The sequence below is a fragment of the Peromyscus leucopus genome, chromosome 12 (genome assembly GCF_004664715.2).
Source record: "Peromyscus leucopus breed LL Stock chromosome 12, UCI_PerLeu_2.1, whole genome shotgun sequence".
NCBI classification, from domain to species: Eukaryota; Metazoa; Chordata; class Mammalia; order Rodentia; family Cricetidae; genus Peromyscus; species Peromyscus leucopus.
Window position 1 is genome coordinate 24,298,034 of NC_051073.1, and position 72,089 is coordinate 24,370,122.

The following is a 72,089-nucleotide window of genomic DNA, read 5'->3' on the forward strand; positions in this document are numbered from 1 at the left end:
TGTTGTGGAGCCTTTATTTGAGGTGAACATATGCTTCTTTATACACCCAAGAGTCGTTCCTATTACACTTGGAGCTCAACAGAATCACAGGTGAGTTTGAGAAGACTATGCTGTGCATTGTTTCTGCTGTGGGGTACAAGACATGCATCTGAAGTGAAGCTTCCTGAAGGTAGCGTATCCACAGGGGAACTACAGATGTGGTGGCTTAAATGAAAATGGCCCCAGTGGGCTCATAGTGAGTGGCACTCTTAAGAGGTCTGGCCTTCTTGGAGTAGGTGTGTTCTTGTAGGAGAATGTGTGGGGGTGGGCCTTGAGGTTTCAAATGCTCATGCCAGACCCAGTGTCTCTCTCTTCCTACTGCTTGCTAATCTAGATGTAGAACACTTAGCTCCCTCTCCAGCACTATAGCTGTCTTCTTGATGCTATGCTTCTGCCAGGAGCATAACATACTAAACCTGTGAACTGTGAGCCAGCCCCAGTTAAAATGTTTTCCTTCATAAGAATTGCCATGGTCATGGTGTCTCATCACACAATAGAAACCCTAACTAAGACAGCAGATATGGCTAGTGTTCCTTATGTGGGATGGAATGGCATATTTTCTTGCTGCATTGGCAGCTGCATTGCATTTGTTATGGGTGAAAGGACATGTGACTAAGTCAACTCTGAAGGTACTGTGGAGACAGTTTGAGAGATGCTGTCCTCCATTCTGTGGTATGAATTGGCACATCTCCTTGATGAATTGGGTCTGCCATTTGACTGAGGGGACATCCTTAAAATAGTGGAGAGAATAGAGAATATCATTACAGTCCTTGAAAATAGCACCACATGGTATAAGATTGATTAGAAGTAGGCTGTGGCATCAGTTACATGGCCCTTAACTTTCTGCAATAAGACATTCAACTGATGCTCAGCTGTCTGCCCAGAAAGAACTCGCCTGGAGGAATTATGAGAAAAAGACACTGTCCTACTCACTAGCCACTAAGCTGTCAGGCAAAGTGGGCAGAAAAAAAATGGAGAATATATGAGGTGGAAGTGGTAGCTTGTCATTTCTTGTGGTTGGAGAGAGTAAGAGGAAGAGTAGACAAATTGGATTTCTGCTAAAGAGCTCTTCCTGGGATGCCAAAATTTAGGACTGATGGAAAGAATCAGGCGGGGAGGAGGATTAGAGTGAGGTAGAAAGGATACAAAACACTCCTTATGTCTGACCTTTAGTATAAAGTGGGGGTGGGGAGGAACCCATGAGAAAGTATGCAGATGAGGCTTGATAGAATGGCACAGTATGGGAAACGATATTACAGAGGACTTAGAGCTACTAGAATTGGAAATGACTTTTAAATAAGAATGAAAGAACCCCTCATAGGGCAGTTTATGAGATTGTGAGACTTGAGGATGGATGGAATCAGGCTGAGTGCTATGGCAGCAAAAAACTGAATTGGATACACACTCTTTCTCCTAAGACAGAGACTGAATAATCTGAGGCAAAATAAGGGAACTCAAGCCTTGATGGATAGACTCATCTAGACCATTTGGGACACTTAATTTTCACTGGCTGAGATCCTCGTGACTGTCAGGGACATGAAGACAACAGAGGAGGGACAGGTATTTTGAAGGAACTGGACATATGAAGTGTGGTGTTTAATGACCAGCTCACTGGGCCAGATAGTACTGTCTCCAAAGGGGAGACTGAATGTAGGAGAGGCTCTGGTAGATATGACTTGTTTAAACTGCTAGGTAAAAGTTTCATAAAGTGCTAACCAAAAGCAGAAAAGAAAGGGGAAAAACAAAGGAACCTCTCTGAGTCCCATAAAAGTAAATACATATGATAACTGTCAAGCCGGAATTCCCAGTGGGGGTGGGTGGATTTATCAGAATGCTTACTTCTATGTTTGTGACTCTCTGAAAGGCTTTAAGATCTTAGCAGTAACTTATAGAAGGCGTCAATAGTAAAATAGTACAGGTAAAACAGACTAAGCTTCTCCCAGACTGGGTACTTTCCCTCCCACAGGAAGCTTTGTACATTTCCTTCTTTCAAGAAGGGATGCTGGGGTTGGAGACTGTTTGTTCTATTTGGTATCCTTCCAGCAGCTATACAGAGCCAATGGGGAAGCAGCAACCCATCCAGAGATTCAGGGCAGAGCTTGTTAGACCCTGGGAGCCAGTTAAAGCTACAGTCATGACAGGTAGACAGGGGTACATTTTAGTACAGAAATGTCCTAGTGGAAAAAGGGTTACTCCATTTCAGGGTTCTGGAGAAGTAGCTTTTACATGTGATGGCTTCCAGCCATTTATTGACATCTCTGCCCTTCTAGAAGTTGTGGAAATATCCAAAGGAGTCAAGGCAAAGCATGATGGGGAAAAAGAATGGCCAAGAAGGGAAACTAGCACCCAGCTATAAGAAATGTACCTAAAAAGGACTAAGGTTCCCTGTTAGAAAAGCAAAGGGAGGTTTTCTATCAAATGCTTGACTTTGTTTTCTGTACACCACTGATAAACAATAGTGACTTCCTTCTTTTAATGGCCCCTCCCTCCAGCTCTCCTGGCAGATACGTGACAAAGGGAGCTTACATTCACTTATTAATTATTATTTTCAAGGTGTTTGGGTAGCAATCATTCTAAATGGACTTTGAGTTCCTGCAACATTACTTCTTTACTTGAGTTGCTGTTGAGTTCCTCCAACATTACTTACCCAGGCTCCCTGAACCACACTTATTGGTACTACTGAGAAACGAGAGACTGAATGTGACGTTTACACTCAGCTCCTCAGCTCGGGTCTCTAAGCAGCAGATCACGTTAGCTAGCAAGCCACTCAATTAGCAGTCCTCTGGTGACTGGAATGACTTCCTTTGTGAGTTACTCATAACCATGGTCTCTACTAGAACTTTGAAAGAATAATGTCCACAGGCTCTAACTATGGGATTCCAGTTACTGAGGAGAGGTTATAAGAGCTAAATGATTTTTTTTTTCTCTTCTATCACTGTGTCCATGGCTGAGGTTCAATACTCACAGAATCAACTAATCTGGCCCCACAGAGACTGAATCGACAACCAGGGAGCCTGCATGAGACTGACTTAGGCCCTTTGTGTATATATTATAGTTGTGTAGCTTGGTCCTCTTGTGGGACTCCTAACAGTGGGACCATGGGAACAGGGACTGTGTCCCAGTCTTTTACTTGATTTGGGGGCCCTACTCCTCAGACTGGGTTGCCTTGCCCAGTCTTAATCCATGTGGAGGTGCTTAGTCTTACTACAAGTTGACATGTGCCATGCTTTGTTGATGCTCATAGGAGATCTACCCTTTCTGAAACAGAAATGAAGAAGTGGGAACAAAGATGATGTGTGAGGAGGAACAGGGAGGAGAGAAGGGAGGGGAAACTGTGGCCAGAATGTAAAATAAATAAATACATTGATTTAAAAAAAAAAGATTAACAACAACAAAAATCCCACATATCTATTTGATGTAACATTTTCATTACATCTGACATTCACAAATGAAGACCCAGGAAAAACAAAAGTTACAAAAATAAAGAAAAAATAATGCAGTGTGCTTGTGCTCATTACTTGGAAAAGGAATTTCAATTGGGGAATTGCATCCTTGATACCAGCCTCTGGCCATGTCTGTGGGGCATTTGAGTTTTTATTTCTAATTGATGTAGGAGGGCCCTGCCCACTCTGCACAGTGTCATCCCTGGATAGCTGAGCCTGAGCTGCATATACATATGTAGACGTATGTAACAATAATAATTAAAGAAGAAGAGGTCATGAATTTGATGAGGGAGGAGCACAGGGGGAATTTGCTGTGGGATGTTCTGTATGTCCTGTGGGAGCCCATTCTTGGGTTCCTCGTGGCTTTACCCAGCAGGTCCACATAGAGGATGATTAAGACCAAGGGCTTGAGTGCAGGTGTCTGAGATGATCTGCACTTGGCTGTGCTGGGGGATGGTCTGTATGTCAAGTTGCTCTGATTGGCAATTAATAAAACCTGATTGGCTGTGGCTAGGTAGGAAGTATAGACAGGACTAACAGAGAGGAGAAATAAAAGAACAGGAAGGCAGGAGACTGCCTGCAGCAGCTGCCAGGACAAGGAAGATGTAAAGTACCTGTAAGCCACGAGCCACGTGGCAAGGTATAGAATTGTGGAAATGGGTTACTTTAAGATATAAGAACAGTTAGCAAGAAGCCTGCCATGGCCATACAGTTTGTAAGCAATATAAGTCTCTGTGTTTACTTGGTTGGGTCTGAGCGGCTGTGGGACTGGCGGATGAGAGAGATTTGTTCTGACTGTGGGCAAGGCAGGAAAACTTTAGCTACAGGAATTGGAGGAGAAGGGAGGCAAGAGTTGAAATGATATAAACACAGTACAATGTATATAACTCTCAAAAACTAAAAATCAAACTTTAAATTAGAAAAAGAAAAAAAAAAAAACTGAGCAAAGCCAGAGGAAGCAAGCCAGTACGTACTTATTGCCCCTCCAGTTTCCTGCCTTGAGATCTCTCCCTGATTGCCCTCAGTGACAGATGGTGGCCTGGGAATTATAGAAGGAAATCAATCCTTTCCTCCTCATGTTTCCTTGGTCGTATTTTATAACAGCAACAGCAAAGCAAGGTAGGACAGTAATTTAATGCTTAGTTATGATGAAGCATGGAGAGTCTGGCTAAGAATGGTTGGTCAAAGAGTCCCTAATCTATAGACATGCACCTGATAGGAGCTTCACAAGGACTCCTTGTTCCAATTATGTCTGCATTTTCTGAGGTACTTTGGAATGGAGGTCTTATGATTTATTTTAGAGAAATAAATAAGAAAAAGGCAGAAGATAGCCATCAATATGCTTCTGTTTTCTCATATGCCAAGGTGCTATCTATTGATGAAATATGTCCTGAGTCCCAGTCACCACTTCTAACTGGTTCAATGCAAGACCCAGGACATGCATAAGAACAATTCAGGACCAGTTCATTTTACAGTGACTTGAACATTGGCAAGTAGTGTTGAAGACAAAGGAAGACACAAGGCTCATGCACAGGGGGGGATGGACTGATTCTTATTTATTATGTGCTCAGTGCTACTGAGGATCTGGCATGTGTAGAAGTCAGATAATTAGTATGGTAATAAAAAAATAGAAACAAACCATATCACTTGAATATTAATCACATTGTGATTCCCCAAAATAGAAGCAGCTCTAAATTTTCATATTTTATTTTTAGAATGATAGGCATGCATCAGAGTCGGAAAACAACTTCTGTGTATTTATTTAAAATTCACGCTATTGATGGTTTGTGTGTGCATCTAATATATGAATATAAAAATGTTAATTATTTGAATGCTTTCAACAAGAGGGCCCACGTGGAAAGATTTTAAATAGTGGGATTATTTGTTGGAGCCAGACTTTTTTAAGTTTAATGTCTTTTTAGCTCTAATAATGAGGGAGGAGGAAGGAAATCGAGAGGCCATTTAGTATATTCACTGGGGAGATTTGAAAGTTTAAATTTTTCTAGTTGAGCAGCTTTTGGTAGTGGATGACTGCTGAAGGAGAAAAAGTCACTTAGGGGCAGGTTGTGGCCACTAATAGGTTCCCCATGCCCCATTGAATGACCCCATGCCTATTCCTATATGGTCAGGACTAACTGGGCTTAGGGTCTACTGCCACTGCAATGATGATGATGATGATGATGATGATGATGATGATAATGAAATAATGGGAAGTTGGACGGAGGTAGTGAGAGCAGATAATTTCATAATACATTTTATATGTGCGTATAAATCTATTTCCATCATCTCTACCCTCCTCTACCCATTCTACCTCATCACATTCCCTCTCACTCCCTCCTCATTGATCTCTTTTTAATAGTTATTTTTATTTAATAAACACATATACATCATGAAACCTACTGAGCCCAATTATTGTTGTTTTTATGAAACCGTGTTTTAGGCTGACCACTTGGGATTAGATAACTTCTTCAGGGGCTCCTCCCAGAAAACTGATTATTCTTTCTCAGCCCCTATTCATTGCCTATAGCTCTTCATCTAGGTGAGGCCTTATGAAATTTCTCCTATCCATACTGGCATGTTGACTAGTGTTATTATGCAGATCTTATTTGGGCAACCATATTGTTGAGATTCCATGGGTACAGAATCTCTGTTATGTCTAGGCAGCACTATTTAGCAACAGGCTTCTTGATCCTCTGGCTCCTAAGATCTTTCTTCCTCTCTGTGATGTTCCTTTGAGTCTTAGGTGTAGTGGTCATGTTGTAGATGTACTGATTGGGCCTAGGAAATGCTGGTCACTTATCATCTGCAAATTGACAAATTGTCTCTCTCTGTAGTGACCACTATCCACTGCAAAAAGAAGCTTCTTTGATGAAGGGTCAGAAATACACTTACCTGTGCATGTAAGGATTATTATTTAGACTACTGTTAGAAATTAGATTGTCTTAGGAAAATGGCAGTAGTAATGTCTCTGCTGAGATCTATTACTTCTACAGCAAAAGGAAGTTGACTAGGTTTACAGTACCACCTATACATTCTCTCTTATTAAAGAGGCTTTATGTTTAATTAGATGGTGGTTGGTTATCCCTGTTCAGTCGTTGTTGTAGTTCATAAACTTCACATCTGGGTAGTGCCATTGATTGCTTTTTCTCCCTTGGCTGATTGAATAGAACCTGATAATATGTGAGAGTTATTCCTTAAGAAGGAGGCTTCCAATTCAAATCCAGACAATTTCTCAAAGTTCTGTGTCAAAGTGTGTGGTGTCTTCAGCAATTGGGTTTGAATCTAGATTTCTGGGAAGGAACCAAAGGCCATAGAAATAGTCTACATGATTCTGTGCATCTCTTGGATCCCACTGACCAGCAACTTGCAGTGATGATTCTCACATCTGTCACTGAGGTTCTTATTAGGTAGTCTACTGCTCTTGGGAGTTGGGGGAGCATTAGCACATCATATGTCATAGCTTCATTTAAAACACACACACACTTATCTTTGTCAGCTGAAATATTTTTCTCCTATGGTTTCTTCAGTTATCCTTGGCATTTGTCTTTTCTGCCTTCTTATCTCTCTGTAATACCCTCCTTCTCCCACCTGTTTTTCTCCTTTCTGCCTCTCTATTACCTGCGTCTACATCTTAAAGACAGATGTGGCCTCTTACACAAACTGAATCATTTTATGACTAATCAAAATGAGTTTACCTTTATATTCCTCAGGAATGTGGTTTTATAATATGTTCCTTTGTAATGAAGTGTAGCGAGTTTATATCTTGGTGAATACAAGGCCCAAGACATAGACATATGAATAAAAAACAAAAAACCTTACTAACTACAGTAAGAAAGGAGAACATGGGAGTTGTTTCTAAAACAGTGCCCTCCTCAAAAAGAAGAGGCCTAGGGATCTTATTCAGAGAATATATGCATAATCAGTCAGGAAAGCACTCCAGAGAACAGGCACAGTTCAACTATGCATACTCCTAAGCATGCTTAGTTTAAGTTCACCAGTCAAGACATAACAAAACAGACATCTTTGGGCTTTCTTTACTTGGACCATATAGATGGTGGACAAAAAGAAGCTGTTGGAATGCTCAGTTTTCTCTACAACATTTTAGCTAAAAACCAAACAAAGTAATAAATGACTCTTGCCTGTGAGTTAATTTAATAAAGTGCTTGCCCTTCAGGGGGCTGTTTTCCTTAGTTACTAACACCCTTTCTTTACAGACTCTTGGTATTTGTTCACCAAAGAGACTTTTCCATTCTACACTGTCATGTCTGTCTTCTTAATTTTCAAAATAAAAACCAAATCAAGGCAATAGCATTCATTCCTTTCCCATTTGCTATTCCTTGGAGAACAAAGCAGTGAGCCAGAATGACCTACACTTTGTTTGCTCTGGGAAATTGCTAGACTTTATAATCATTTCTCTGTTGGTTCAGACTTTGTTAATAAGCTTAAATTCCTCATTTAAGAGTGCCAGTCATTTGTTGATGTTTTTGGTAATTGAAATGACATATACATATATACATTTACATGCTTTTACATATGCAGCATTGTCTTCACTGTAGGAGATGATGAGGATTCAAATTTTACAGAAGATGGTGTATTCTGAATAAAACTGATCCTTTCCTTCTGGTATGTATATGTGTCTTAATTAGGGTTTCAATTGCTGTGAAGAGACCCCATGACCATGGCCACTCTTTTTTTTTTTTTTTTTTTTTGTTTTTCTAGACAGGGTTTCTCTGTGTAGCTTTGCGCCTTTCCTGGAACTCACTTGGTAGCCCAGGCTGGCCTTGAACTCACAGAGATCCGCCTGGCTCTACCTCCCAAATGCTGGGATTAAAGGCATGTGCCACCACCGCCTTGCAATGGCCACTCTTATAAAGGAAAAACGTTTAACTGGGGTTACTCATACTTTCAGAGGTTTAGTCCAGTATCATAATGGTGTGATATGGTGACATGCAGGCAAACATGGTACTGGAGAAGTGGCTGAGAGTTCTACACCTTGATGAGCAGGCAACAGGAGGGTGTAGCTTGAGCAAAGGAGGCCTCAAAGCCCACCCCCACAATGACACATTTCCTCTAACAAGGCCACATCTCCCATTAGTTTCACTCCCTTTCAGGGACATTTTCTTTCAAACTACAACATTCCATTCCCTGGCCCCAAAAGCTTGTAGCCATATCATAATGAAAAAATGTGTTCAGTCTAATTTCAAAAGTCTCCATAGTCTATAACAGTCTCAAGTTCTCTTAGTTAAAAGTCTGAAGTTCAAAGTCTCTTCTGATATTCATGCAATCTCTTAACTGTAATTCCCTGTAAAATTAAAATCAAAATTCATATCACATACTTCTAACATGTAATGGCACAGAATATACATTACCATTCCAAAATATAGGGAAGGAAGCATAGTGAGGAAATACTGGACCAAAGCAAGACTAAAAACCAGCTGGGCAAACTCCAAACTCTGCATCTCCATGTTTGATGTCAAAATGCTCTTCAGATTTACAACTCATTTCAGCTTTGTTGACTGCAACACACTTCTTTCTCTTGGACTGATTCCACTCCCTGTTAGCTTCCATTGGCAGGTATTCCATGACTCTGGCATTTCTAGCATATTGGGGTCTTCAAGGCAATCCAGACTGCAATTTCACAGCTTCATGAAATGGTCTCTCTAGGCCTACATTCAGGGACACCTCTGACATGTGCCTGACTTGAGCTGCTTTCCTTAGTCACAGAGGCAAATTCCATAGTCCCTTTCTTCTCTCCTTAACTTTAAAACCAGAATCACAAAGCTGAAGCTGCCAAGTTCTGCTGCTTGCTGGGGATGGAACAAGGACCCTTGTTCAAAGACATCTTCACTAGCTTTCTGTCTTCCATTGTTTCCTTCACTGCTTAAGCCTAGCTGTCCTTGAACTTGCTCTGTTGACCAGGCTGGCTTCAAACTCAGAGATCCATAAGCCTCTGCCTTGATTAAAGGCATGTACCACCGGCACCTAGCTCTAAGTTTTTCTTTAATTCCTTTTCTCAAGTTTAAAATTTAGGTGGGTGAGATCTTATCCTGAGGTCACCACTCCCTTTATTCCATTTCTTAATCTGTTACTCCTTGAACACAGGACTTAGCTCCATTCCATTTCCCGTTACTCCTTTTCTCCTCAGCTTGCTCCTTTTCATTATAAATCTTTGCAATGATAAACACTCGTAACCACACAACAGAGTCTATACTAAGTTGTTTTGAGATTTCCTCTGCCAAGGGGATTAATCCAAATCTCTTCACTTTAGCCTCAAGCAGACTCTTTGGACAAGGGCAAGAAAGAGTTACTTCTTCACCAAAGTATCACAAGAATGATCTCTAGGCCATATATTTAAAATTCTTTCCTCTGAATCCACTTGAGCCAATCCCCCACAGTTCAAACCATTCTCAGCACCACTGTCCTCCATGCTTCCACTAGGATGGCCTATTAAGCAGTGCTTAAAGCTGTCCACTGCTTTGCTAACCCAAAGCACCAAAGTCTAAATTCCTCCAAACAAAAGCAAAATCAGGCCTATCACAACTACACACCAGTCCTTGGTACCAACATTCTGTCTTAGTTAGGGGTTCTATTGCTATGAAGAGACACCATGACCATGGCAAGTCTTAAAATGAAAAACGTTTCATTGGGGTGGCTTACATTGACAGAAGTTTAGTCCATTATCACTATGGTGCAACACAGGGGCCCGTAGGCAAACACGGAGCTCGAGACGTAGTGAAGAGTCCTGCATCTTGATCAGCAGGCAAAAGGAAGTGGTCTGTTTCACTGTGTATAGCTTGAGCATAGGAAACCTCAAAGCCTACCCTCTCAGTGACACACTTCCCCCGAAAAGGCTACTACACCTCTCATTAATGCCTCCCCTTTTGGGGGCCATTTTTTTTTCAAACCATCATACTATGAATAGAAAATAAAACTGTATTCCCTTATCCCAGAGGAAGAGAGGACAAAAAAGTCTCTTCCTGATTGACAACACAGTAATTTTGCTAGGAAAAGATTTCTCCTAGCAAAAAAAAAAAAAAAAAAAAAAAAAAGGCTCATAATCTAGTGATGCTGATTTTGACTCTAATCATAGTTGTCTTCAATATGTTCTTGACTAACAAAGATCAAAGATCGAAGGCTCTCCAACTATATTCTAAGAAAATAAAGTAGACCAAAGGAAAAGCTGGACAATGGAGGATGAAATCAGAGAAAAAAGAGATAGGAACTGAAGAACAAACTTCTTTAAGGGACTCGGATAGACTCCAGAAATACATGAAAAATAATTAAACTAAAGAAAAGCTCCCAAGAGCACTGGAAATAGAGACTAAGAAAGGCTGGGCCACAGGGTAGCAGAAATTAAGTAGTGCTAATCAGTTTTTCCCTATCCTTTCCTGACATTGAGCCCATATGCTGAAGACTTTGAGCATAGTAAACAACTCAGTCCCTCAGGTTGAATCTGGACACTTCATTCAGAGGCTAATGGAGTCAGAAGAGATGATTTTGCAAAGAAATGCACTCAGGGTTTCTTCTGGCATTAATGACATATATAAGTAGCAAAATACCAGTGAAACCCTCAAGGAGCTACAGACCATTGCAGAGGGACACTTTCAGTAAGCCATGGTAACTGTAATTGCTTTGATTATGTCTTTAGTAAGTGCCACTGAGAGAGAAGAGGCATCTAAATTTGCCTGGAGGTGTCAATTTAAAGTCACAGAGTATAGTATTTGACTTGAGAGTTTTAAGGTTTTTGACTCAAGAGGAGAGAATCTTGGACAGTGTATTGAAGAAAGAGAGTAGAGGAACCAAGTATCCTCTGGCATCTACAGAGAGTTCAAATAATGTGGAATTAACTAGTGGGGAATGGAAGGCTGTGAGATGTTCAAAGGCAGCAAGGAGATGTTAAAAATCTATCTTACTTTATATCAAATTGTTTAGGTTTTCCCCTTGAAGGCCAGAAAAACACCAGTAATGATTTTCAGAAAGTGAAGAACATGTAAAATCCCACGTTTCTGGTGGCAGGTGCGTTGGAGAAACACTGAAACCTCTCTCAGTCTTCCACGGAGCACGAGTCTTGCATAGCTTTCCTCAGTATAACTACATGGGCAAATATGTTTAAGGAAAATATGCTCTACCAGCTTTAAATTTCAAGCTGCACAGTAATTATTCTAAACTTTTCTTATTAAAGGAAACTATATGACATATTAAGTGCTGGCCTTGAAAAGCTAATTTTATATTTTCTAGTTCAGTAATCTTTATCACAATAATAGGAAGCCAGTGTAGCTATTACAAACAGAAAAATGTTTATATAAAAATACAAATCAAATAATTGACTCTCTGAGTATTTTTAAGGAGAAAGAATATTTTCTTTCTGTCCTCAAAATTTAATAATTGAACCTATGAAATATAATAAAAATTGTAATGATTAATTGCATACATATACAATATACACAGACACCTACCAAGGCAGGGTCCCAGAAGGGAGGCCAGTTTCAGTTCTAGGAGACCCTGTGCATACCGCCTTACTCTTTGTGAGCGCACATGTCAATCCATCCTGTTGATATTGAGGGTCTTGTTTCCTTGGTGTTATCTATCCCCTTTGGCTTTTACACTCTGTCTCCTCTTCTACAGGGCTCCCTGAAATGTGAGGGGATTTCTTTCTCTCTTTCTCTCTCTCTCCACATATATAGAGAGACTCACCTCTGACTTTCTCCTGCTCTACAGCTTCTTTGCATATAAATTATGGCTTCCTGTTTTGTGTTTTTGTGGGATTTCTGAGTGTGAGAATGAGTGGGTCTCTGCATCTGTATTTGTTTCTTTTGCTTTTTCATGGGCTATGTTCTTCTTTTTTGTTTTGCCCTGTTTTGATGTTGCAGTTTTGTTTTTATCTTTCTATAGTTTATTTTATTTTTTTCTCTTAGAAACCTGATTGTTTTCTTATGAGACACAAAAAGGGGGTGGATCTGGATAAGAGAAGAGGTAGGGAAGAACTGGGAAGAGTAGAGGGAGGGCAACCTTAGGAGAGATTTTATTTAAAATCTGTATTTTTCAATAAAATGGGGGGGATAGAAGAGTCTGGAAGTCACCTTCTCCTTTCCCACTGACAAATGTAGGATGTCAGAAAGATAACCCACAAAGCATTTGGAACCTGAAATTGATGCACAAGAGCAGGAAGCCATTCAGCCATGCTTCTCAGAATGAGACATAAAATGTCTTTCGAATTCAGCACTTTATTCTCACATAAGCCCTCCAACTACAAACTTCCCCCCAAAATGAAAGCTAGGGAAATTCTAAAAGCCACAGGACACTGATGTGTCTTTGCAAAGACCGTGATAGCATCAGAAAATATAGTCAGATTATATTGAACCCAGAACATGATACCTGTTTCCCACTCAACAGTATCAATTTGCATATCTTTGCACCAAGGTACTCCACAAGCAAGGGCCAGATTTAGTGAGAATGCAAGACAGAGACAGAAAGACTACCTAGCCTCTAATATACAACCAAGTACTATCTTAGTTTGATTTCCAATTGCTTAGATAAAATATCCTGATATAAGCATTTTGTAGGGGAACAGTTTATTTTAGCTTACAATTCCAGGTTATAGTTCATGGCTGCTGGGAAGTCACTGCACCTGGAAATCGAGACAGATGGTCATATCGCATCCATAACTGAGAAGCAAAGTGGAAAGAACTAATAATATGTACATGCTAGTGTCCAGCTCCTTCTGCTTTTCATTCAGTCCATGACCCATCTCATTAAATATTGCTGCCCACACCCAGGGCAAGTACTTACATTTTATTATTACAGTTAAGAAAATCATTCACAGGAATGCCCAAATCCAACCGAATCTTGACAGCCATCCATTGAGACTCTTCCAAGCTCATTCTAGATTACACCATGTTGACAATTAAAACCTACCACTACAACACTGAGTTTAACCTTCCCTCAATGAAGAAGCTTCCAGGTCAGATCCACACTGGTCTGGATCCTGTGTCAGAAGTGCACAACATCTTCAGCAATAAGGACTTACTTTCCACACATTGATGGAAGGGTAGTAATGACAGATACTAAGGGCTAGTACTTAATAGACAGGGTTAGTGAATGCATGGGTCTTATAGCAAAACCTATAATAGCCACTTTACAGAAGTAGCATAGTCCTTAAATATATTCTAAATATTTATTCTTAAACACACTGATAAGTGTAATTCTTCAGGTTACATCAAGGAAATGACTCTTTGGAACAGATGGAAAAATTAGATAAAAACAAAACCATTGAAAACCCAGAGTAGTGGAGCCCAGTCCCAACTGATATATCTACAACAAAACTCAAGGAATATGCAGAAAAGGAAGCAAAAAGATTGTAAGCATCAGAGGAATAGGGTGTTTGCTCTGAGATTGTGATTTTTTTCTAGATATGTCAGAAGCTACACTCATGAAGTATCAACAGCATGACTGCCTAAACATTGCCTGAAGAAGGATGATGCTAACATACATGCTAACATGGAAAGTGGAAAGCTCATGAGACCTGAACCCTAGACAAAGAATCACAGGCAACTAAATAAAGGTCGAAGCAGGAGAGGTGGTCCTCCCCAGAGAAGAGGACATCAATCAGCTGTACAATGCCAAATGGTCAGCTCTGAAAATATACATGCAAGTAACATATAGACTCAACTGGTTATTTTAGGGATATATATATATATATATATATATATATATATATATATGAAATAACAATCAATGAAAAAGAGGTAATGAATTTGAAGGAGAGCAGAGAGGGGTATATGGGAAGGTTTTAAGAGAGGAAAGAGAAGAGAGAAATTTTGTAATTAAATTACAGACTCAAATATAAGAAATAATTAAACAAAAAAATACAGGCAACTAAGTAATGCCGAGGGAGGGAGAAATAGTTCTTCCTCAGGGAAGAACACACCAATTGGTTACCTAACACCAAATGGTCAACCCTAAATATATACACACAAACAACATAGAAGGACAGAGGAGGCTGTATTTATTTGTTCAGCAATATATAGATATCTATACCTAAATACATAATATATATGTGATATACATAGAAATTTTATGTATATGAAAAGAGGCCATGAATTTACAAGTTAACAGTTGGTACTTACATGGGAGGGCTTAGAGAGAGGATTGGGAAGACAGAAATAAGATAATTATAATATCAAAAATAAAAATATTACTTTTTAAAAAGCTGGAATATAACAGTGTTTTTTTTTTCTTTTTCATTTTTTGGCTTCCCTGTATTTCCTAGGTTTTCCACATGAAAAAAAATTATACACTGAAATTAAGAGGGAGAAATGGAAAAATATTACTTTCTTCCCATGCATGTATGGAATTAATAAATCGGCCTCCAACTTTAATTTCCAGTCTCCTAGAAATTTGTTATGTTTAATCAGGCTTTGAATCTGGTTGTATCTTGTGACTTGGTAACATCTAGGAGGACCAAGTCACTTCCAAAGCATTTACTGATGACTATGCTAACTCCCGTCTTTCACTGGGAGAACTACTGGCCAGAGGAAGTACTTTTCAGAGTCTCTTTTGGGTCAAGCTCCTCTGTCTGAGCAGCTTCATACAGACTCACTGCCTGCCACTGGCCTTGCTTGGGACAAAGCTGAGTTTGAAGATTACTGAACCAGAATCCCTTTTCAAAAAGACTTTTGCTATGCCGAAAAATGCTTTCCATTTTTTAAGAGTGCAATTTTAAGCTGTATAAATCTTTGATTTAGTATTCCTTCATGTGTGTTTTATTTTCATAGCTGTTTCTTATATTAATGGATATTGCTTTTTTTCCCCCTTCATTTTATCTTAAGCTTCTGTTGAGAACATAGCCACATGATCTATTGTCCCCAGGAATGACTTCAAATTTTCTCATTACTACAAGACATTAAGTTGCCAAGATATGATTTACTTTCGTAAGTGCCTTTTATGTCATCCATGTTGAAGAGTTTTTGTGACTGTTATTTAAAATTCATTTCCCCTGCGACAAGTCTCGGTGTTAAAAACAAAGGAAGGACTCTCCGTTGGAATGGAGAGATACCTGAAATACAGGCTAACAGGCACTGCCTTTTTAGGCAGAAGCCACCAAGGCAGACTCCTTCCCACATGAAAGTGGAGCAGTCACCTGGAAACTCAGTGCGAGGATGCTCCTTGGCACCGCCATTCCAATGTGTTCCTATCAGCTGCACACGTTTCTGAATATGTGGATGCAAAGAGAAGACCACAGAAGTGGAAAATTGGAAGGCAGAAAAAAAAATCCCCTTAGGCAAAGATTTAAAGTTAATTTTAAAGAATGTTAGGTGGAGAATGCGTGCTGGAATTTGATAAAGGCACGCCGCACAATAGAAGGCATCTGTTTGGATGCTTAGGGACAGGGTGAATAGGCCGATAAGAAAATGAAATTGTGTAAACAAATTGAAGGCAACATGAAGGAGTTCAGGCCTGCTGAGGACTTGCTTAGCAAAGCTCAGAAAACTGTCAACCTTATCTACCCAAGGAAGTGACATTTTATATGTTTGCAACTAGAAATATATATATTTACATATCTACATATATACATAAATGTATATGTATATATGGAGTAGATAGAAAATGCCTTATTTAAATCACTGCTGTGTATGGTGACAATATATTCCAGTATTTTTATGACATACATTAAGCAACAGTGAGTGATTTAAAATTCAGGGTTATAGGAAATGTCTCAGGAAAGTGAAATAATAACGCATTTTATATATGCACAGGCTTAAAAGTTAGTAAGATAATAGTCATATTTGGTAATAATGAGTGAGGCCATTCTTTTTTATCTCTTTGATTTATAATGTGCACTTAAATTTAAGGCCTCTAGGCACATGTAAATTGCAAAATCGCAAATGATTTAAACAATGGCCTAAGTAACAATGGCACTTAGGAAAAGCATCAACACCCCACTCTCACTGTGACTCATATCTGCAGACTAGTTATGTTACCTCAGAAATGACGATACTGAATTATTCTCATTCTTGTCATCATATATTCCAGTTCAATAGCATTAACTTAAAAACCATTTAACTGTAAATCATAAAAGTTTTACGCTGTTTTTTTTTTTCTAGAAAACTCTCTAGTAATAATTTTTTGTTGTTTTTTTTTTTTTGAGACAGGGTTTCTCTATGTAGTTTTGCACCTTTCCTGGAACTCACTTTGTAGACCAGGCTGGCCTCGAACTCACAGAGATCCGCCTGACTCTGATCCCAAGTGCTGGGATTAAAGGCGTGTACCATCACTGCCTGGCTCTAGTAATAATTTTATACTGGCTTCAGTTATTTTTTTTTTTTATCTTGCTATGGGGATGTTATTTCTTTTATTTAAAAATAAACAAGAGAGGCCTGGAGAGAGAGTTCAACCACTAAGTGTTTAAAGCCACTGTAGAGAACCTGGGCTTGGTTCTCAGAACTCACTTGGTGGTAACTTTCAACTCAACTACCTATAACTCCAATTCCAGGAGCCCCTCTATCCTCTTCCAGTCTCTGTGGGCACTAGGCACACACATGGTTCACATATACTCATGAAAGCTCATACTATTAAACATAAATTTAAAAAATCTTTTCAAAAGCGTTCAAAGGCAAGGTATTCTGTGCTAAAATATAAACGTAATGCATCAACAATCCTATGAGGTCGAATTATTTACATTTGTTTATAAACTCAAAACAAATCAAGAAACAAAAAGGATATTACTTTCTTGTATCGTATTGTTAACCACACGACAGAGCTCAAATACAACCTGTGGTAGCTGAATGAGAATGGCCCCCATAGGCTTATCCATTTGAATGCTTGGGTCCCAGTTGGTGAACTATTGGGAAGGAATAGGTTTGTCCTTATTGGAATAGGTGAGTCACTGATGGAGGACTTGGAGGCTTTGAAAGCCTATGGCACGCCCAGTCTCTCTGTCTTTGTCTCTCTCTGTCTCTCTCTCTCCTGCTGTACTATACTGTTCTCTGCTACTTCTCCAGAACCATGCTTGCCTGTGTGTCTCCATGACCTTCACCTAGATGATAATTGACTAAGCCTCTGAAACTGTAAGCAAGGCTTCATTTAAAAGCTTCCTTTTGTTAGAGCTGCCATAATGTCTCCTCACAGCAATGGAACACCAAGGCACAAGCTATATTGGTTTCATTCTGAAATAAGAAATTCTTCCATTGTCATAAATACTTCAGGTTAATTTCCTTGTTTAAAGAAAACAAATAATTATAAACTATCCATTGTCATTTACTGTAGCATGTATTTTTAATCTGCAGAAGCCCAAATAAAAGTTGGTTTTGAATATTTTTCAACGTTCTGTCTTCTCTCCTCTCCTCCCCTCCCCTTCAATTTCTTTTCTTTTCCTGTATATTTCCTCACTTTCCTTTCGAGCCCTTCCCTTCCCCTCTCCTCTTTCTTCTCTTTCTCTTCCCTCTTTCCCTTCCTTCCCCTGCAGTCTGCTCTTTTTCTGCCTTTCCCTCTTCTCTCCTCCCACCTCCTACCCTCCCCTCCTCTCCCTTCCCATCCTCTGTGCTCTAGTGTTGGTGGTTGGACAAGAGAGAAACACCAACCCAAGGAGATGATGAAGCAGCAAATTGGGGACCGTCCCTGAAGCAGGCACCTGAGGCCGAGTTGCCCATCAAAATGTGCTGCAAGGGAAGTGGCTGCAGCCTGATGACCTAGCAAGTGACACACCTGGGCAGCAGAAGCCCATGTAGACCCAAGTAAGAGAAAACATGCTTCAGAACTCCTGAAGCCTTAGTGGTTCCCTGGTGGTGTGGTTTGAGACGTCAAAGCATCACAGAAGAATAGTACAACTGATCAGAAAAGGAGGATGGGGAAGCCTGTGAGCCCTAGAAAGACCTTGAGATTTGTAGAAGGGACTTCCTTAGAAAGACAGCATGTGAAAATCAAAACTATTCCTAATGTTGATGGGACTTCTATGTTGTTAAAGGAATACTAACCACTTTCCAATGAACTTGAGGATGCTGGATCAGGAAAGAAAAAATTTCTGATGAAATCATGCCTGAGCTCACAGCAATATGGGAAAAGTATTGGTATTGGTTGGTTTGTTTGTTTTGTACTACTGAAATACTCATCTGCACACATTTTAATACACACATCTCCCAAAGGAGCACTCACTTTCATGTTCCTCTCAGAAACAGCCAGCAAGAACCTACACTACACAGCAAATCCTCTTCTCCTACCTCCCTGTGCCCAAGTTCTTCCTCAGTAGCTGTCCTGTGAAATCTCAACATTCAGGAGACTAATAATTCCAGCTCCGTTACGTGACATTTACATTCCCTGTCAGTGTTGGACAATGGGCTTCATGACTAACAAGGACAATTCTGAGAAGGAGCATGCTTGAACAAATGAACTGCGCTGCTGCTGTGCTCGTGGCAGATGTTAAACATGACTGAATTAGCCTTTGTTCAAGAGCCTTGCGGAGAGTGAATCCTGAAGTTAAACACCCTTATGTACAGTGTTCTGAAAGCGGAGGGCAGGAAGTGAAAAAGATAACTGTAGGCAAGTAGGAAATATACCCTATTGCCTAGAAGTGTAGAAAACAGGAGTGCTTTCCTTGATTAGTTCATTTACCCTGTAGTGATAGAGAATTAAGATTAAAATGGTCTTTGAAAAATGAATGATCTAGAAATCATGTCACGTTTGCTTGTATATTTTATTCTAATGTCAATTATGTGATAAAATACACACACACAGTGTGTGTGTGTGCTTGTGTGTGTGTGTGTGTATAAATGGGAAAATTTTAAGCATTATCCCTTTCAAAATGTGCCATTGCTTTAGTCTATGAATTAGAATTCATTACATATAATTCTTGTTCTAAAAAGCCTTTCTTGATCCATGGACACTATTTCTGTCTGTTGTATGTAAGTTTCCTTATACTTCTTGGACTGCTTGTCGTTGTGTTGTGGTACAGACAATGTGGACAGTGGAGATATTAATATATTAATATACTCTAGAAATTTCACTATGAGAGTAAATATGTTTATGTCATTTTTAAACCTGTAATAAAATCCATTACAGAGTCTCATCATGAATTTTCTTTAAGCATCCCTGTTTACTGAAAAAGAGTGAAAAGAAGAGGAAAGTACCTAAACTCATTATAAATTCCTGACTACACAGTAAGGGTGCAGCTCCTAGCGATTCATCACCTCAACACTCCTTTGTTTCTATTGACAGATCATTTTAATAACCACAATTCTCCAGTTGATGGAAAGTCTTCTGCATTTCTGAGCTCAAGCAATTTATTAAACTGCCTATAACAGGAACTCTTACTTTCTACACTTCTTGGTAATTCTTCGTTACAATGAACACACACACACACACACACACACACACACACACACACACACACACACACATACATTCTCTTAAAAGTACATCTGAATAACAATGATTGTCTTTCCAGAAAATAAAATCAGCAGTTAGCTAGACCTGATAGAGAATACAGAATCATTTAAATAGGAGAGACACCGACTACAATGTATACTATTTTCTATGATGGTTGGCCCTATTACTGATATCATCTGACTAAAATTGTAGAATATTGCAGCTGAACAACATTTTCAAAGGTGAAAACTAACAGATAAATCTCAACATGCAGTGCTAAATAGGATAAAAAGGCCAGCAAGTGCCCACTTGATTGAGCCTGTCTGCCGGAGTTCACTAGCAAGTCCTCTATCTTTTCTGTTTAATGAGAAGTGAGAACTTGTTCTAACTGTTTTTATCATGGCTGGTCTAAGAATCAATATTGCTATGACATTACTTTTTAACAGTAAGCCATACTGCCACCTTATACTCTAAGTTAATGATGTGACAAGATCCCGGGAAAATGCACTCCAGCCTTACTTATGACAACAAATACAGCTGGACTTGTCAACTGGCTCACTTTATGTATTGAATATTGAAGCAAAAAAAAAAAAAAAAAGGTACTTACACATGTAATAGGAAACCTGTGTTTTATGGTGATGAGCTCCATTGCGTCTCTTTCATGCTATTAACTAGCTGAATAGAAACTGATCGGAGAATAGACTGGTAAGGGTTATAATTTTTTTAGTCTGAGGAAAAAAAAAACATAAATGACAGTTCAAAAGGCTGTTTTCCTTACCCCTCATGATTTTGTTCTTCATTTCATTTCCTTATTTCTTGCTAAAGCTATTTTGCCAAAGGCTACAATATACTAAGAATTAGAACTAGTGGAGTGTAAGTAAGTCGGCTTTGAAGCTAAGTGGCCAAACTGCCTCCCTCTGGCAAAACTATCTCCTTATGATAGAGCAAGATTCCTTTATAATAGGCCTGGTGGGCTTGCAAGGGATTACCTACGTGTCAGGCCCAGTTCAGCACGTACTTAGAATGCCATTTGGAAGGAGAAAAATACCATGTTTGTTCAAGTAAGTCTTAAAAGTAATACATAGACTTTGCTTGCTCTTTTCCTTCTGCAGGCAAGGTGCAATAAAATTAGGGCCCTCAAAGCCCTATGATCAGAACAGGGAGAGAGCTCATGACTAAGCGGTCGCGATTTACAAAAGACTTTGTGAGAACTAATGTGTCTGGCTTCGCCAGCCTCAGAGTCCTTATAGAATCATGTACCGTTTCATATAAAGGCACTATGGCTTATAGACACCATCTGGGGAATTGACAGAATCTCATCTGGCCCTGGGCTTCTCTCCCTGGCATACTCTCAAATGTCCCTTGGAGTTTATTTTGAGCAAATCAGTCCCTTAGCCTGTCCTTGGAAAGTCTTGCAAGTCATTAGAAGATTACTGTAAAACAAATCGCTAAATGGTCTTATTAATAAAAAACTCAGTGCCAGATATTGGGGTGAAAGTCAAGAGATCAGAGGAGCAGAGCAAGCCAGAGCCACAAGTTCTTACCCTAAGAAACCTTAAGCCTGAAGGAGACCTAGTTCTTGTATACCCATACCTATATGCCTTTCTGTCCCTACCCTCTTACTTCTTCTCTCTGCCCAGCTACATCACTTCCTGTCTGTCTGGACAGACTTACAGACCTCCATGGTTAGTGCTAGGATTAAAGGCATGTGCCACCATGCCTGGCTCTGTTCCCAGTGTGGCCTTGAACTCACAGAGATCTGGATGAATGTCTGCCTCCCGAATACTGGGATTAAATGCATGTGCTACCGTTGCCTGACTTTTATGTGTAATATAGTGTTTTTTCCTCTGATCTTCAGATAAGCTTTATTGGGGTACACAAATAAAATAACACCAAGGATTTCATTTCTGTATCATCATATTGTTAAAACCTAGGGAGAGTGAAGAACCAGCCTGGATTATGGGTACCAGCAGTGTGTCTGGATTTTCCCAGGATTCTGTAGATGCAATGTCATGAGGGATGCCTTTCTTAGCCCTCAGAATTTTGTTTTGCTCTCAGTGTATGATGTGATTTCCTTTCCCTACACACAGACATTAATTCAATACACAAGGGAAGTCATAGTGAAAAGACAACTCCCCACCGAATGCCTGCAGTTTTCCAGATAATCTAAAGTAAAGATATCAAAATTCCACTTCAGGTATTTATTTCAGGTTAATAACCTGGGTTGTAGCTCAGTGGCAGAATGTTTATTTCTATTGCACAAAGTCCTAAGCTCTATCCACAACACCCCATATACATAAAATCAAACTTCCCACTTTTTCAGGAAGTTGTGTGACTATCAATAAACCCGTATTTGTATAACTAAACAGAATCAATTATCTCAACTCCAATTTAGTTTTCAGGTTTCCCTTCTTGACTAATAGGCATCTGTCAACTGTTTTGGAATAAGAGGGTCATGGTGATTCTCCTTAGACTGGTTGTGTACATGCAAAGGAAGGATCTTCTGATCCTTCTCTTCAAGTAGAGGAAGATTTGTTGTAGAGATAATGATACTTCCTAGACATTTTTACTGCTTGGCATGTTCAAGACAGTTACTTTATTTTAAGTTAAAGCCAACATTCAAAGACACATATCCCTAAATTCATTTCTGTTTAGTTTCTGTCTGTATTTCATGTATCTATTATTTAGCACTTCACATTTAGCATCTTGATAACCAACATATGTACAGTGCTGGTGGGTATAATTTTAGTTTGGAATTTTAGATAGGAATATTTTTAAATTATTTGATTAATATATTCTGCTTATGAGATATTCTCACTGTTTTTATTTTTAGCATTTATCTTGAAGGAAAAAATGCTGCTTGATGGTAAATGTTATTCAGCATAAATATCAAATGGTAATTAAATAAATTCTGGCTTTTAAAAATGCTGGATGATGAATGTTTAAAAATCATATTTTCTATTAATTTTGTTCTAACTGCTCAGTTTTGATTGAATTTTTCTCTCTATAAACAGACATTTAAATGTGAACAGGAACTCCTACCTCAGCACCAAGATTTGCAGAGTGAAGTAGAGTATTACATTTAGGTGCATAGTGGATACAGACTAGGAAAAAATCCATGCTAGTTTTCTTCTATGAACACTGTTGTTCAACATATTTTCATTGTTCAATTTAATCTTTCTAGTTGTTTCTTTGGGGATCGGTAGCTGACTAGCACCCTTTCATACTTACCAAATGAAGCATTTCCACACAGTAAACAACTTTCAATGTTTCTTTTGCTCAAAAATGTAGGTAGACTAGGACATTCAAAAGCCAATGGAAAATATTCTGCTTTATTCACAAGTGGAGAATTTATATGTTTTATGGGCTATACTTGGTTATTAAGAGGCCTGCTAGTATGGTTGAGAGACAGCTGGGACTGACCTGCTCTGGTGATGGGATGGCCAAACACCCTAATAGCTGTGCCATAAACCCCATCCAAGGACTGAGTAATCTGGATGTGGACATCCACGGCTGGGCCCCGGGTGGAGCACTGGGAGTCTAATTAGTGAGAAGGAGGAGGATTTATATGAGCGAGAATTGTTGAAACCGGGGTTGGATAAAGCACGGGGACAGATAGCCAAATGAATGGAAACACATGAACTATGAACCAAGGGCTGGGGGGCCCCAGCTGGATCGGGCCCTCTGAATGGGTGAGACAATTGATTGGCTTGATCTGTTTGGGAGGCATCTGGGCGGTGGTGCCGGGTCCTGGGCTCGTTGCATGAGATGGCTGTTTGAAGCCTGGGACTTGTGCAGGGACGCTTGGCTCAGTCTGGGAGGAGGGGACTGGACCTGCCTGGACTGAGTCTACCAGGTTGATCTCAATCCTCGGGGGAGGATTTGCCCTGGAGGAGGTGGGAATGGGAGGTGTGCTGGGGGGAAGGGGAGGGGGGCTGGAGGGGAGAGAACGAGGGAATCTGTGGCTGTTATGGCTGTTATGTAGAACTGAATGGTATTGTAAAATAAATAATAATAATAAAAAATCTGTTCTCTAAAAAAAAAAAAGGCCTGCTAGTGACCAAGAACAAACAGCTGGGAACCGTCTTTTGTCCAAATCAAGTGCATTTGAGCAGCATTGATTGAATTCAGTGATTACCAGCAAAAGCGGGGCATGAATTTGGGCAGGGCATTTTAAGTTCTGCAACTACTTTGCTCTTTTATGAACTTTTGGTACAGGTCTTACATCATTATTGTGGTTTAAGTATGAGAAGTCCCTTAAGAGCTCATGTATTGAAAATCCAGTCCTCAGGTTGTGGTGCTATTGAGTGGTGAGTTTACCAAGAGGTCACTAACTTCTTCAGTGTTCAGTGCATTGATGAATTCATACTGGGCCGCCTGGATGTGAAGCCACATATAAGAGAGTAGACCACTATTGGGATAACTTTGGAAGTTACACCTTCTCCTAGGTCCTTCTGGTCTATCCTTCTCTACTTCCAAGCCACCATGAAGTGAGCAACATGTTCTATTCCCTGCTATGACTCTGTCTCCCCACAGGTCCACAAGTGCTGAAGCCACAGATCACACCTTCAGAAACCATGAGCCATAATAAAGCTTTACTCTGATTAATTTGTTTATTTTAAGAATTTTATGATATTGATTTAAAAAAAAGCTGACCATCACACTTGTAGAACACTGTTATACCCCCAAACAAGAGGCTCTATCTTGTCAGTCTCTGACCATTGGTCTAGACACTACTATAGCCTGGGTGTTTGTATAGCCTTAACTTTTACATGTAGAAACCTAAATTGCAAAAATGAGCATATTAAAAGACTGGATGTTTAGGATCTGATTAGATTATGGAGATGTAGCTTTTATATAAAGGTGGCCCTAGAAAGTTTTCTTTTTCATTTTATAAGTATAAAATAAGTTGTCACTTGATACCCAGACATGAAGTCTCATCAAAACCTGATCATGTTACAGTGCTTATCATAGGCCACCTACCTACCACAAGAGGGAGAGGTAAGGATAAAATAATGTTGTTTATAAACCAGTCAGTCTATGGTGCTTTAATAATGCATACAGAATTGATTAAATAGCTCTTTGTATAGATGGGCATATGCTAGGTTTCTTGAAGCAATTTTCTCTGTGGAGCTGCTCTCTTTCCCCAGAAGCGATATAACTTCATTCAAAATTCCATTTAAAATTTTGGTCCTACCTGTGGTTTTACAGAACCTTTCTTCCTCTTCTTCTTTCTCTGGGACTGGCATGGGGACTATTCTTTGTCAATTTCCATGAGAAACAGGTCTCTTGTTCTAACTGTTGTATTATTCCGTGATGGAAGATCAAGTTGAATTTCCTCCTTCTCACTCTTGAGTAATTCATTCAGATTGTCCACTTGACTCTGTTGTGAAGCATCTATGAGATTTGTAGAGCACATGTCCAGATCTATCATCAAGGGCATTTTCAGAGAGAATTAACTATGAAAAGAAGACTAACCCTAAATGAGGGTGATACTACTCCACTACCCCATAAAAGTTATGTAGGCAAAGGAGGAGTATGCCCCCAAACAGACTCTCTTTTCTCTCTGTCTGTCTCTCTCTTTGCTTCTTGATCACCACAGTGTGATGTGTTAAGCTCTGTCATCACCCCCCATTGCTCATTGTCATGCACAGAAAACTATGAAACTGTAATATAGTACAAAGTTTTACTGCCCACTGTTATTTCCGTCAAAATGCTTAGGATATTTGAGCAAATATTTGGTGTGTTGTAAATGTTTAATAAACACGCAGCAAAATCTAGGTCAACTTCTATACTCTTTACACTAACATTTTAGTTGTCATGGTAATGTATTACTGTAACTAGCCTTGTAGAAATGAATGTATTCTAAAGAGCCATATGCATCACTCAATCTGATTAGCAAACTTTTGGAAAATGGACCCCAGGAAGATAGAATATTCCTGCTCCCCAGGAATATCACACTGAGAGAAGGAAACGGCTGAAAGAGTACTAACCAAGGATGCTGAGAGTGGTGGTGGTGGAAATATCTTCTCCAAAGAGAGTTCTCCCACTGCAGACATTTTGTCTGATCATCTTGCTACAGATACTCGCACCCAGGAAGTGATTGACCAATAGTGCACAGCTCTCCGCCTTGACCTTGGCTGCCTAGATGTTCATAACTTGCCTCCTACATGTGGTACCTCCACTTCCGGCCTCCACAGATTTGGTGAGGTGGTCACTGGATTTCTTTGTACTCCTTCCTAATGTGGTACCACTCGATAAGTCTTTTCTTTTTCTGCTTTTTACTCTTACTCTGGCTGTTTAATTGGCTTGTGGAGACAGGCGGTTGAATTTGGGTTTTGGCATACACACTGGCACCCCAAGTTCAGCAACATTACTAGGTTTGGTTCTATGACACAGGTTGATGAAAACACAGTCAAATATTGTTACCACCCATTAAAATATCAGACTGTCATCCACAAAATGTAGTCTTAGTCAAGGGAGTCTATGAGAAATAGTTTCATTATAAGAATGAAATTGTAAAACAAAAACATTACTTGTCTTCAAGAATATCTTCTTAATACTCTAAGTCTCAAAGTAAGTTCTGTGGTGTGGTGAGGAGGTGGGCCTTCTGTCAGTCCCAGGGCCTTAGTCACTAGCCACTTGCATATCAGTTTTACTCTTGGAAACTTAATGCTACTGTGCGGATGGCTTGTATTCAAAAGACTGCATTCATTTGGGTCTCATTCTTTGCCTACCCCAAACACTGTTTCTTTCTCCTTTGTCTCTCTTATTTATACTTTGCTCTAAATTTCTTCTTCCCTTTTTGCTTAATCTCTGGCTTAGGTTATCATGCATTTGCTGTCTCTTTCATGTCTGCTTCTCAATAGGGATGAGAGTAGAGAGAAGCTCAAGAAAAGTCCAAGGATGTTGGGAGAATCTAGTGGTGATGGAAATTGGAGCAGTCCAACAGGGTGTCTACAGAAAGATTTTAACATTTGCAGCAGAAAATATTCTCTACATGTATCTTATCCACAGTATAGATATGTCAGAGACATTATTAAATCAAGAAATTGTCTGTTTCCTTTCTCACTATGAGAATCATACACAGGCTCGATTTCTATCAGCTCTGATTAAGAATAGAACTGAGAAGAAAATGAAGGAAAATTAAAAATCATTTGTACCTATGTTGTTCGTGCCTATTTTGACTTGCTCTTTTGAAATGATGAGCTTTATAGACTTTGCAGATTTCCTATGATGGAATGAGAGAAAGAGGTATTACAAGCTCCAAGAGAAAATAATAAGTAAAAGTCCACTTTATTAAATGAGGCTGAGAGTCATTAAGCACTGGTATTCATTATTTAATAGTTTATATAATCAGAACAATATTTTCCTTAATCCAATTTTTAGAGCTACTGTTCTCTCCTTAGAATGATATACCTAGTTAAAAAAAAACCCAGATTCATATAAAATAAATTTTTACTATAATGACTTCATCTCAACCTGAGGATATATTTTGATTTATTTGTAGAATAGTGAAATTATTCATGTGAACGATCAATTTATTTTTGCAAATATTTTGTCTTAGTTCAGTGATTTCCCAGATGCTTTCCTGTTCATAGATGCCCTCTCCATTGGGTGAGGATGAGAAAGGAATATAACCACAGGAAGAAGTTTAGGTTAAAGGAAATATGTTTATATCTTAGCAAATGAGGTACATGATTTGTTTAATACAAGAATAAACTTCCAGGTTATGGAGGCACATGCCTTTCATCTCAACACCTAGGTGGCAGAGGCTGGCAGATCTTTCTGAGTTCAAAGTCAGCCTGATCTACAGACTGAGTTCCAGGACAGCCAGGGATATACAGTGAAATCCTGCCTCAAAAAACCAAAAGAAAGAAAGAGAGAGAGAAAAACAGAGACAGAGACAGAGAGAGAGACAGAGACTGACTAGAAAATGGTATATTTTTATCTATCTAACTTGGTTTCATTAAATTATATTTACTGCAGCTTACATTATTAATACATTAAAGTATACTGAGATATTTACTGACCTATTACTTAAAATGATAACATATTACCAATATTCTGAATTTAGTAGAAATTCTGATCAGAACTGCTTTGTATAGTCAACTTTTTCCATATGCAGTTACAACTGTTGACATGATTACTTCAAATTCTGTAATGTTTCAATAATTGAAAATAATTTTATGCACTTATTTTTGAAATTAGTATTATATGGATTATTACTATTTTGGGGCTAGAAATTGACATTGATAATAAGCAAAAGACTCGTAAGTATATTAAGCAGAGGTATGCTGATTTCTTAGATACAGTGTTTTCAAAATAGATCCAAATATCTTTCCCCAAACTCTCGCTTTTTGAAATGTAGTATCACCATGTCCCATTCTAGACCACAGCATTGCTGTGCTGTCATAGAACCACTGTTTCATTCATCTTCCTGTCTGAAATGTCATTGACTGTCTCCTCTTCCCTATCACTCCTCCCTTGCATACAGCATATGCAATCTCCAAACCATAGACATTCGTCAATTATATCTCCCCAACCATATTGTGTTCATTTCCTTCTCTACCCCCATTGTGATTCAAACACAGAATTCATTACGTTTTGTCAAAATCATCCTGGTATATTTCTTTTGCAACCTCTAGTCCTACCATCTTTTTCCACCCTCTATCCATGCTACAAATTGAAGCCAAAGTGAATGGCCTAATGTTGAGTTACAATGGTGTCTGTCTTTTTCTGGTAAACCTCAGGTCTTGACCCCACCATATGAGTCTGGGCTCTTGACTGCAGGCTCAGAAATCAATCCTAGTTTTCCAGCAAGGAAAATTGAATGTAATTTCAGACTTAATGTAAGTCTGGAGTACTCGATTTGAAAGATGCATGGGGGAAGGTCAGTAAAGAAGGCTTTCCTGCAAGTACAATAACTGTATTTTAGCAGGAATGTATTGTCTAGGATATTGCTATTGGTGCTGCAGGGCACCATTAGTACCAGATGAGAAAGGGATACTTCCATTTGGCTTCTCTAGCATGAGAAGATGCAGTACATCACAGGGATAGCAAAGGAGAGTGATGCTTCACTATCACTCCAGAGAAAAGGCCACACAACAACAGTAAAACTACTATTATTATTATACACATTACATCATTATTCAAAGAAGGCTTCAATCTGAGAGGACTACACTCAAACTCTTTCTCTAGATGTCTTCATAATACATTTCCAAGACCACTATTTTCTGGGGCATCTTCCTCCAACATATCAACTCTAATTCTTATCCTGGTCAAATAAGCATTCTGTTTAACCCAGCTGTATGCCTTTCACACCTATGTGCAGATCACTCTTTCTCATCTCACAATACTTACATGATGCAATTAATCATTCACTACTGTATGGCACAGGCCTTTCCACAGTATGGTTTTTGATGGATCTCCAGCCATTTTCTAACATATACCAGTTACATTCACCAGTTGTGATGACCAATATCTACAGATGTTGACCAATTGTTCTAGGGAGTAAACTCATCCTAGGCTAAGGAGATTAGGAGAAATAATTAAGTATGGGATTCTAAATAAAGGGCACTTATGTCAAAACTTGTGAAATTAAATGAAGTTTTTAATTAATAATGTCTTGTCAATGTAACTGTTTGGTTTCCCTCATTTTAATATATTTATTTTTAGTATAGTTTTAGACAATATTAGGTGTGGGATACACACATGCTCTTCATGCCATTTTGCAAGTTTCTTGTAATTCTAAAATAGTTCAAAGTGACAATGCAGATAGAAGTCTGTATAGTTCTCACCAGTTCCTCTAGTTCAGTGTTTCATTTTATTAATTGTTTTGAATTTATTCATTGATAACTTTATGGATGTATAGTGGTTATGTTCACCCCCATTTCTCTTCTTACCTCCCTTTTACTGTTCCTGTGCCCCTTTTTCTCAATAAGTATCCTTTCTGTTTTCCTTACTTGTAGTTTATTTTTGTTACTTACTCAGTTTAATTAGGGTCATTGAATAAGCATTGAGTGGAATGGTTTATTGGAGGATGTGCAACATACCCATGGCTACACCATTGAAGACAATGTCTGACCACCTTCCCAAACTATTAAGTGCCAACAACTTCTCAGGGAGAGGTGTAGCCTCATGAACTTCTGCCCTACCTTTGATGGAGTGTTGATGATCCCAAACTCTACTCTTGGCGGGTCTTGTGTTGGTATTCTTGGCTGCTGTGAGTCCATTAGTCCAACAGCAATGTTTCTTATCTTACTTTCCCAGTTATTTCACTTACCTCAACCACAAAGAGCCTTTTTAGATATTCTTCTCATTCTCCACTAGATGAACTTGTTATTCCATAGATAGACTTCGAAAGTTCATGTGCTCTGTGCACACTGAGGCTTCTACATAAAATAGTCATTTTGTTTGTTTCTCTTGCTAAACTTTGGATATTGAATGCCCTCTGTGTTAAATGGATTTAATACATCTGTGTCTATTGGGCAGTGGTACAACTTCAATCCAATAGGTCTAGTGAGATGTAGTCATGTTATTTGGTCCACACTTCTGAAAGCATTATTGGGACTTCAGATGAGAAGAAGTGAGAGGATTCATCTGCCATACATTCCCATGATAATATACTGTCTTGTAACTGAACAAAAACAATGAAGCCAAGTGATCATGAACTGAAAAACTCTAAAATACAATAAAAAAACTCTTCCTTCTTACACTTTATCTTAGCTACAAAATCCCAGTGTGAAGATGCTAGCAGAGTTTTGTACAATATGGAACTAGCTGTTGCCTCCTTTGAGAATGCTCATTGTAGTGAGAAACACTGGTCCTTTTCTCTAACATTCTAAACTTTTTATATTTACTTACAGTCATAAAATGTTATGTTCATCTAGATGACTGATATAAAATAGGCAGTATATTCTGGTGGTCAAATTAAGATTCAGGACAGTTGTGGGTCAGGCCTGCGGGTCAGTTGGTAAAGTACCTGTCTAGTCTGTGCAAGGCTCTGGGTTTAATCTCCAATAAGACTAAAACAATCAAGCAATCAAAAAGGAAAATAATGCAAAGGAGTAATTTTGTATATGTAGCTAATTATTAGTTGACTAAAGTTCTATATGGGAGAACCAGTGAGAAATTTAGGCAAAAAAATTGGGGTAGGGGTTTGTAATAGATTCATTATAAAGCACACATTTTGTATAATAAGAAAACACAGTTACTGGATGCCTGGTGATTGGCATAATTTACTGTTGGTTGGCTTAGAGATAGCATGCAACCTAGCTAATGAGTTAGGCTCCCCAGGACTAAAGAGAACAATAACACTCTTGTTTTCTTTTTTTCTCCACATGAAGACACCCAGAGGCCAGTGTTTTAATAGTCTCAGATTATAAGTAGATATTCTTTTTATCTTGTTTTAAAAAGTATCATGCTTTATCATGTTAAAATTCAAAATTCCTCAATTAATATTTCAATCAGCTGGGCCTTCTATAGGCTAGAAAATTTGAGGACAAGGCACTGATCTATAAGTATAGTAGAACATCATTAGGAATCATTTCGTTGATTTTCTTTTTTAGAGGGATGGTGGGGGCAGTTTTGTTTGTTTCTACCCTAGATCTCTGGGTTATCCAGTCTGCGGTTCCTGGCCATCCAGGTGGTGGAGGGCATGGACTCCCTCTCACAGTGTGGGCCTCAAGTTAAACTAAACACCGTTTGCCCACTCCCACAAGTTCTATGCACCATTGCCCCAGCACATTTTGCAGACAGGATCGACTGTAGGTGGAAAGTTTTGTGGCTGGGTTGGTGTCCAGGTTTCTCTTTCCATAGCCTGTAGAGTATCTTATTGCACCCAAGAAACTAGAATGTAGGGTTGAAGGCTTCATGCAGGCACCGACTCTACATCTGTAGCTCACTGAGCTGTGTGGACAGCTCTGCTGTCAGTTTTCAAAGAGCGTCCTTCTGTCCTAACATCAGCCTGTGTTGTTTAGGGATCTAATATTTTAAGGCATGGATACAGTAACAGACATCCAGCAAATGCTAACCTCCTTTGTTCCCCCCTTTTCTCTTTTTTATACCAGTCTGAACTATATTCCTTGATTGCCTGTGAATTCATATATTCTATATATGTCCTGTTGTATAACCACACTGCATTGCAGATGTCTATGTAGGTTTGTCAATCCATCTGTTTCCTATATGTTGAAAAATAAAAAAAAAGGAATTTCATTTTAGTAAACAGCATTAAAGAATGCTGAAATAAGAATAAATGGCAAAGTAAAATTTTACCATAAACTTTTAGAAATAAATGAGAAAAAATATAACATTAGCATGAATTTCACTTTGTCCCTCTTCATCAATCTTAGTCATAGAACATAAGTAGAAATTGTTGACTTCCATGTCCAGCAGAAAGACACCACCTCGGATGGGAGAATGGTCCCTCTTTCCAGTGTTCTGTCTGACAGCTGGCTGCTGCTTCACAGAAGGTCCTCCACTATATTAATCAGGAATGCTTTAAGTCTTCTCTGATTCTTGATGTTTTTCCATGAATTTTAACATCTAATAGGACAGACATATAGCCACATAACCTTCCTGAATCTATTTATAGCTCTGTAGTCTCCCATCAACAAAATTTACTATTATATGAAAAAAATACTCCCTTAAAAAAATAATAAAGTGAGGTCAGTGCTTCCAAGTCCAAGGAGTTCCTTCTAAGTAATAACCCTGGGTCACTCGGCAGCAGGAGCTGAGGTGACCTGAGGGAATGTGAGCTGCTGATAAGCTGAGGGAGGTCAGGCAGTTGTCCGTCACAGATCAGATAAGCAAAAGGCATCAAGCAAACCTCCACACCAGTGGGCAGATGGAGAAAGCCTGCACAAAGTCTAGCTAAATAATTTGACACTGCCGCCAGGTAGCAAAAATAAATGTGAGGAGTCAGACTGGAGGGATAAAGAAGAAAGATGGCTCGTGTGAGGAGACAGTTTAAGGAGAGCTTGACCCAGAGCCAGGTCACTCACTGTCTTGGCAATATATTCTTCGCCTTCACTGTCCTCCACCTTGGGCCGGGTTCAGTTCTGACCGAATCCCACTTGGAGGAAAGCCCTTGATCACAACAAACAGGTGGTTTTCTGTCTCAGTGGCAAACACTGAATTTCCATATGTCAGAGTGGAGGGCAGACATATTCCTCCAGCATAGGCAGTTCTGTAATGCTGATGTGAGCGCGTATTCCGACTTGCAGAATTTTATACACTTTGATCACTGTAGCTTCATCTTCCACTCACCGTCTGCAGGTCGACAGGACCTTTAGCCCTTTCTCTCTTCTTTCCTTCAAATAGATTTAGGTTTGTGGCTATCGTTGTCATTTTCAGTTATTTAGACCTCCTTCAATTCCAATATTTGTTGAGGTGAATCAAGAATAACGGTATCTCATGTCCCAGATGCAGATTCTCCACTGTTTAAAACACTAGAAAAGAATTATTTTCTGAATTCCTTTAAAGTTTCTGATTTTGGCATGATGTGGATACCAAATGCATACCAAACCTGTGTATTTGGGGATTAATTAATGTGCTTCTTCAATTAACGTGCATCTGAATTACTAGAGGAACTTGAGAAACTACAGATGCTAATTCAGTTGAGTTGGAGTAGAATCTAAAACTGTTCAGCCAGCTTGTAGATCACACCCTCACTACTGACAGATCAGTGTAATTGCACAGCCTTTCTCTGTGTCAAGAGAAAAACTTCTGAGGGTGAATTTTACCTCTATTTTTTTTCTGGTCTTGTTAATGCGGCCATTTTTAGGGCATACTGTTTCACAGCAAACTTCCTAGTTTCCTTGCTCATATAAAATTTCTCCCCCCTCTTCCACAACATTCCCTGAGTCACAGATTCAGGAAATGTGATGTGTATCAATGGTTGGGGTTTGCAGATCCCAATCATTGGTTCATTTCTGTGTTGTGTCTGGTTGTGTTTTCTGTGATGGTCTCCATTGGCTGCCTATAGAGGCTTCTTTGATAAAGGGCTTTAGCTACACTTCCCTGTGGTTATAAGGGGAAGATTTGTAATTATAATACAGAATTATGCTGGTCTAACAAAGTGGCAGTAGCAGATTCTTTTCTAAGGTCCGTGATCTCACTAGCCCCAGGAAGCTGCCTAGGTTTCAAATACAAGGCATGATCCTCCTTCTTTTGAGTAGGCCTTGAGTACAATTAGACAGTTACTGGTTTCCACAAACATGTGAGTGCCACTCACTAAACCAACTCAGTTTTGTAGAGAAGAAACATTTCTTCCTCAATAAGTTTCCCCCATTCAGTGCAGAACTCCAATATTAGTGCTCTTAACACACAATTTTCTTTCTCGTTCATCCAATTGTTTGCATTGGAAAAATCTGGAAACCCTGGCACTTCTGTCTTTTATAGAATACGCTATTCAGCAAAGCCATGCCACCAAGTTACAAGCAGAGGCTCTTGCAATGGGGGAAGGCTGGCAGTGGTCAAGGGCTTCAGAAATCTCTGGAGTTATGTCTTTCTGATTCAGGAATCAGTTGTAGGAAGTATAGGGGCACTAATCAATCAATGGTCTCCATTTTGACTTTCAGTAAAAGCTCTATCTGTGGGATGCTATATCTTCCCTCTCATTTCATACTTTGTCAGCATGGTACCATTTCATTAGAATACCTTTGAATCTAAACATGGCTTACCTTCTTGAGAAAACGTATTCTGACAAGAAACGTGTTGTTGCTTTATGATTGTGTGTAAATGTGTTACAATATTAATGAACAATTGTCTCAAAGATCTAAAATGGGGAACTTGGCCCCCAAAATATCAAAATCAATTTCAAGCTTCCTCTTATTCATACTTGAGAACCTTCCAGAATACAAAACCTTTGAACTTATAACATATAGTACAAAAAAAAAAATCTGTCTTATGATGTGCCTGGGCAGATAAAAGCAGGTAGAATAAAATCTATGTGACAATGTATTACCAAGCATAAAACACATCACAAAAGTCTGCCAATAATGTATAAAGTCTATGTATATATTTAACTTAGTTTCATACAACATGACATTAGCAGAGCAGAGTGGCCAATGCTTATAGTTCTTAAGTAATAAGGAAGTTGGGGCAGCAGGATTGTTATGAGTAAAAGAATAGCCTGAACTTCTCAGTGAATTCACAGCCAGCCTGGGATACAAAGCCAAATTCTCTCTCAAAAACAAAAACCAAAATTAAAAAGAAGGAAGGGAGAGAGACTTTAAAAATGAAATTGTTCTTGTGTACACACATTTTGTCACTTAATAGAAAAGTGGAATTTAAGTAATTTATACTATCCAGAAGAATCATCATCTTTTATTTATTGGGAAAATTCTTGTCATATCTTGTAATACACCTTTTCTTCTGAAATAATGTATTTTGCCATGTACACTAAGAATGGATCATTTTTATATCCCACCTCCGTGATTGGCTAAAAGTATTTACATGTCATATGTAAAGATTTATAAAGATCTTTAATGATGAATTATATTCATATCACTTAGGAAGTTTATGTAGTGATGTAAATATCACCTTTTGTTGTTATACATTTTGAGATTTATTAATTTCAGTTATATGCAGTTGTGAGTAACATTTGTTAGCCTATTTCAGTGAAAGCACCTTTAAAATGTCAACCAAGCAGATGTTCTATCATAACCATGAATAAAAATGAGGACATAGCAAGACTAAATATAGGGTGGTTTATTATGTTAATATTACTTAACATTCAGTAGTGATAAAATTATATATAATTAATGAAGATGACAAGGAAAGACTTCCAAGTTCATAATTTACAAAAAAAACTTGGAATGCTTTTAGGAATTTGTCAAAGTCAAGTGATTTGTTAACTTTAAATAACTTTAAAAATAAAGTTAGTCAGATGTGGTGAAATTATCTTGATAATATCAGATCCTGTTGAATGTCAATACTATCTCAAGTCTAATATTGCAGTGAGTGCTATACTTTGGTTGCATATACAAAGGTATTTTCCTTTATCCATGGAAGACGACTCTAAAACTACAAATAGCACCCAAACTTCATCTTATTTAGTTTCTCATGGCTGTAATAAAACACTGCCAAAGCAACTACATGAAGAAAGTTTGCTTTAGTATGTTCTTCCAGAAAGACAGAACACAGTTCATGATGCCAGGAATGTGCAGCAGGCAGTGAAGGCATGCACACGCCACGAGGCTGGATAATCACATTGTATCCACACTCGGGAACTAGGAGTTACTACTGCGCATGCTCAGCTAGCTTTCCACTTTTTATTCTACAGCAGCCCAAGAAATGATGCTTCCTAATTTTGGCTAGGTCTTCCAGACTCGGCCCAATTAAGATAATCTCTTATAGGCATGGCCAGAGAGTTATCTCCCAGGGGATTCTAGATTCAGTCAAGTTAACAAGTTAACCATTAAAGCTTTACATAAGAGCCAGCTCAGTGGAACACACCTTTAATCCTAACACTTGGGAGGTAGAGTTGGGCAGATCTCTGTGAGTTCAAGGTTCGAAGCTGGACAGGTCTACACAATGAGTTTCAGGACAGTTACAGCTACATAGTGAGATCCTGTCTTGAAAAACCAACCAACCAACCAACCAACCACCACACTCCAAATCCCTTACGTTTGTTTTTCATTTACATAAATAGCTTTGGGATGTTTAATGAATAAATTAGGCATAGTAAGCTAACAACAAAGTATATGCTAAAATTAAATAATAATGCCAACCCATTGTACTAAAGTTGTGATTGTGTCCTCCTTTTCTGAAATTTCTTTTAAGTATTTTTCACTGTGGATGTTTGAATCCATGAAAAACAAATCTGAGGGTGTTGTGTGTGTGTGTGCACAGGTGCGTGTGTATGTGTCTGTGTTCATGCACATGAGCACATCTGTGTACATGTCTGACTCTTACCTCAAAAAAAAAAAAAAAAACAAATTGTGGGAAGGAAGGAAGGTCATACTGTCTATGAAAGGAAAATATAAATGCCACTTCCCCAGTTTGGTATGTTTTCGAGCATTGAATACTTAGAATTTTGTAAATGTGCCTTTTAAATATATAAACTAGATGTGTTAAGAAGAATTCACATACCACATAAATGATTAAAGTAAGTAAAAACTTTAACTGATTGTGACTGAATCAAAAAGCATACATTTTTGTAGCCTTACTCTCATCTACATGACCCTGTCTTTGCAATATTCTGGCATTTTCCAAACTATACATTAATAATCATGAAGTAGTAACTTAACGGAGCGAGAATTTTAACTTTACTACAACCATGTCACTATATAAATACCTGCTTATTATTTGAGATAGGGCTGCTAGAATCTGTGAAAGTTCATCATATGTAATTTATTTAGTAGATTTACTTTAAATTGAAAATAAAATGAAAATGAATAATCTTAAGACATATTCTCTCTAATTTAAGGCAGGAAATTCATAAAAATGGGTGCTTAAATTGTTAACGCTATAAATAAAGAAACTTCAGAAATATAAAGCAAACTCTGAGATTATTAATGACATGCATGCATCCTTATGAATATTCATTATGAGCTAAATATAACTGCTGTACATATTACAGACCATTCTTAAAGTTAAAAAATTCATATATAGAGAAAAAATAAATTCTATTCCCGAGGATTATCTTTCTAGATTAAATATTTGTAAGTATCATATTATAGACATGTTATATTTAAATGAAAAATTCTTATTTTTATAACTCAAAGGTGACCTTGTTCAATTCCTTTCTTAAACAAAACAAAACAAAAACAAAAACAAAAAAATCTCTGTGTAATAAAATATGTAGATACATTATATCAAAAAAGGAGGTTTTCTTAAAATAAGAAATCCTTGAAAATCTAACCTCAATTGTTGTCAATTCATATGTAAATAATTTCATCTATATTCATTAAAATTTAAAACATTTTTGGATGATGAAAATATTTCACCTATTTACTTTATATCTAGAATAAACAAATCCTGATATAAAATGAAGTATTTTTTCTTTCTTACATCTTATCATAAAAAGATTTAAACATGTATTAAAATAATGAAAATATAAAATTAAGGCCCATTTGATAAATTATTAACATTATTATTATTTTAGAATTTCAAACGATATCATTTTGGATACATAGTTAAGTCATAAGTCAGGTGCCATCACCATCCTTCCTATGTACATTTATAACTTAAGCATCAAAGAAATTAAGCAACATGCCTAAGGCTTTTGATCTAAATGAATATAGTGTGATTAGAATTAAAAGGATAACTTAATTTTTCATTCAAACAAGGATGAAAATATATCATACCAGACAAAATGACATTTCTTACTTCCTACCAATCTATGAGATTTTCCACTGTATTGCCATAAAAATTAATCTGCAAAAATATCAATAACAATTTTGGGTAAATCTTCCTTATAACTAACACCTACCTTTGAAATATTTAGACAGATCATCACATAATAACCTCAAAATTTTAAAATATTTTAAAGCTTGTTTATTAATTTCTAAGTGCTATTACAAAACATCACTACTAAGTTACCTGGTTAAAAGTTTAAAAAGAAATGTGAAGCCTAAATTAACATGAATGTCCACAAATGGAAAAGAAACTATCCTGTGGGATAGCAATAGCCTTACTAATCCCTAATTGGGTGATTTTAATCACATATTTTGAATATTTTGAGCTTATGGAATTTATGGGAGATCCTTCCTTCCTTCCTTCTTTCCTTCCTTCCTTCCTTCCTTCCTTCCTTCCTTCCTTCCTTCCTTCTTTCTTTCTTTCTTCTTCCTTTCTTTCTCACTCCCTCTGACTGTCTATGAATGTGTAAATGTGTGTGTGTGTGTGTGTGTGTGTGTGTGTTATATGTACATGTGTTTGAGTGTGCATTCTTGGATACCAGAGGATGGCATAGATATCATGCTCAATCACTCTCCACTTCATTCTTGTGAAACAAGGTCTCTCACTGAATCTAGATCTAGATGGATGTCCAACAAGTTCCTGAGGCCCTCTTGCCTCCTCCCACAGAGCCTGTGTTATAAGGTTGTGCACAGCTAGACCTTTTTTTAAAATCTCAGGCTGTGAAGGAATTCATGCTGGCATATAAATAACTTGCAAATAAAAAAATTGCATGCTGAAATAAACCAGACAAAAATCTATACTTCTCAATGAGTAGTGTATAAAAATACGTTTTGATGAGCAAAGTGTAAATTCCAATGTGAAGCTTCACAGCTTCAGTATGACCACTCTAAATATATAGAAATTCCTCCTACTTAAATGATTTCTCACTCCAGAATAATTAGCAAATACATTTGTATTAATAATTTGAACAGAACAATGGATTTTTTCAGTTATGTATTTTATAAATCTTTCTTCCATTCTTTTTCTATTACTAAATCACAAATCTATTTACATAGTTTTGGGTATTTGTTATAGTAGCACTTCATGTCCAGTTATCAATATATGTGGTAGTTCCCCTTGATGTTCCTAAGGAATTACCACAGAATCTGTAGCTTGAAAGAGACTATGTATTTTCTGGGTGTTCTGAATGTCAGAAGTTCCAAGTAAGTATTTTCCTATCAGTGAATTAGAATGTGTGATTCTTTCCACAGACTACATGAAGAGTTGACTCTTTGCTGCTTCTAAGCTCCAGAATCATATCGTTCATATCACTTCTGCAGCCATTCTTCTGTACTGCATCAAATTCCTTCTTTTCCTCTACTCAAGAGGTCATTAAGACATTTGTGATTGTATTAGGCACACTCAAATGGCAAAAATAAAAAATCTTGCTGTCTCAAAATCCTTCAGTCACATACAAAAAAAATCTATTTCACTTTGTGTAAAATAACATTTATGGTTTCTGAGGATATAAATATAAATTTGGTGTTTACAAGGACATTTTAATCAATAATGAACTATGCAGAAGACTCGAGTTCCAAGACATCAAAAAGGCTTGGTGATGCCATAGCCATTCCAATGCATTATATTGTGTACAATACTTTATTCACATATTTATGGTGATATCAGTAGGAACCAGTCTACTGTACAACAACAATCACACAAATATATAGTACAAATAATTATATGAAACACAATTATGTATATCATAATAATAAACAGTATTATTTTATTTATTTACTACAGTGTTTTTTGTTATTGATTTTTGTTTAGTTTTTGAAACAGGGTTTCTCTGTGTTATTTTGGTGCCTGTCCTGGAACTCACTCTCCAGACCAGGCTGGCCTTGAACTCAAAGAGATTCACCTGGCTCTGCCTCCTGAATGCTACAATTAAAGGCGTGGGCCACCGCCGCCCAGCCTACAGTGTGTTTTTATATTTAGAATTTGTTCCTCCTAATTATGCACAAAAATGGTTTATTGAAGCATAAATCTAGTTAATCTTATCAATGAAAACCAGGAATCAGATATCAGGGTAAAACCTGAAAGATCTGAGAAGCAAGGGAGCAGCCACAGTCACTTCTTCTTACCTCTCTGGATCCTCCAACCAAAAGGGTCGAGATCCTGTCTCTGCCTTACATTAACACCTCCTTTCTCTTCCCCCTCTTATCATTTCCTGTCTCCTGTCTGTATAGATCTCCAGACCTCTATGGTTAACTGGTGGCTATCTCTACCCTCTGACTCCAAGGATTCCTTATTTGTCAGAACAGAAACAAAATCTCACACAACAGTTTACTGTGTAGCACCATGACACATTGTGCTCTCAGCACTCTCATACATGAATCTGTAGACTGTTTCAAGAAACCATGTTAACTGACTGATTGCTTCCAGTTAGGTTTGTGTAAGCTTAATGTTTACAAAATGATGGGCACCTAATGCCATATTTCTCTGAATCTCCATCATTAAGCAACATGAGTATAAAACCATCCTTGGAGGCTATAATTCTGTCTAACAAGTCTTGATATTAACCTTCATTAATTTTTGTCTTCAGATTCTAGTCAACTGTGAAATTCAATTATGTCTTAATTATCTACAAACTTAATATTGTGGCTAGATTACTGACACTTTATCTAAATTTGGTGGTTTTGTTTCATTTTTTGTAATATGATGAAATGATGCATTATAGTAATAACTTGGGATTTAGAGAGACTATGGTAGCAGGATGGTGCTGAAAATATTTTTGAAGAGCCAATATGTGATATCAAATTAAAGATGATGTCCTATGCTTATATTTCCAGTGCAACCTGCAAGTATATATTATGCTTAGTTAGATAAGGGAGAAGAACTATGAGTCCAACAAAATGGACCTTTGAGATTAGTTGTTTTTCCGATTACTTGCTATTAACTAAGGAAGATACTGAAATGAATGATGAATGGTGCTGGTTATCACACTGGTTACCACATGGAAACGTCATGTGGCATGGCCATAACTACCTAGAGGCAAAGAGATTTATTAGGAAGTGTGTGTGTGTGTGTGTGTGTGTGCTGTGGGATGTTCTGTATGTCCTGTGGGAGCCCCTCTTGGGTTCCTTGTGGCATTACCCAGCAGGTCCGCATAGAGGATGATTAGGACCATGGGCCTGAGTGCAGGTGTTTGAGATGGTCTGCACTTGGCTGTGCTGGGGGATGGTCTGTATGTCAAGTTGTTCTGATTGGTTAATAAATAAAACCTGATTGGCCGTGGCTAGGTAGGAAAGATAGGCGGGACTAGCAGAGAGGAGAAATAAAAGGCCAGGAAGGCAGAAGGACTGGCTGCAGCCGCCGCAATGACCAGAGATGCTGCAGTCGCCGCAATGACCAGAGACGCTGCAGCCGCCGCCATGACCAGAGACACTGCAGCTGCCGCCATGACAAGAAGCATGTGAAGGTGCGGTATGCCACCAGCTACGTGGCGAGGCATAGATAAAAAGAAATGGTTAATTTAAGGTAAAGGAACAGTTAGCAAGAAGCCTGCCACGGCCATACAGTTTGAAAGCAATATAAGTGTCTGTGTTTACTTGGTTGGGTCTGAGCGGCTGTGGGACTGGCGGGTGGCAGAGGTTTGTCCTGAATGTGGGCAAGGCAGGAAAACTCTCCAGCTACATGTGTGTGTGTGTGTGTGTGTGTGTGTGTGTGTGTGTGTGTGTGTGTGTTTGTGTGTGTGTGTGTGTGTAGAACCAGGCCTGGGAAAGGAGCACATGCAGAGAGAGGGAAAGATGGTAGGGGGAAGAAGGAGCAGAACAGAGAGAGGGTGGTGCCTGAGTCCCGCTTTTTAAGGGTTCCCAGTGAACATGCACAGGCGGGCTTATGGAGCTCCACAACCCATGCACTGATTGCATGACCACGCCACTCGTAGGTGGTCACCAGCGCACACTGATAACATAAGATGCAAGACCTTTTGCTTAACTCCTGAACTGTTCATGCGCAGTCATGTAGCTGGGTTGTGGGCAGAATTTTAACAGATACCATCTTAATTAACTAAGAAAGACACCATCTTAATTTTGAGGAAACGGGATATACATACTACGTGTTTGCTTCTACTGAGAGAAAAGACACTATGACAACTCCTATGGGCAGAAGTCAGAAAATTTTAGGAAATCTACACAAGCTGTCAACAGGTAGTTAAAATGTACAATTGATACCAGCCTCAAAGCAAATGAGTTCATAAAGTTAATGATTCTGACTTCATAAGGAATATTTGAATGTTGATTTTAGCTCTTCTTAGAATCTTGGTACTTAAGCTAGCTAGTCTCACTTCTGTCCCAAATGGAGTTTCACCACCATCAAAAATCTGCTTAATTTTAATTTAATGCTTAATTTTGTTGGGACTAAAAACAGACAGCTAATAAACTGGTATCCTTGCCATCAAACTTTGATACTGCACTGTTAGAGCTAGTTGGCATCCAATCTTTGTTCCATCCTTTCCCACTACCAGTAAACTAATTAATTCTATGAATTTACTATTCATAACTCTTCAGTAGGAGTGTGCTGGAAAGATGCCTCAGCAGTTTAAGAACACTCGTTTCTCTTCCACAGATCTGGATTAGTTAGGGGGAACCAGACACACAGGTCATACACACACACACACACACACACACACACACACACACACACACACACATATATACAAACCGCTTTTACCCATAAAAATAAATAAATAAGCTATTCAGTAGTTTTCTAGTGAGTTATCATTCCCTTTTATGACACTGTCACTTCAAATTCATGTCCTCCTTTTGGCCCAAATGATTTTTCCCTATTGCTAATCTAATAAGGACCATCATCTAAATTATCAAAGCTTATCAAAATCTTATGCAATAAGCTTAAGTTTAAGCCCAAACTCTTTAACTCAGTATCTGCTGACTTCATAATGGGTCTTGTTATTTATTTTTAGATCCAGTTTTCCTGGTCACCTTCACATAAAAATAATTTTTTGCTTTTATTTTGTTTTCCCCTCTGGACTTCTTAATACTTATCACAGTTCGCTATTTGGGGATTGTCACTATTGCAAGCAATTTCCAATAATTGCTCATTCTTTTTTTTTTTTTGTTGTTGTTGTTATTTTTTTCTTTTTCCCAACAATACCCCATAATAGATTGGTAGTCATTAAAGGCTGATTTATAACATACCCAAATGGCCACAGTTTTAATTGAGAAAAAGTTCAAGGTACAAATCACAGATGCAGTGATTCATAGAATGAGTTTTCCCAGCCACTTTTAACGTCTATATTTGTGGAACTATACTGAAAATAATTCATATACTAGATGTCCCAACTTATCAACAGTGTACTAATGTCTATGAATAGTTTCTTCTTTTAAGAAATTATTTATTTATTATTTAAACTTCTATTAAATTTATTTAGTTATTTTATATGTGAATATGTTACATTCCTAATACCTTTTCCCTATTAGTCCTTTTCCAAAATCATATCTTTTTGTTGTTGTGAGGCCAATTGAGTTTAAGTAGGTCTATTTGCATAACAATGTGTTTGAAACTACCCATTGTAGCAGGAGGGATCCTCAGTGGGTTTATAATTGATCAAAATAATCAACCCTCCCACAGAATCCATCAGTGTTTAGTAGTTAAGCAAAAATGAATGAATTTGTTCCATGGACTCCTCACCTAACAGTCTGGTGACAAGATTGACCTATGATAGACAAAATGTGGTTGTTGTTATGGATCTGGTCACCTCACGCAGTACATATTTTTTTGAGTCCCATTCATTTTCCTAATAATTTCTTGATTTCATTTTCCTTTACAGCTGAATAGAATTTCATTGCTTATATGCACCACATTTTCATTATCTATTCATCAGCTGGTGGACATCTAACTGATTCCATTTCCTAGCTATTGTGAATAAAGCAGGAATGAATATGGAGGAGCAAGGCCCTCTGTTATAAGATTGACTCACCTCTGAGTGTATGTTCAGGAATTGTATAGTTGAGTCAAGTAGAAGTTCTATTTCCAGCTTTTTGAGGAACCTTCTCAAAGATATCCACAGTGTACCACGTTGTACTCCCATCAGCAGTGAATAAGGATTCCCCTTTGCCCACATTCTCATTGGTATTTCCTGCCCCTTCATTCCTTGATAACACCTTTTCTCATTCTGATGAGACAGAATATGATCATTTGTGCTCTCTTATAGCTAATGACATTGAGCATCTTTTAAAGGGTGCATTAGACATTTGTATTTTTTTTTTTCTTTTGGGGATGCTCTGTTCAGATCCATAGCCCATTTTGATTGAGCTGCTTGCTTTCTTGATGTTTTAGTTTTTTGAGTTCTTTGTGTATTCTAGACATCTCCTGTTGGCACTAAAACTGAAAAAAAAAAAAAGTCCTTTTCTTTGTGCTGCTCTGACAATTGACTAAGTGTTACCTTTGCTTTCCAGAAATTCCTCGTGTGTGAGATCTCATTTGTTAGGCCTTGGTCTTAACTCTTGCACTACTAGGTCTCCCACTTTGCTTTAACCCACCTACCTAATGTTTCCACTATTGTACTTGGACAGTGTCTTTATTTGAGACTTTAATTGTTGTTACTGTTAATCCTTCTTAAAATGGCTTCCACCTAAGAATCTGAAATTTGGAGTAACCTAAATATGTGTTCCTTCAGCCATGGTCACTCATATTTGACTTTAATGTCAAGAGAATCAACTATTTCTTTTCTCTTTTGAGGAGGGGATAGTTTGTGTGTGTGTGTGTGTGTGTGTGTGTGTGTGTGTGTGTGTGTGTGTGTGTGTATAGGTATTGACAGTATCATGTTTTCATTTTAGCATTTTCCTCTATCCTCTCTATGATCAGAGAGAGTGAATCCCTAAGATAAGAATAATGTCCATCATAATGCTGTATTATTATCTGTAGAGCACAGGTGTGCTTTCCTTTAACTCTTAGTAAATAAATCTCTGGAATCTATTTCTCTCCATGTAGCAGTGTGGCCGCAAAGCAATGAAGTCTACATTTAGGTATTGAAAGGGATGTGGGTCAAAGGATAAAAGGCAACAAGGAGAGCCCAAGTACTAAGTCAATCACTTAGGAAATGAAGTTTATGTATTTATATATGGCACACAATCCTAGTAACACTAATTTGTCATAGAGTCTACATTTTTAAATTACATGGATTTCAGTAACTGAGTAGTCACTATGCTTTGAGGAAATAGTCTGATTCAATTATGGAGAATACACTTGATAACTCATAGCCTACTTTATATTCAGTTGTGTGTGTTTCAGAACATTAAAATGACAACAAAAATTACTAATATTTATAGGGTCAAATTAATTCATATATATATTCTTTCAAAACAAATTGTCTCTGTGTAGCCTTGGATGTCCTGGAACTTGCTCAAGAGAGAAGGCTGGCTTTGAACTCAGAGTTCCATCTGCCTCTGCCTGCCAAGTGCTGGAATTGAAGGTGTGAACCACTACCACCCTGCTTATAACTGAATATGTTTTGAGATGATCTAATTGATTTTACTTACAAAAGGCAGAAAAGAGGACTGGAGTAATGTCTATCTATAAAATGGATTGTCAATACACAAAGGAAAAAAATAAGAATGTTGGTGTGCAAGAAAGTATGAGGAAAGAATCAGGAAGAAACGGGAAGAACTGAGCATGTCTTGACTTCTGTTTCTTTGTGTTTAGGACTGATGTAGGGAGGTGAGTCAAGAACACAGTGTGAGTTTATCTAATGAGGCTTGAAATTTTAGTCAGGCTCACAAGTCCAATATATTTCTTATATTGTGAATGCAGCTACCACTCTAAAGCAATAAAACTGAAACAGAATAACCAAAAGAAATGCAGGAATGCATAGTTGTAGAACAACAGGGTCTGCAGCCAGTTCTGAATTGGGAACAGTATTGTAGGTGGTATTATTACATATAAGGTTGTTCTTTAAGCCCATGTGTTTGAGCCATGTGTTCTAGGTATAGCAGAAAATTAATCATGTGATTTTCTATTTTACATGACATGCAATAGTCATTCCACAGACAGAATTATTTCCTAGGAAGGATTTTTGGCTAGAAATTAGGGAGAGTCTTATTCTACTGTTTTCTGTAAGTTGGTTTATGATGAGAGTAACCATAAAGGTCTATGCTTACCATGACTCAGAAAATTAGGAACCACATGGAGAGAGTAAGTAATGGGGCTAAATCAGACACAACAAATGACTATGAAAAATTAACACCAGTTTTCACTGTTTAAAATAACTGTTTTCCTCTCTATGCCTTGTCTTAGAGCCAGCAACCATCCAGATGGTGGTAGATCTTTGGGACTTGACATTATTTAAAAGGTCACCACAGGCAAATTATAACGGGCACCTTGTTCTTATCAGAGAGCAAACATCTGTGATCTTGCTCCAGTTTTGAATCACCAGTGGACCAGGTTCCCAGGGCAGCTCTTGCCAACTTTCTTTCCATGTGAACTATGTGCACTACTTTATTTTTCTATTAAAAATTGTCACTTGCATTACTCAGAGGGTACCTCAATGCTCAGAAAATACTGTCACTTAAATCTGAGTAAAAAGAAATGAGGTTTTCAACTTGGAAGCATGACATGGATTCATATAATGGTGTCAACATTGGAGAAATATCCCCTGTAGAAGGTATAATTTCTTCCCATATCAACTGTGTATAGTCGCAAACTTAGATTTACAGTGATACCTTAAAAGTGTAAGCTAAGAGATAAACAAGCTAGTCTATTTGCATTATTTCTGAATGGTTAAGTTCTGTGGTTCAAAGGCTCCTTCCTCATTTAACATTAGAAAATAAAAATGCTTTAAAATTATTAGTTCAGTTGACAATACCCTCCAGAGTTCACCTCTCTACAACACACTCCTCTATTTCTGTCTCTCGTATATAGGCATTTTAAAGTGTAGATGTTGTGGAAAGAGGCAGATTGGGGAAAGGAAATGCCTTTTATTTTATCATCTAGATGTTTGCTTTGACTTTGCCAAATCGATAAAAACTAGGGCTAATATTGAACAATCAGAGGCTATTAATTAGGAAAGAATTTCTGTTATGTTAATTAGATGTTTTATACTGAGTGAACTATATTATTTTTCTTTCCATATATCCATCCCAGTACTTACAGAAACCCCATTCATCAGTATGTTCTTGTTTTAACTTTATCCTTACACTTACTGTCTAGATTCTTGGCTTGGTTTGTGTTAATTAACTACCCAACAACTTGTGAAAATATACTAATATTTACTTAGGCTCTTGTCCCATTAGCATACTTCCTTGATACAGACAGTTTATCTACTTGACATTTGAGGATAATTCGTATTCTGTGTATTGGAGTAAGTACTATAAAATTAAATCTCAGAATTGTCAAGTATCTTTAACTGTTTCTTGATTGCAATCGAGAGATCTCTAGTGTCAGAACTTTTAAGAAGATACCAATTATTTTGAATATAAAAAGGACTAGATTAGTAATGGGTTTTTGTTCACGTGGATATTGGAAAAGGCTAATGGAGTTGTCTATGACTTATATTAACCCATATGTATTTTGTGCATTGCCATCACAATTCTAAATTTTAAGTGTATCTACAAAAATATAAATGAGACTTCTGTAATAATGTAAGGGTTTTTAATAAGGATAATTGACTTCCAAGATTAAAGACTTAAATGAATACTTAATACAGAAAGCTAAGTTTATAAGAATGTTATTAGTATTAAACATGCCTGCCTACCTCAGATGGTAAATTATTTTTTTTTTATCACCAGAAGATAGCAATTTTCAGAATTTAAAATCCTGAATCATGACAGGACACTGGTAGAATTCAAGTTTATCTGGTACATGGAATACTCACACCAAATGTGAGGTCAAACTATAGGCCTTGTGTACATCCTGCTTCACAAATGTCAGATACTCTAAGCCTGTAGGCTGAAGATGATGTCCCAACATTGCAGAGAAACCAAGGGTGACTGTCCAGGTAGCTGGATAGTTCTGTCAACTCACATTTTTTTTTGGAAGTTGCTTGTTTGCATTTCCTGTTTTACTAGGTAATATTTCCCTCTTGGGTCATCGAGGGAGTTGAAGAATAGATAGTTATAGTTACAGTTTTCCTTGTTAAGAAATTCAGGAAAAAAAAGTCACTAAGAGGTGTTAAGTTTAAAAGACAGACATCGTAAGATAGTTTTCTGTTGGTAATACCAGTTAGGACAGAAAGTGGATTAGGTACATTTTGGACTTACCAAAATAGGATAGATAATGGAATATTTTCTCTGAAATTGTCAAATGCAAATGTTCTACACATTGTTGATGTATTTATTGCTTGCATATATTGTATATAGTTATTGTACTAATTGTATATAGGTTTTCTTTATTTTTTAATTTTTATTAGACAAAAAGGGGAAATGTGGTGATAAATTATCTGTGTCCCCCCCAATAAAATTTATCTGAGGATCAGAGGATAAATTTCTATTAGTAAAAATAGAAGTCATGCAATGTTGGCACATGACCTTAATCCGTCTGGATCTCTGTGTGTTCAAGGCCATACTAAGGAACAGAGCCAAGCATGGTGACACATGCCGGAGGTCTGTACAGACAGACAGTGGCAAGGAAGTGAAGTAGCTGGGCTCAGAGCCAATGAGAGGGCAGAACAGCAAGGCAGTAAAGGCGTGGGCAAGACAGGAAGTCGAAGGCACTTTGGAAGCTGTGGCGTGGTGAGGTAAGATTACCTGGTGGCTGTTCTCATTACTCTGATCTCTGTCAGATTTTCACACCTATTTCTGGTTCCATGTTTTTGTTTTTTTTTTTGTTTTTTTTTTTTAATTAACAACACCTTTAAAGGACAAGACTTATACTTGTCCTTTAAAAAAATTGCCTAAATCTACTACCTCTTAAAGGGTAATTTTAATTAAATTTTAAAGATGTATTTATTTTATTTCATTTGTATAAGTCTTTTGTTTGCATGTATGTACATGTACCACTTATGTGATGTACTCATGGAGATCAGAAGAGCATGTCAGATGCTATGGAACTGGAGACATAGATGGCTGTGAACTACCATGTGAATGTGAGCAATTGAACTAGAGTCTTCTGTAAAAACTACAAGTACTCTCAACTGCTTAGCCAATTCTCCAGCCAACTTAAAAGATAAATTTTAAGGACCAAGATGATATTTTAAATGTGCATGCTGGTCTTTTTCTAACTTTCAACTGAAGTCATTATTGATTAAGTTTAGATTGTAAGAGAAAAAAAATCCAAGCAAATGTCAGGGTCCATCTTTAAGATTCCCCTAAAGAGTCTTCCACATTAAGGACACTCTTTGGATACAACCCACATCTTTATGGCTGCATATTGACATTAAAAATCTAGGATTTTGCCACTCTTTATATGAAACTGGACATTTATCTAAACCTTGAAACAAGCATTTTTGTGCTTATACTTTAATAAGTAGTTTTTGAATGAATAAAAAAGTTTTCTTTATTAATTCCTTATGTTCTATGTTTTTGAACTCTTTAAAAATATGACTTCATTCATTGAAAATGACTGAATCAGTTTCCTCCACAATTTAACTCTGTAATTTGAAGACAGGCTGGTTACTGAATGTTGATAATGATAGTTGCATATATAATAAGTCCTTTTTAAGTATTTGGCATCCACTCAAATAGATTTTTAAATCTGATTTTACCAAAAAAAATAAAATCATGAATATATATATATATATGTATATGTATAAAATGATATGACTTAGGAAGCCTGATAATAACATTAATAAAAATATACTTAAGAATATTCTGGCAAAGTACAGATGCCTAATTAAAAGCAGAAATATATGTTTTATATATTATTAATTCTGTTGTTTACAGGAAAAGAATGACTCACTGCTATGCATAATTCATAAAGAGGTGAGGAATATTGCACTCTTCCTATTTCTTTTTCTTTTTAAGAAGGAAGATTTTATTTGGATCTTTGTGATCCAAATGAATTTTTGTTTCTTCTTTTTCTCTTTCTTTCTCTCTTTCTTTCTTTCTTTCTTTCTTTCTTTCTTTCTTTCTTTCTTTCTTTCTTTCTTCCTTTCTTCTCCTCTTCATTTCTTCCTTCTTTCCTTTCTTCTCTTTTCCCTTTCCCCCCTCTATTTCCACTTCTTCCTCTTTTGCCTCCTTCTTTGTGTTAGCAGTTGAATTCTGGGACCTTTAAACACATGTACCATACACTCTACCAGCCAGCTACTCCCCAGACCCAGACTGATTTCCTTACGGCAATTCTCAATACCTTTAAAATAGTAACGTAGTATGTCTCTGTATGTGTTTTGTGGGGGTAAAGAGAGAGACAGAGATTCAAAGATTCAGAATATGCAATTACATGGTTTCTTTTTCCTTCAGGATCCTTAAGAGTAAGTTTCCACAGAGAATGCAGTATGATACAAATATTCATGTTTCTCAGTTTACTCATGATGTTTCAAGGCTTTCATGAGGCACTGATATTCACCACTGAATGGTATTCAACTAGACTGATGTTAAACTACCTCAAATAAAAGGCTCATACTCTGGTTTCTGTGTACATTCTGCTTTACCTCTCTTTTTTCAAACTTATGGAAGAAATGAATTATTAATATCATCTTTATTCTTGAAATGGAAATCCTTGTCTGTCCATAGGGGGGAAATAGATTTATTTCTACACTGAAATTATACTAAGTTGTAACTGTTGTTTGTAAAATACTTAGAGTCATGATGAAATAAATCATTATAATAACAATATTCATCATCATTATTATTTCTTTAGAAAGAAATGGCTTCTGAGTATTCCTTGACTAATCCTATATGCCACCACAATATTTGGGTTTTAAAGAAAACGCATTAGGTGTTTCCTATATCACATCCCTAGACATTGAAGAACTTCATTAAATACAGAAAGCCCTCTCTAGCCTCACCTCCCACTGGTTTAATATAGAAAAGCTTGTACTAGGTACAGAAATTATATTTACATTTTCAAACTCACAATTACATTGCATAATATTCAAGAGAAACTTGAAGTCACCTCTACTGAATTGTTGATGAAGTTGATTGTTTGGATTCAGCTTCCCTCTTTGCCTGATTTCAATTAGGGAAGGAACTGAGCAGAATCAAGAAACATAGGAAAACATTTCAAAGTCAGTTTTCAAGTAAAGACAGCTGGCGTCCTATACAAGAGAAAAAAAGATGATGCCATTAAATGCTACACTGACATGAACTCCAGAGCTCTTATGATACTTTTCAAGACCGTCAAGCAAAAGCTATCATAAAGAGTCATATGTTGATGACTATAGTAGGACCCTCAGTGAGTTGTTATGGAAAACTACAAAAATTGTGTAATGGTAGTAACACGTAAATGTGATTTAAGAGAGAAAGATGAGCAAAGCAGAGTGTTTTTCTCCTTCCATGAAGTCTAGTCTGCTTCAGGGTTCTGAAATGCAGGGCCAAGGAAGAAATGCACACATCTTTCAGTCAGGTTTTAGTGGTGTGTATTTTTCCCACAAACCTTTTATGGTAATTTTACAACTTATTTTTGTAATTTTTCTAATAAGTTTTGAAATGGTTAAACTGTAATATAAGAATTCTAATTATAGACTATCCTTTGTAAAAGGTATGGACTCTGACAAAGTCTATCAAGCAATTCGTCACAGGTTACACATGTGGAATCATGAAAATATTCTGGTGCTTTGAGCAAAGCATATCATTTTTCTTTACAATAATGAAATGGAAGCTATGTTATAATGGGAACTGTACAATCTAAAATGTAAGCTTTTGTTCATCTCTTTTTTCTGACTATTACTATACTTGACTAAAAGTAGACAATTAACATTATCAGCCCTGATATTATAAAAATCTCCTTACTGATCAATTCAGCATGTGGTCTGGTCTTTATTTCATAATCAAAGATAGAATGTAATAACACTTTCTCTGTCCCACCAGAGAAATGACACAAAGAGTTGTTAATTATGAAAGCTTGGCCTTAGCTTAGACTTATTTTTAACTAGCTCTTATAAAGAAAATAACCCATTTCTATTAATCTAGGTTGTGGTGGTATTCTAATTGTACTGAAATGTGATTTTGATTGTATGTTAATAAATAAAGTTGCCCGGGGGTCAGAGCTATTAGAGCCATAGCAAGAGTATGGCAGTGGTGGCACATGCCTTTAATCCCAGCACTTGGTAGAAGAGCTAGGTAGATCTCTGTGTGTTCAGGGATACAGCCAGCATTGGAGACATACGCCTTTAAGACCTAGGGGGCTGTACATACAAGGCAATGATGAGGCAGTCATGTGTTTGGGTTTACAACCAATGAGAAGGCAGAACAAAAAGACTATGAAAAGACATACACACAGGAAGTAGCTCTCTTTCGGAGAGCCAGGAGCACCGCAGGAAGGGTAAGGTTTTAGCTCTGAGCTCTGACCTCTCTGCTTTCTCTTACATTGGTTCTGTGTTTCTTATTTAATAAGACGGTTGGTTACATCTACACTAGGTTCTGTCATTTACCACCCATCCTGCTTCCCCCATATCTCTTTGCATCTCCCCTCACCTCTTGTTTCCACTCTCTGAGAGAAGTACAATCTATACCTCCTGCCTAGCTATTGACTCTTCAGCTCTTTATTAAACCAATCATAGCAATGTATCTTCACATAATGTACAAATATCCCACATTTCCCCCTTTTTGTCTAAATAAAAATATCTCACATTTCCCCCTTTTTGTCTAAATAAAAAGGAAAAGTTTTAACTCTAACTGTAAAACTATATACAATAAAAACAATTGTCAGTTAAGAATTACATTCAGAAAGTCCAGTCCATTTGTATTTGGCATATTTGAAGAAAATATTCTATTATCTATGTTACATTGATGAACTTAAAGTTCTATACCTAAACCATTTTTATCATAACTTGTATTACCATCCTAAAACTATTTTTTTAGATCTCAAAACATTTTCTTAGATAAACAATTTAAGCTTTTATGTCTCTCAACCTTATACACATTACATCTCTTATGTAAGCTTCTTTTCTAAATTTGGTAACAATAAAAACTGTAAAACTAGATAGTAAGTGTAAAATTATAACTATCTAGTCTTTAATACCTTCAAAGATTCAAGAAAGACATAATATTACCCTAGTAAACAGGAAATGCAGAGCAAGCAACTTCCAAAACTATTGAAACAACAGAAACAGCTAACTATCTGGAAAGTCACCCAACTTTCCTCTGCAACAATGGAGCATCCATCTTTGGCCTAAAGGACTAGAATATTTGACAAACTTTTCTGTGAAGCAGCATTTTGAAGGACTGTCCTACTTTGTCTTGACAAAGCTTAGTAGTCAATTTTTTTTTGTATCCTTCGTGTCCAATTTGAACAGCATACTATCAGCACTCAAGGTAAGGGTAGTTTCTTGTCCAGTGGCTAACTTTGCCACAGTTAAAGCAAACACCATATAGAGGTTCTTCAATGCCCATCATTGTTTTTTTAGGTAGATTGATGCTGCTATAAGCAGAGTGTCTCACTGTTATGAAAAACCTTGTTATTAAAACATCTTAAATGCCATATTCTGTAGGTCTCTCTGAAGTGTTTGAGACCATATCTTTCTTAAATACATCTTTGTATGACCTTGAAAACATACCTAACATGACTACAAATTTGATTGTTACAGATGACTAACTGCTAACCTGTGTTTCTTAATTATCCTAAATGGTTTATAATAATAGTTTTCAAGGACTAAAACTTTATATTACATTTTTAAAATGAGCTGTATAGGTACAATACCTTAAATAAGAATAGAAACATATATATAGTATATTATAACAAAAATAACCTTAATTTTGTATTAATATACAAAAATTCATACCAATGTAAAAAATAAACTATTACCTACTTTTTAGCTTATAATTCAATTCAATTATCTACCCTTTTATCCTATCATTCACCTATCCCCCTTTTTCTTTTCAGAAAATGATCCTTGAATCCAACTTCCCTTGTTTAGTTTCTTTCCTAACCATGACCAGTAACAATTTGCAATGAACCCCCCTAAATTATGACAAACATCTATATCCTACCAAATAACTAAAATCCACCCACCCTACCTCTTGGGAACGTGGGCATCATGTTCTTAAAATTACTTCCCGCTGCTTGGGGGCAACGGCACCTTTAGGGAACACTGAGAAAATTAAGATAGTGTTCAAGTCCTAGGAAAACCAGCTGTATCATTTGCTGTCTAGTCTCTGTGTAATGGGGAAGTCCAGGGCTTCTGAAGTCCTGTCTGGAATGGTGTGTGAGGCTTGACCACCTCAGGTAACAGCTTTTAAGTTGTTCTGGATGTAGAATTTTGAGGAAATTGCAACAGAGGCATTCTGAGAGGCTCGGTCACCTGGGTTACTGGTCTTCATTGGTGTCTGGTCCTTTTGTTCTGAAAACACATAAATTCATAAAGGTAACATATATATCTGCATTAACACAAGTATGGAATTGCGGTATGCACAAGTTAGAGTTAAAGATTTTTTTTTTTTGGTTTTATGTTTGATCATGTAAAAGGCATATGTTAACTTTCTAAGTTTGTTTGGACTGTGTAACTAAACCTCTATCCATACCATATAAAAGGATGATATGTAATAATATTACATGAGGACTCTGTAGCCAACAAGATTTATCATGTCTCATCCAATCTCAGAGCTTTTCCCATAGTAGAGGGGTCAGAATATACATCTTTCTTTGTTGTTTTGGAATATTATTTTAAAATGTGTTACCTTTGTTTATTCTGTGGAATTTTTGTTTAATGATGCAAAGATGTGCTGTATTCTTTTATGTTGCATTTGTTTAACTCTGTGATGCTGTGTTACTTTGCCTGTTTAAAACACCTAATTGGTCTAATAAAGAGCTGACTAGCCAATAGTGAAAGGATATGCAGCCTGTCAGGTGGAGAGAATAAACAGGAGGAGAAATCTAGGAAGAGAGATGGAGGAACAAGAAAAGAAGGGGCAAGCAACCCAGCCAAATATCCAGACAAGGAATAAGAAAAGATATACAGAAATAGAGAAAGGTAAAGGCCCAGAGGCAAAAAATAGATGGGATAATTTAAGTTAAGAAAGGGTGACTAGAAAGAAGCCAAGCTAAGGCTGGACATTCATAAATAATACTATTTATTTTGGAGATAGGTGGTAGGTCCCTAAAGGGCAAAAGAGTCCAAGAGTAAAAAAATATCAACAGCACTTGGTTTCTTTCTTCATGTTTACAGTCAAGATTTTCAAGAGGTCTCCCCCAATCAATTTTTGTCTTCATTAATTTTGAATAGAATCATATCTCTTTCCTCCCCCAATGCAACATGACTTCTGACTTTCATTTTTAAGCTAGGACATTCTTAAAGTATATAGGTTGATTTATTTTAGCTGTTTTCATTAACCAATATCTCTCATCAGCTATTGCTTTTGGCACGTTAGCATTTAAAAAATTCAAAGTCGACAAAGTACTATACAGGATCCAGATTCCCTGCGTATTTTCCATTTTTACGTGGCTTATTCTTTTTATATTATTTTATTCTTTCCTCAAAGGCTTTATTATTTTTAAACTAGAAATTTTTTTCTATGATTACTTATTCCCATTTTTTTACAGTGTTTGTTTAAAGGTTTTCTAGGAATGCTGTGCTTTCAACATCCTCTGACTGCCTGAGACAAATCTTACACTGTCCTGTAAGCGGTTCAGCCTAGCACATGGTGCTGGCTGGTTCAAGCCTGCAGGCAATAGCCAGGAGCTGTGTGTCTGTATGCTGCTGCCTGTCTGAGAGACTGCAGGACTAGGAAGCCATGTCTGGCTGCACATTTGCATTATTTGTAACATTTTAAAAGCTTTCTCTGGCCCAATGGGATAATCAAGGCTCTACATTGCATACCAACAAACTGTTTTCTTTTTCTTTTTCTTTTTTTTTTTTTTGGTTTTTCGAGACAGGGTTTCTCTGTGTAGCTTTGCGCCTTTCCTGGAACTCACTTGGTAGCCCAGGTTGGCCTTGAACTCACAGAGATCCGCCTGCCTCTGCCTCCCAAGTGCTGGGATTAAAAGCGTGCGCCACCACCGCCCGGCTCCAAACTGTTTTCTTAAGATGCCTAAAGCATGAACTGTAAAGAAGATATTTTAGCAAACTTTATGCCATTAAGTTGTAGACATCAGTATATCAAGAGAACTGTAAGCAAATCAAAAAATAAATGATCGGGATAGATATTTTTGTAACTCATATAGGAAAAACTTTAAATAAGAGGTTTACTCAGCAAAATTTGTGAAAACTCCATACGTTGATAAGCAGAATTCAACAAACTGACAGAAAAATGGCAAGTGATTTGACCTGATAAGTCATACATATCTTCCATATACTCGAGCTACCAGCATCCTACCATGTGTATTTCTGCTCATTTTGGTCTTTGGCAGAGTTTGGGTCTTAGAGGTGGTAAGCCCAATGTTTCCATTTTATTATAGATTATAAACAGAGTCTCAGATTCAAGGTCTACATTCCTCTGGTCATGTGCATTCCCCTTCAACCCCCTCAATGCCATCAGAAGTAGCGGTGAACTTTCTTGCATTGGATATCTCTGACTCCTATGGCAATTTTGATTTTTTGTAAGAGGCCCTGTGACTAGATGGAAAACAAAGATCATCAGGTCTTTGATACTAGTGACACCTGCAATTTTTTTCTTTCAATTAAGGTTAACATGCACATAGTTTCTTTAAAATAAGTTATGGATATATTTGGGGACCGGACCATATTGTGCCTGCCTATCATAGCTAATAAACTCAGAATAATTACTTTAAACTCATTTATAACCAGAAAATGTTGATTAACTCAATTAAATAGAATTGAATAAAGAAAAACCACTGAATGGGTAAAGATTAAAAATGAACTTATTTTACTCATTGAAATGGTAGATAAAAACTCTGACAATGTTAAATATTTAGACATGTGGAGAAACAAGTGTATTTATAAACTACTGGTGGAAATATACTTATAGCTAAAACCAAAATGAACTATGTCCATATGACAAGTAAAATCACTATATATGCATTAACTTAGACTTTCCATTATTGTGAAAAAATAACTACTAGAGACTACTCAAGATTGCAATGACATTTATTTTGGTCACGGTTTCATAGATTTCAGTGCATAGATCTTACCTCCACCGAGGTCTGAGGTAAGGCAGGCCATCCTGGGGCCAGGAGAATGTCACAATATCTTCTCACAGCATGATAACAGAAGCAGAAGCCTGAGAGGCAGGAAAGGGTCAGGAGCAAGATGGTTCCCAGGGACACATTATCAGTGAACTCCTTTCTGCTATAGGCTCCATGCCTATATTTCACCACTTCCCAATAATGTTCTTAAAGCATCAATCCCATCAAGGGATTGATGCATTGATTAGGTTAGATCCCTGAAGTTCCAATCTCTTCTCAAGAGTTCATCAGTTGACATCCAAAATGTGAGCCAATAAGTTTATTTCATATATACACCATAATGTGTGTGTGTGTTGTTGTTGTTGTTGTGTGATTATATTCCCATAGCCATGCATTTAAATTATATTAAAGTAAAAGATATGTTAAATTCACAATTATTTCTTTTTCTTTTTTCTTTCTTTCTTTTTTTTTTTTTTTTTTTCTTTCTTTCTTTCTTTTTTTTTTTTTCTTTTTTTTTTTTTTTTTTTGAGACAGGGTTCCTCTGTGTTGTTTTTGTGCCTGTCCTGGATCTTACTCTGTAGACCAGGCAGACCTTGAACTCTCAGAGATCCACTTGGCTCTGCCTCCTGAGTGCTGGGATTAAAGGCGTGCACCACCTCCGCCCAGCAAATTCACAATTATTTCATTAAGGGGCAGTGTAGATAATACATCTTTATTCAATGTGTATTCTTGTATTCTTAACATAGAACCATAATATATAAGGTGAAAAATACTAATGATATTTATGGTGAAAAGTAAGACACAATGTAATTTCTGTCTCTATTTACCTATCTACATAGATTGCTATGTTTTTAATTGTAAAAGAAATTGTCGTAAAATGTCAAAAAGGAGACTTCTTTAGACAATTTAGTCATTCTCAACAAAGTATTTTTTTTTAATAGCTTAAATCAGGGATTGGTAACATATGGGTGACAAATACTGCCCTATGACGGCTAATGTAACAAATTTCCATTGGAAAACACCCATGGTTAGTATAATTTTTGCTACTTTTCTGACAAAATGTCAGAGTCATCATTACAACAGAGGCCATATGTGCAAAAAAGCTAAATATTTATTACTCAATCCCTTTTCTCCTCTTTTGCTTAGGAAATTTACCTCATTAGAGCGGGCTATATTTATGCATTAAGAATTCACATCCTAAATATATGCCTTAAATAAAACGAGCAGAACTGACAAATAAACAACCCCAGGGCCTGACTGAAAAAAGAAAGTGTCATGAAACTGCAGGTGCATCCTTGTACTCAGTCCCAGACTGCCCTGTGTCTAAGTTATAAACTGAAGGGCAACACTGAGTTTGGCTTTCAACTTGAGTTTAGCTACCCAGTGAAATCACCCTTTAACACCATATCCACATAGAGGCTTTACCTAATTTTTAAAAAATATTTTCTGATATTATAGTATAACTGCACCATTTCCCCCTCCCTTTCCTCTCTCCAAACCCTTTCTCATACCCTGAATTGCTATCTTGAAAAGTCATGCCCTCTTCTTCTTTTATTGTTGTTCACACACAGACACACACAGACACACAGACACACACACACACACACACACACACACACTCCTAAATACAAAAATACAACCTGCTCAATCTGTATTATATATAATGTCACTTGTATATGTGTTTTATCAGAGATGATCATTTAGTATTGGATAACCAATTAGTGTGTTCTTCCCTGGAGAACATTATTTCTCCTGCTATCAGTATTCCTTGGTTGCCTGTAGATTTTATCTAGGGCTGATAATACCTCATGAATTCCTCCTCATTTCCCATGTCCATTAACGTCACACTTGTTCATGTCATGTTTACAGCCATGTTGTTGAGAATTCATGTGAGTAGCTTTTGACAAGTCTAGGGGACTCAACATTACAGCAAACTTTCTGTTCCTTGATGTGGGTTGAGAACTACATTTATGTGTGGATAGAAGGATAGATACTTAAAATGCAATTAGGGATTGTGCTTGGTTAGTGGTCTTTGTAGAGGCTCCTCCAAGATCTGTGACTCCACTAAGCCTAGGTAGCTGGCTAGGATACCAGTACCAGGCATGATTTCATATTTTAATTCTTTGAATTTATATTACAAAGATGGGACTAATAAAATCATTTTGTCTGCAGAAACTTCTGTCATGAAAATTCCATGGAATTATTTGCTTAATACATTACATAGAATACTAGATTCTTTACTTCTCAGTTTCAGTGAAGATAGTAGTCACTTGCAAAGGGGAAATATTTCTCTGGTTACTGGTGTTCTAGACATAGTGCTCCTATGATTCTAAACTGAAAGAGTTCTTTGTCTTCATTCACCAGTTTATTTTCTCCTCAGTGTTTAGACCTAACTTTAGAGGTTCAGAGGGCAGTGCATTGTTATGTCTGTACAACATACCACTGTTTATGAACATGCTACTCTCTGATGTGTGGCTACATATTATAGGTAAAAGTGCAGATAGTGTAAAATCTTATTTCTCTTATGAAAATTATTTTTGAGGTCTTCCTGACTTTCTTAAAATCTTACTTCTCTTCACTTTCCTCAATCTGTGATAAAAATAAATGGTTGTGTTCACACAGTACTCACAACTATATACTCACTTTCCATAATTTGAACATGATTGACAATTGCCCTTTCAAGTATCTCTGAAATTAGACTGAGCCCTGATGAAAGGAAAATCTGTTTATATGGACAGATATGAGTATGGGAAAATCTTTTACTCATCATGTCAAAATGTCATATCTCAGCTTCTTAAATATGAACATAAACATATATGATCTGACAAGATAGCTAATATGTCAGGTTTTCTGGGCGTGATGTGTAAACTTTAGCCAAATATTCCAGCTGTTTATGTGAAGGTCTTTAAATGTTAGATTTATATTTAAACTGGTACATTTTTAATAAAGCACATTGCCCTCACACTGTGTATATTTTGGGGGTCATTAGTAATGTCAACAAAATACAAAACTGATTTCCTTGAAGCAAGACAAATCGTATAGCTGACAACCTTAAGACTTAACATATAGCATTGACTCTTTCCTGAGGGTGACAGTCTAAGTAATTGCACCACTCTCCCAATACATACACTATAACATACAATTCATATGACTCACCTCAAAGTAATGGCATTAGGAACTAGATACAACCTCATGGTAATTATTAAGCCACGATGGTAGGGACTTCATGGAAGGGATTAGTCCCTTTCCAAAAGAGATCCCTGAGAATTATTAGCTGGATCATATGAGGAGAAAGCTCTAAAGTACCTTTTATGAACCAGAAAATGGGCTCACTAGACAATGTATCTGTTTTGATCTCAGACTGCTCAGAAAAAGAAAAGATGACTCAGGACAGAACTAAGATCCTAGAGAGAGAAGTCCAAACCATATGACATTTACAGCTAGGAACTGGACTCAGTCCTTATAACGGAAGTTTCAATGTGAACCTGAATGCATTTCAGTCCTGGGTGCACCTCTTGTTCCCAATGTTTTATAGGAATTTCTACTCAAACAGAAAGACTTATCTTGCCTCATCATTAGTTTTTTTTGCATTTAGGTGAAATTGTCTGGGCAACCAGCACTTGTCTCTTTTGCTCCTAAGTTTTCAGAATAAGAAGCTCTGACCATGAGGGATTTTCTCTATGGTAACTCTACGCATATTTCCATCCACCCAGATTTAGTTTGGATAGTGAAATTATGACTAGCACACTGCAGTTGGATAGGGATGAGCTTTAGGGTATTTGTGTATAGGGGAGACATTCACATGCAGGACAGATTTTATTGCTGGGAAGAGGGTAGACAGTAGTCATTAGGCTTTAATTTGGTTGCCATTAGTGAAGTGTCTTGAAATTCAGATTATTTTATGGTCCTCCTCCCTATGTTTTAGCTGGGATAGCCTCTGACAAATAGCATAGATTAGAAAAGATGGTATTGCATTTCTGAGACAGATTATAAATGACAGTGTGACTTTCATTTTGATGCTTGGACCCTTTCCTCTTCTTTCTCCCTCTTTCCCTTCTTCTCCAAAGACAGCCAGCTGTCCTGTCATAAGAGACTTGACCCAGAGAGAACTTAGTATCGAGGAATGAATCCATGTGATTTGCAGGTTCTAGAAAATAAGTATACTACATGTGCATCCAGAAATGGGTCCTTCTGTTACATTCAAGCTCTCTGCAGACCTCTCCAAATTGTGTGGCCTTTTTGGCTATTTGGAGAATAAACTGTTTAGGTAAAACACACTGATCCATGATTGTTGTATATTGTTTGATAGCATAAATGCATCTACTTTTAGGTTGTAAGTTTTGAATTATTTGTTACATGGCATTTAACAACTAATACAATCACCAAGTACTCATCAATATTTTACCAGATTTTCTCCTTTCTATAAGATTTGGACAGAGATAATGACAGAGTATACAATTACAACCTAACCTCTGAATCAGTTGAGACTCATTCATCAAAATAGAAAGCACTACAGGAAAAAATTAGCTAGGGGAGTTTTCATTATTAGAAATTGATGCTTAAATATATATTGGGAAACCCAAGTGCACTGCCCAGAATGGGCCTTTATGGGACTGTGGACCTGGAGATCATCACCACTACTGTGAATTAAAATAGCTCTATAGATCCATGGGAGAGGGGGGAAAATTCACACTGCTGCTTTTGCTACTGGTGGATCCAAACACCTGGGAAGGTGGAGAATGGGAGCAGACCTATAAACGCCAGAAAATGCCACATGGCTACATGTTTATCAGCTACATGGAAGATACAAGAAACTGGCCTCTGAAGTGTCAGGATGGCTGAGGTGCCAGACTCAGGAAACTGGCCTCTGCTTTAGTATTACTCTGAAGACCTAGGGCAAGGAAGTCTATTTAGAAGAACCTTAGCCTTCTGATTCTTCACCTAGAGTTCTTCACAAAGAGGTAAGGACATTTATAGGTTTTTGAATATGTTCAGTTTGTAAAGACATGGAATGAAGGTTGAGGTACAATTCTACTATTCATTGTAGTCTGTGCTCATAAGCTTAATGGAACGACAAGGTTAACACAATTTGACAAGATTAAAGATGGGGTGGGTGCTCAGTTGAGTGTTACAGTGTAAGCTCCTTGGAAGCTCAGAGGAAAAGATTATTGAAGTGATGGAGAATACTGAAAACATTTCATAAAAGAACTAAGTTTGAGTTGAGGTTTGAAAAAGTGACCGGAGCCTAACAAATATTTTAAGAAAGATATTTAATCCCAGTGGATGGCAATAGTAAAAGCACGACTCATAAAAAACAAGTAATGAATGATAATGATGATATTGGACTTCATCTATACTCAGAGCTTTCAATGTTGATGTAATATTTAAACATATTGCATGTGTGTCTTGAGGTACTGAATGTTCATAACATTTCTTTATAAAATTATGTCAAATCACATGTTATCGACATGGGGTGGATTTATTCCTTTATTGGATATTGGTGGTCCTAGACTGAGCCACAGGAGTGTGCCTGCCCACAGCATCAGCCCCTCGCTCCACACCCTGGTAGTGTCTGTGCGGTCATCACCAGACTGTTTTGCTTGTTTCCTATTATTTGTACTCTGACTGTCCTGATCGAAAAATAAAGAATTAAGAAAAAATAGGCTTCCCATTTATTCTCAAAATCTCTCTCACATTCCTTTCCCTTTTGAGGGATATATATATGTATATACAGTGGCTGCCTAGATTTCTACTTCAATACAAGAAACATGGTAATCTTATGGGAACTTGTTTTATTTTGAATATTGTATCTAGAAATTCCTTATGACTCTTTAGTTAGATAGAATCTTCCATTTTCAAATATTGATAGTAAGAATAGTTATAACTTAGTGGGCCTGTATCTTATCCCAGGAAAGGTACTAGATAATTTGCAAATATCTCAAATCCAAATATATCTTCATTTCCCTCTTCATTTTGTGTTTTAATTTCACTGAGACTTATTAAATCAGAGAAACAATGATCTTTCAATTGTATCATTAAAATGACCAAAAATCTTCCCACTGTCTGACATCTGTGATCTCTCCAGTTACAGAACAATGTTACCTTGTAACACAGTCTCTTTAACATCGTAGAATAAGTCAGGGAAGTAAGAATGCTGGGAAGGCACTCTCCACTTCTGAGAGATGAGTCAACTACATCCTAAGTCGCCTTCCTTGTCATAGGAGATTGAATGTAATAAACATTGTATTTTGATCCTGTCTTCAGAAAACTTTTATTCCTTACATTAGAGAGACTCATAAAGAAACTCATTTAAAGATTTCTAAACATGGAGAATTAAGAATTAGGGTTGGGATCACCAATCAATAGCCTTATGTATGTACACAAACACACACACACACACACACACACACACACCATTAGAGGATAAATATTATAATAGCTATTGTATAGCTATTATAATTCTGGCTTTTTATACAATTCATTCCATCTTGATTGTAATTACAAATGATCTGAATGTTTGCAGCAATGTTTTCTTTTCTTTTTTGAGAAGAGTAAATAAGTAAATACTGTCTGATCATTTATTTTCTAGTTATTTTGACAAAATATCTGACTAAAATAAAAAAAAATGAAATAAAGAAACAAACACATGCCAGGTGGTGGTCGTGCATGCCTTTAATTCCAGCACTCAGGAGACAGAGTCAGATAGATAGATCTCTGTGAGTTCGAGGCCAGCGTGGTCTACAGAATGAGATCCAGGACTGGCACCAAAACTACACAGAGAAACCATGTCTCTAAAAACCAAAAAGAAAAGAAAGAGAGAAAGAAAGAAAGAAAGAAAGAAAGAAAGAAAGAAAGAAAGAAAAGAAAGAAAGAGAAGGAAGGAAGGAAGGAAGGAAGGAAGAAACGCACGCATGATAAAGTTTGGTTTATAAATTAAATTCTTTAAAGAAAGCAGAAGACTTATTCCAGCCCCAACTTTGAGGATACAGTCCATTATGGCATGGAAGTCACTGATGCAGGGGCAGATGCATCTACAGTCAAGAGCAGAGAGAGGAATACTGGTGCTCACCTTGCTTTTTCCTTTGTATTAACTATGACACCAGTGCATGGGATAGAGTTGCTCACATTCAGGATGGGGCTTTCTGCTCAATTAAACCTTTCTGGAAACACATCATAGATACACTGAGAGGTATATATTCACAGAGATTCTCAATCACATAAGACTGGCAATCAAAACTAAATCTCAGGACTGGTGATTTTTCTGAGTCTCTAACCATCTCGCTGTTATCTTCTGCTGTTACTGTATCATTTTCAATAGCAGAATAGTGAAAATACTTGTTTGATTTTGTGTTTCCTAGAGATAAGAGTTGTGTTTTTATTGTTGGTGACCTTATTCCTGCCCAAGGTGTTCATTGTTTAACTTTCACCTGTGTGCTCAAATCATGGTGGTATGTGAGTGTTCCAGAAAATCTGAATGGGTGAGGTAACCTCAGAAAATGAAGTTTAACTTTGCATTTAAAAATTGACATTTTAGCTATTTGTAAAGATATGGGAGAGAATTATAACTTTGTAATGACCTTTAGTTCTTCGAACCATCTTTCAGCAGTTACACCCACAACCATTCTGCCCTTTTCCAATCAGGAAGCAAAAATTTATGTCTATGTAGCATCAAAGCTCTTAGTTATAATCAAGAGGAACATAAAGGTGAACATTTTCATTAGTGCATGTCATGGACATTGTAGAGCAAAGAATCATTACCTACCCTTGTCCAATCTGTCTTCCTTGAGGAGTCATCTAAAGAATGTGGTGGGGGCAGTGCAAGCCTTCCAACACCCTGAAATAAGTTTTAAAGTTGCACAGAAATGTTCTCAAGGAATAGTGGTTTTGCCTGATCCCGCAGCATGGGTATGTGAAACACCTAGCTGTAAGCTAGAGACACATAATGACTCCATGTCAGGAATAAGGCATTTAACTCTAAAATCAGGGTTGTTGATTGAAATCTAAGCAAGAGATGTGAACCTTAAGCTCATGGAAAGAGAGTTAATAATTTTTTTCTATGTATTTAATTAATCATGGTCATTAGAGGGCAAAGAATTAAGGATAATGCATCATGTGTCTGGACCCATTGAACACTTCACAGTTACACAAAATCTATATGAGAATTCAGACATTTTCATTCCAGATCACTAAGGAAGAACTTTACCATTGAAGTGTAAGGCTACCAATTAAAAGTTGTTGGGAAAGAATCAATTGTTGGCTGAACAAAAATTGATCACTGTTTTATTAAAGACCACAAAATTACCTTTTAAGCTAACGGATTCCTGAATAGATGGCCAAGTTCAATTGTTATTTCCACAAAGGAGTAATATGTAAACTATCAATCCCTAAACTCAACCTGCTACAGAAGATCAGTTATTCTAAACTTTATGCAGATTAATTTGACATAAATTTCTATTACATAGGGCATGGCATTCAAGTCTACTGTATCCTGATGAATATTGACATGCTCGCCAAAATGTGCATATTGTTATTATAGTTTGAAGAAGTGCATATCTACAGTCTTCATTATATTAGAAATCATATGTTTCTGACCACACATTTTACATGTGAGTGGGTGCTGTGTTCCAAGTGCCCGGTGGATACTTGAAACTGCACATTGTACTTAACCCTATGCACACTAATTTTTTCTGAACATACTTACATAGGATTATGTTTAGTTCATAAACTAAATACAGTAGCTTATTAATGATACAGCTAATCAAAGAAGGAATTATAATAGCATTTTGGGTACTGAAAGTTCTATAAATGTAGCCTCCCAACCACATTGTCTCTTTATATCATCCTCATCTTCTCTCTACATGTGTGCATGTGACATGAGACAATGCCAGTATCCTGAAGTGAGCTGAGTGGTACTGGCAGTGAACACAGCATCAGGCTTTATTGACATGTGACAATACATTTGGGGTTATTGGTTGATTATGAATAACTGAAGGTGGAGAAATCCAAACTTCCTATTAGGCAAGCCTGCTATAAGAACATTAAATTACTGTTGGACATTATACATTTCATGTTACCTCCTTTCAGTGTGCTAAGTGCACAATAATCTTATATAGTGGCCATCCCCCCACAAATTTTAGAGCTGAAAATCAGAGAGCACAAGAGTTTATAGGTGGTACTGGGTTAGGCTGATACTTAAATCAGTTTTGTCTAACTCCCAATCTTTGGTTGCATATTTAGATTACAGTCTTCATACTTCTGGAGACTTACTACTTGTCAAGTGCCTTCCTATTATCACTTTTTAATTTAAATGAGAATGTCCCCCATAGATTCATGTTTTTGAATACCTAGTCTCCCAGTCAGGTAAGTGGTGCTATTTGAGGGAGGGTTAAGAGACATTGTTGGAGGAAGTATGTCACTGGGGGTGAGTTTGGAGAGCTTAAGGCCCCTCCTCTTTAGTCTGCTTTCGTGCTTTTTGATTGCATTTGAAGATGTGCACTTTCAGCTTCTCCTCTGCCATGATGGACTCTTATTCCTCTGGCATCGAAAGCCCAAATAAACTCTTCCTTCTATAAGTTGCCCTGGTCATGGTGTTTTATCACAGCAATTGAAAAGTAGTTAAGAAAGTGACCTTCCTTTTCACATGGGACTTGCTTCAATCAATGGAATCATCAAGGCCAGAATTGAGTTTGCACAGTGGGACCTGGGCTGTTTTCCTTTTGTCATTGCCAGATCTGCTGTCCAAAGTAAGGAGGTAAAGAACAACACGTCTACCTGCCAGCAAACTACAGATGAACAAATTCATTCAAGTTCACCCGAGTTCAGCCTAGATCAACTGCATCTGAGATGTTTATAGATGTGTGGGATGAGAGGATAAATGAATAATGCTTTATAGGGTGCAGTGTTTTGATGTGCTTGCAATTCATAATCAACACAAAACTAGCTCATTCCCTGCATATAGAATGCATACAAGAGGAACGTAAGGTAGGTTGAGGTGTCTGCTATTTGGGGATAAAAGAAGTTCAATACTTATCCTGAGAGGCAAGACTGGCTGTATGAAGGTGGTTTCATGATGTCTCCATCTGAAAGCAAGGCTTTCTGCTCTGTCTTAGTCTGAGAACAGAGCTGAAGGAAAGAGTGCAGTCTGAAGTCCTTTATAACACATTGACTCATTGATACACTGATGAATACGGCTATCTCATGATACTCTTTAGTCTGTCCCTCTTTTGTAAGTGCTGAAAGAAGCTAAAAGAGGCATAATGGTGGGCTGGACTCAACCATGGGAAGTGTGAATGTGCCAATAAGAACTGGTGAGTACCTTCCTATGACCAAATTTGGTAAACTGTTTATTTTATTGTTGCCAGTAACTGAACACATATCTATTCATCGTGCATTGTAGATTGCTTCTTTGGCTCTACAATCAGTCATGTACAGAGATGAAATATGTTATAAACATAAACACCCCTATTTAGAAAATGTTTGCTAATCCTTGCTTGAAATCGGTGGTGGTTCTCAACCTGTGGGTTACAACCCCTTTGGGATAATTTCCATTTTGGGGGGTGGGGGTGGTCTCCTAAAACCATCAGAAAACACATATATACATTATTACATATGATTCATGACAATAACATAATTACAGCTATGAAGTAGAAACAGAAATAATTTTATGGCTGGGGGTTGCCACAACCTGAGGAACTGTATTAAAGGGTTGCAGCATTAGGAAGGTTGAGAACCACTGCTCTACATGCTGTGAATAGGGGTGTGGCCTATGAATTAGGACTAGAGAGGAGTAGGAACATACAGCTGTATCAAGAGAAGGTAGAATGAAGGTTCATTGCAGTTTGGGTTGTATTTGTAGATTAAAATGAGAAAGGAAACACGACATCTGGGGATTTTCACCCCCATCCCATTTGAAAGTTGAGGCCATTGGTTCCTTCATTTGCTAGCCTCAGAATACTGTTTAATAGCTACCTGGACTTGATCAAACCTGATTTTGATACAGGATATTTTATAAAATTAATGCCATCTGAAAATTTTTAACTTGATTTGTAGGTAGAAATTTGAGACAAGAAAAATGGGGCATTCTTGAAAGTTAGCCAAGCCTGAATTTATTTTGTGTAAAATGTCTGGTATGTGAATGTCAGCATGTATTTTTAAAGATATTTATTGTTCTCCCAATAGATAATTAGAAAATTTCTATATATAGATAATGTAGATAGTTAGATAGATAGATAGATAGATAGATAGACAGACAGATGATAGAAAGATGTAGATAATATACATGCTAGTCTGTATACTCTGTGTGTGTTTAAAGACCTTTTTCACTGCTCCCATTGTATGTGTGTGTGTGTGTGTGCACATATACGCACATGTGCACATGCATATTTAAAGGTATTGCTAGCCTTTGTCCCAATAGCTAATATGTTTCGATCTAGAATAGAGTACATACATTACTATAGAGCATATATTATCTTTTGTGTGCATTCTCCAGCCCTGGCACATCTCAAAGAACCAAGTAATTGCTGTCCTCATTTCAAAGTTTGTCTAGTTGTTGCCATTCAGATGACAGTGGTGGCTGCTTCCCCAAACCATTTGCTTGTTCTTTGTCTGTTTTCACACTCCTACAAGCTGTGTAATCACTCATTCTTTCTCATTTATCACAGCCTTTCCTGGTCCCGACTACACTATCTCCCCATTTTTGTCATGGTGCACTGGTACATTACAAATACAATTAAGCCTCTTACGATACATCAGCTTTTGGCCAACAGAGCCCAGCTTCAAGGTTGAAAGATTTCTGATATTACCTCTGATATCAGTTCTTTCCCATTTATCGGCAGTGTCCGGACTAATGCAGCCGTGTTGCATTAATTAAAGGAAGCATCTAGTAATACTGCTGTTTTTGCTGGGCTGACACAGAATCAGGAGGCTGATGCCTGCTCATGTTTTAAGAACCATTTATCACCCATGTCATCCCAAAGCAGCCAGCTGTCTGAGCCAAGCTTCATTTGCATTTCATCAACCACAGCCTCTTTTTCTCCCCATCTCACTCCCATGTCTTTGTATAGAAGCTTTAATTTTTTAAAGCACATTTTCAAAGAAATAGCTCAGCTAAAATTAGTATGCTATGTAGAAAGATGATTTGAATACCAGACATGCAGCTTCAAGTGGTGAGGGCCAAAATAGGTCTGAGAAATTAAGCTTTGGTTTTGTTCTCTCGCCGGGTGAGCTGATAGAGTGATGATGAGGGCTGTAGCCACTACCCAACTCCCTACCTCTCTGCTCATGAATTTCATCTGTGTGTGCACCATCCAACAGCAAACATAAAGTTTCCATTTTGCTCTCTGGTCGTGAAAATGGTTTATTAGAGTAACAAGTGAAGTGCATTTGATTCAATTTCATCATTCATTCTCTGCTTGGCCCACTGTCCTTCCTACTTCATTCCCACATTCTGTACCCACCTCCATCCATCAGAGCTTCTGTAGAAGTGTTTTGGCAGTAGATCAAACTTCCCAACGCAAAGGAAAATCAACTTATGTGGCTGTGTAATTTGAAACTATTTTGAAATAAAATTTGCATTTGCATTTATGATTTTAAAGCATGTAAAATGCCTATTCTTATATGCAATTTTTTTATCACTTCTTTTCCATGCAAATAGTAGTGACTCTAGAGAAAACCTCAGCGTTTCATCTCAAACCATAAGTAATAACTGACTGTGAATCATCTTTGTAGTAAATCTTTTAGATGTTTAAGAGTAGCAGGGGACTTGTGCGTAAAATGAAAGTGTGAAAAGGAGATCTTCCACTCAGTTCCATGGACTTGGTGTGTCCTCAATGTTTTGACTAAACTAACTCTCTGGAGATCACTTTTAGGGTCAATTATACTGTTTTCTGTCTTGCTTCTTAACCCAGATGGTCAGCAATAGTGGACACCTGTTTCCCACTGAGATTATTTGAGAAAGGTAATTTAACAGGCTTTCCTGATAAAGCCCTTCAGTAACTGTGGGGGTAGTTTCAAATTCCATTCAATGACCTAGAAACTTGGAGGCTCTGTGTCTCTATCTAATCCCTCTGGATTTCTCATCTCAGTAGTTAATTATTTCAACAAGTTTTCTCCTAAAGAAAGCCATCTTTTGAAATTCCTATTAAACTGGGCAGAAAAAGTAGTAAATTTAGTTTCTATCCAGAGCACAATATAAGATGCCTGTCATTTTCAAATGTAATTACCAATGAATCATTTTGAGCAACCCATGCATACTTTCTAACAAACTCAGCACAGGTTTGATTACTAGGATAAGTGTTAATGATTATTGATGTGTGGTGGATAATCTTGCTGTTCCATTATCAAGTCATCATACATGTGTACAGTAAGAAAATGTGTGTGAATAGGGAGAGTTTTGTGGTCTACAATCATGCTTAATTCAACCAGAATACTATAAATTATTACATGAATAATGTGTGTTTGTTTTCCATTGATTTGAAAACTTTGGAACATCCTTTCTTCAAAAGTAAATGTTTTTATTCTGTGCAATGCTTGGTGCCATTTCTTTTCAAATATTCAGACGACATTAATTATTCCATGCCTTTCCACCTTTTCTGTTCATGCCTTTGTTTTCTACCCATTTTTTTTTTTAATTCATGAAATAGACTGTCATGTTTTCAGGGAAATTTCCCCCTTCACCTTTGTACATGTAAATCTCCACTTATAGTACAGCTCTTCCAGCCAAATCCAAGATGATTAAACCATGCTCACATTTTTCTAGTTATTTTCTTAATAAAATTTTTATAAATGTTTTCCTTGTGACTATTTTAATTTGATTTCATGATTTTTCAAAATCCTTGGGATAGTCATGGACTTTGAAAGAATCCAGTCAATGCTACTGACATTTATGAGTTGGTTTATTGAAACCAGCTTAGTTTCCTGTTTAGTTTAGTAGATATGTTCCTCTTCTGAAGGTTAAACAATTGTCCCTTGATAATAGGATTTAATGCTTTAAACATATATATATATATATGTAAAATTGAGATAAAATTTTTATTTTAGAATAGCTTTTGATTTCTATACAAGTTGTACAAAATATTACTATAAATCTCAGACCCAATTTCCTGTCTTTGTAGTCCCTTATACTGGTAATATTCCTTGAACAGAACTAAAAAACCCAATATTAATCCTTTATATTAATTAGAATTGATACATTATTCAGATTTTCTTCCTGTTGATGGAATGCCATTTTAATATGGAAAATATTTGTGGGACATTCCTACAGGTTGACCACTCCTACAAACAGAATGGGAAAGGGAAGGACAATGATAATTCCTCTTCTAGTTTCATTTCTGTGGTTGTCTCCAATAGCCTAACCAAAAGCAATCTGGGGTGATCGCTACTGAGAGAAATAAAGGCAGGCACTTGAAGGCAGGCATTACCTATATAGATAGGGAGCTCACTTCACAGCTAAAGAAGCACAGAAGCAACCATAGAAGATGCTGCTTGCTGGTTGGATCACAGGCTCATCTTGAGCTAGCTTCTTATACAGTTCCCGATCTCTTGGCTAGGGAATGGTGCCACCAACAGTGGGTTGGCCATCCTACATCAACCTAAAGTCAATGCAATCCCTCACAGGCTAATCGGATATAAAGAAATCCTCAACTGAGATTCTCTTCCCAATGAATTCTATGATGTGTCAGATTGACAGGACTAACCAGGGCAGCCCCTAAT